This window comes from Ranitomeya imitator, chromosome 6 (assembly GCF_032444005.1).
Source record: "Ranitomeya imitator isolate aRanImi1 chromosome 6, aRanImi1.pri, whole genome shotgun sequence".
NCBI lineage: Eukaryota > Metazoa > Chordata > Amphibia > Anura > Dendrobatidae > Ranitomeya > Ranitomeya imitator.
The window spans coordinates 186,577,802-186,649,890 of record NC_091287.1 but is presented as its reverse complement, the minus strand read 5'-3'; positions in this window follow the sequence as shown (position 1 = coordinate 186,649,890).

The following is a 72,089-nucleotide window of genomic DNA, read 5'->3' as shown; positions in this document are numbered from 1 at the left end:
ACTTCCGTATCCTTGGTTAGTGGTTGCTGACCCAGGTGACTCGTCCTGAAACGTGTGCCTTGCTGTGTATGATTCAGTTTGTCCCCTGACTTGGCCTCTGTATCCTGCTTTTGTATTGCTCTGTCTCTTCTGGTTATCTAACCCCCTTGGCTTGACCCCATTTACTCTTTGTCTTGTCCCTAGGTACTACGAGTTCGTCTGGCTTCTGACTTTCGGCTCTCCTTGACCACATTTAGGCTATGTGCACACGTTCAGGATTTCTTGCAGAAAAATTCCTGAGAAAAACCTGAAATTTTCTGCAAGAAATCTGCATGCGTTGTTGCTGCATTTTTGCCGTGTTTTTGATCGTTGTCATCTTTCCCACAGGTATCACAACTTCAGCCCTGGTTCTCGCTATAAGTAGAATGTCCCTCTCACTGGCTTTTCAAGCCTTGGGGAGTATTCTCCACCACTAGCAGTACATTTGGATTGCAATATCTTCTGCCTCATGTCGTCTGAATCCATCTTACCCTGTAGCTAAATAGGCTGATTTCACCCCAGGCCCCCGATGTCCATCTCAAGGTTTCCCCAGACCATTAGACGGAATCATACAGAAGAGTATTTTAGTCAATCCACTGCAGAGAGTATTAGGCTCACGCTGTCCCTAGCAGCCTCTTGGTCTAGGCCTGCTACGTCATACTTTACTCTCCACAGTCTAACTGGCTCTGTCACTTCCTGGAGATGCTACTAACTCTCAGTTCCCCCTCCCAAACTGGGCCAGCCATTAGAGTTAACCCTTTATGTAACCCAGAGGGTATAATCATAATAATAATAATCTTTATATAGCGCACTAACATATTCCGCATCGCTTTACAGTTTGCACACAATATCATTGCTGTCCCCATTGGGGCTCACAATCTAAATTCCGTATCAGTGTGTCTTTGGAATGTGGGAGGAAATTGGAGTACCCGGAAGAAACCCACGCAAACACAGAGAGAACATACAAACTCTTTGCAGATGTTGTCCTTGGTGGGGTTTGAACAGGACTGCCACTAGAAATTTCGGGGCCCCACACTGGCAACATTTTTGGGGCCCCCTTGAGACTCCGCCCAGGCTCCACCCCAGCCCCGCCTCCAGGCTCCACCCCTCGAGCTGTCCACAGTCCCACCGCTCTCTCTTGGAAAAACTCCACTTCTCACCTATCACACATTAACAGTTCCCATCACCAGATCACACATATAGCCGGCAGCTTTTGTTTTGGCCAAAAGATTTTTTAAGCCGCCACCATAACACAGTAGACACTTTTGGCCGGGCCCTACTCTACTTTAACCTATTAAATATTTGTTAAAATATGCAATACAATTTAGGTATATTTTTATTTATTTTTCAATTTTTTAAATGACCAATAATATCACATACAAAGAACAAATACCACAGCACTATGACCAGATGACATATTACCACCACAGTGATCGAATATCACATACAAAGAACAAATACCACTACACCATGACCAGACCACATATTACCACCACATAGTGACTGAATACTACTATTCTGATCAGTAATAAAAAAAAAAGCACCATACTATCACCATAAGTGCCATTATACACCGGAGATCTGTACTTAGTATGCAGCGTCTGTGTACAGATAATACAGTGATCACTAGTGAAATTATACACAGGAGCTCTGTATGCAGTGTATAGTGTCAGTGTATAGGTAACACACTGACTCACCAGTGACGTCTCTAGGTGAAGTCCTTCATCTTTCATCCAGCACAGACCGCCATCATTTCATCCAGCCAGGACTCGTTTCTGCAGGAAATTAACACAGTTATCTCGAGCTCTGCTTGTAGAATACATTAATTAATTTTCCCAACTTCTACATTACACCACATGAAGAAAAAGAGGCGACATAGTATCACTCTACACAGTAACAGGATCGCCCCCTCATTTAAAACAGTATCCTCAAAAAATAAAATAAATACATCACTGCAGTAATAATATCCCTAAATTAGTCCCTATGGTAATAATATTCCCCATCCTGGCCACCGTGTGTCTCATTCCTGGCGTCAGCCATATGTTCTCCCATCCTGCCCTCATGAGTATCCATTCTGCCCCATATGATCTCCCCATCCTGACCCATTTGTCTCCATCATATCCATCCTGCACATGATCCTGCAAGATCTGTCTCCAATTCTGCCTCCAGTGTCTCCAATCCTTCCCCATCTGTCTCCAGTCATGTCATCATGTCTTTCATCATACCCCGTATCTCCATTTTGCCCGTGTCCAGCATCTCTGCAACTGTGTCCAGCATCTCTGCCCCTGTGTCCAGCATCTCTGCCCCTGTGTCCAGCATCTCTGCCCCTGTGTCCAGCATCTCTGCCCCTGTGTCCAGCATCTCTGCCCCTGTGTGCAGCATCTCTGCCCCTGTGTCCAGCATCTCTGCCCCTGTGTCCAGCATCTCTGCCCCTGTGTCCAGCATCTCTGCCCCTGTGTCCAGCATCTCTGCCCCTGTGTCCAGCATACTGCCCCTTTGTCCAGCATACTGCCCCTTTGTCCAGCATACTGCCCCTTTGTCCAGCATAATGCCCCTGTGTCCAGCATAATGCCCCTGTGTCCAGCATAATGCCCCTGTGTCCAGCATAATGCCCCTGTGTCAAGCATAATGCCCCTGTGTCCAGCATAATGCCCCTGTGTCCAGCATAATGCCCGTGTCCAGCTTTCTGCCCCTTTGTCCAGCATAATGCCCCTGTGTCCAGAATACTGCCCCTTTGTCCAGCATTCTGCCCCTGTGTCCAGCATTCTGCCCCTGTGTCCAGAATTCTGCCCCTTTGTCCAGCATTCTGCCCCTGTGTCCAGCATAATGCCCGTGTCCAGCATAATGCCCCTGTGTCCAGCATAATGCCCGTGTCCAGCATTCTGCCCCTGTGTCCAGCTTTCTGCCCCTTTGTCCAGCATAATGCCCGTGTCCAGCTTTCTGCCCCTTTGTCCAGCATAATGCCCCTGTGTCCAGAATACTGCCCCTTTGTCCAGCATAATGCCCCTGTGTCCAGCATTCTCCCCCTGTGTCCAGCATAATGCCCCTGTGTCCAGAATACTGCCCCTGTGTCCAGCATAATGCCCCTGTCTGTGTCCAGCTTTCTGCCCCTTTGTCCAGCATTCTGCCCCCGTGTCCAGCATCTCCTCTGCCCGTGTCCACCTTTCTGCCCCTTTGTCCAGCATTTTGCCCCTGTGTCCAGCATCTTCTCTAACCAGCTTTCTGCCCCTTTGTCCAGCATAATGCCCCTGTGTCCAGAATACTGCCCCTTTGTCCAGCATTCTGCCCCTGTGTCCAGCATTCTGCCCCTGTGTCCAGCATAATGCCCCTGTGTCCAGAATACTGCCCCTTTGTCCAGCATAATGCCCCTTTGTCCAGCATAATGCCCCTTTGTCTAGCATTCTTCCCGTGTCCAGCATAATGCCCCTGTGTCCAGCTTTCTGCCCCTTTGTCCAGCATAATGCCCCTGTGTCCAGAATACTGCCCCTTTGTCCAGCATTCTGCCCCTGTGTCCAGCATAATGCCCCTGTCTGTGTCCAGCTTTCTACCCCTTTGTCCAGCATACTGCCCCTGTGTCCAGCATCTCCTCTGCCCCAGCATGCCCAGTATTCTGCCCCCGTGTCCAGCATACTGCCCCGGGCCCCCTCCCCTGGATCGCCGCTACCAAAAAAAAAAAAAAAACTTCTTACCTTGCCATGCTCCCGCGGCGGGCGAAGCTCCTCCACGCAGGTGAAGGACGCACTCGCCGGCGGCTGACGATGACGTCAGACGCCGGCGAGGTGCGACTGCGCACTGCCGCCGTTCAAGTCAGCTGCCAGCCTCCGACTGGCTGGCGGCGACTGTTAACTATTGACGTGCGGGCACGGGCCCGCACGTCAATAGTGAGCCGCAGCGCCTGCAGGGGGGGCCCGGTGAGAAGATGAGACGGGGCCCGATACGTGCCCCCTCTGCCCACCGGGCCCCATACGCCAGTCATGGCTGTCATGCCCTGATGGCGGCCCTGGGTTTGAACCCAGGACTCCAGCGCTGCAAGGCTTCAGTGCTAACCACTGTGCCACCGTGTTGCCCTTTATAACATACATAAACATCAAATGCAGTTAACCCTTGGAGTGTCAGGGAGCAATCCACCAGCCTCGACCACTGCTACAAGTCCATGTGCCTCCCTTTCACAAAAATTATCTTCTGAGATAAAGAATTATGATATTGGCAATCGTGAATTGTTGACAATCAAATGGGCCTTTGAGGAATGACAATACTTCCTTGAACAAGCCAAACATAAAGTGACTGTTGTCACACACAAAAACCTTATGCATCCTTAATCAGCCGAAAGACTAAACCATTGCCAAGCTTAGTGGGTCTTATTCTTCTCTAGCTTTGATTTTGTAGTTATATTTAGACCCAGTGCTAAAAACGTTAACTCCTTAGTGACAGAGCTAATTTGGTACTTAGAATTCTGACCACTGTCAATTTATGTGGTTATAGCTAGTATCTGACTGATTCTGAGAATGTTTTTTCATGGCATATTGTACTTTAAGTTAGAAGTAAAATTTATTTGATATAACTTGCGCTTATTTATGAAAAAAAATGGACATTAGGCGAAAAAAAAATTGAAAATGTTGCAATTTTCAACCTTTTAATTTTTGCACCTTTAAATCAGAGAGTGATATCACACAAAATAGTTAATAAGTAACATTCACCACAAGTCTACTTAACATCAGCACAATTTTTGAAACATAATTTTTTGTTAGGAAATATAAGGGTTAAAAGTTGACCAGCGATTTCTCATTTTTCCAACAAAATATACAAAACCATTTTTTTAGGGACCACCTCACATTTGAAGCGAGTTTGGGGGGGTCAATATAACATAAAATACCCAAAAGTTACACCATTCTAAAAACTGCACCTCTCAAGGTGTGCAAAACCACATTCAAGAAGTTTAACCCTTCAGGTGCTTCACTAGAATTAGAGCAATGTGGAAAGAAAAAATGAGCATTTTACTTTTTTCACAAAAAATTTACTTTGGAACCAAATTTTTTTATTTACACAAGGGTCACAGGAAAAAATGGACCACAAAATTTGTTGTGCAATTTCTCCTGTGTATGCCGATACCCCGTATGTGGGGGTGAGCCACTGTTGGGACACATGGCAGGGCTCAGAAGAGAGGGAGCACAGTTTGATTTTTTATCTTAAAATTGGCTGGATCAATGGTGGCGCCATGTCGCGTTTGGAGACCCCTGATGTACCTAAACAGTGGAACCCATCAGTTCTAACTCCAACCCTAACTCCAATTCACCCCTAACCCTAATCCAACCCTAACCATACCCTAACCCTAATCCCAACCCTATCCATATCCCTAAGCCCAACCCTAACCCTACCTTTAGCCCCAACCCTAACCCTAGCCCCAACCCTAGCTCTAGAAATACAGAGAAAAAAACCCTAGACTCATAATTAGTGTTGAGTAGTGTTGAGCATTTTGATAACGCAAGTATCGGGTATCGGTCGATATTTGCGGTATCGGAATTCCGATACCGAGTTCTGATACTTTCAGTATATCGGAAACTGGAATCAGAAATTCCCATCATGCAAACTCCCGGTTTTATTTAAATCAGCCAATGAGGAATGATTTGAAGTGTGGGCACATCCTGTTCTGCATGGTACCATGTAACTACTGGCATGGCTGTGATTGGCTGCTGAAATGATGTCACAACGAGATAGCGATTTGCTTCATTGTGCTTTACCCAGGCTAATTTAGCAACCGCTGTGTGAGAACCTTGCTTTTGCCTTGCAGCGCTGCTCACAGCTGTATGCAAGGTCTGTGTGTGTGAGTGCAGCTCACTCTGTTGTCTGTCCACAGCCATAGCCGGTCGTGGTCAGCTCAGGGTGCTTCACTGCCTCATACTGCTCAATCCATTGTCCTTTTTTGCAATTAGTGCAGCCTGCTGCACATTTTTTCAAATATATCCTATATTAGTGGCTTTCCATCTGTATCCTGCTAGATTGTGGAAAAACACTATATAGGATTAGATAGAGGAGCTTTTTTGGCCTTGCAGTGCCGTTCTCGGCTGTCTGCACGGTCTGTGTGAGGGCAGCTCACTTTGTAGTCTGTCCGCAGCCACAGCCGGTTGTGGTCAGCTCAGGGTGCGTCACTGCCTCATACTGCTGAATCCATTGTCCTAAATTGCAATTAGTGCAGCCAGCTGCACATTTTTTCAGTAATATCCTATTAGCGTCTTTCCATCCGTATCCCGCTAGATTGTGGAAAAACACTATATAGGATTAGATAGAGGAGCTTTTCTTGGCCTTGCAGCACCATTCTCGGCTGTCTGCACGGTTTGTGTGTGAGTGCAGCTCGCTTTGTAGTCTGTCTACAGCCAGAGCCAGTTGTGGTCAGTTCAGGGTGCGTCACTGCCTCATACATCTGAATCCATTGTTCTAAATTGCACTTAGTGCAGCAGCCAGCTGCACATTTTTTCAAAAATATCCTATTAGTGTCTTTCCATCCGTATCCCACTAGATTGTGGAAAAACACTATATAGGATTAAATAGAGGAGCTTTTCTTGGCCTTGCAGTGCCGTTCTCGGCTGTCTGCACAGTCTTTGTGTGAGTGCAGCTCGCTTTGTTGTCTGTCCGCAGCCACAGCCAGTTGTGGTCAGCTCAGGGTGCGTCACTGCCTCATACAGCTGAATCCATTGTTCTAAATTGCACTTAGTGCAGCAGCCAGCTGCAGATTTTTTCAAAAATATCCTATTAGTGTCTTTCCATCCGTATCCTGCTAGATTGTAGAAAAACACTATATAGGATAAGATAGAGGAGCTTTCCTTGGCCTTGCAGCGCCGTTCACGGCTGTCTGCACGGTCTGAGTGTGAGTACTGCGCTCACTCTGTAGTGTCTGTTCTGCGAAACAAACCCAAAGTTCACCAAACACTCCACTTTACTGTTGTGCAGGCCACATAAGCTCATAATAAAGTGTAGTCCACACTTCATAAAATAAGTGTTTCTTATACCTGTTAGCAGCTGTTCAGGAATAAGCACAGTAAGCCCTTAGTACTTTTCTGCCTATTTTTATCAGTCTATTACGATGAAGAAGGCAGGCAGTAAGGCACGTGGGCGTGGAGCAGGGAGAGGACGTGGGGATTCTGCGCCTGCTGCGGGCATCGGTGACTCATCATCCCCCAGTTTTAGCAGGGAGCAGACCTTCATGCGCAGCTTTGTAGGAGCTCGCCGTACCCCGCTGCTGCGGGACAAACAAATTGAAGCCATTGTCGGATGGATGGCAGTTAACGCATCGACTTCAATTAGTGTCACATCCTCTCAGGCACAGAGCACTGAAGAGCAACCATCTGTCTCTTCACCACCTGCCAAATTGCCCAGGCAGTCAGAGAGTCCAGGACAGGAGCCATCTCTACTTCTGTTCTCTGAATCTCTTGGCTTGGAATCAGGGGGCCAGCCAAGCAGCATTCGAGAATCAGAAGAAGAGGCTGTATGCAGTGATGCCCAACAGCTTTGTCTCTCTGAATCAGAAGAGGCGGGTGGGACAGTGCCTCCGGTTACCACTTCTCAGTATGCATCTGATGATGAGACTCAGGTGCCACTTTCTGGTGCGTACTGTGCTGCCGAGACTACCCAGGAGAAGCAGTTGGTGGAAGAGGGTAGCGTAGATGATGAGGTCCTCGACCCATCATGGCATGAGGAATTGGAAGGTGGTGGGAGCAGCTCTGAGGAAGAGATTCCCTGAATGGCCCAAAGAGGGAGAGGGAGGGGGAAGACTGCGTTGCCTGTAGACTCCACTTCGGCACCCATTAGGAGCATGCCTCCGTCAAAAGCCAAAGCGGGCGCTCCCAAGACTTGCAGTGCCTGGTCCTTTTTTGACACAGTTGCAGATGACATTTGCTTTGTCAAATGCAAGCTGTGTCGTCAGAAAATCAAACGAGGTAGAAATGTCAGCAACCTCAATACCTCAAATATGTGGAAACATGTGTGGACCAAGCACGCGGTGGAGTTACAAAAACACACTGAAGACCTAGGCCACCCTACAGCGGCACCTACCACCTCTTCAGCTCATGTTGGAGCCTCTTCCTCCAGCTCACACACTGCTAGTTCGGCTTCCTCACAGGATCGCCATGGAAGAACCTCTGGCACCGTTGTCCAGAGACCCACTGTAATTCCACCCACAGCACCACATTCCCAGTCATCCTCACACTCCCAGCCCAGTCTACATCCATCAATAGCACAGGTATGGGAGAGAAGGCGGCCATTCTCGGCAAACCACCCATGAGCACAGGCTCTGAATTCAGGCATTGCAAAACTACTGTCCCTTGAAATGCTCTCATTCAGGCTGGTGGAGACTGACAGCTTCTGTAACTTGATGGCATTGGCAGTCCCACAATACAATGTGCTCAGCCGCTTTTATTTCAGCAGGCAAGCCGTCCCTGCCCTGCAAAAGCATGTGGAGGGAAACATTAAACATGCGCTACTAAACACTGTTAGTAGCAAGGTCCACCTCACCACCGATGCATGGACCAGTCACCATGGACAGGGACGATACCTTTCCCTCACTGCCCATTGGATCAATGTTGTGGAGCTGGGTACAGATCTGGCGAGTGGCGCTGTATGTGTACTGCCAATGCCAAGGATTGCAGGAATCCAGTCTGTGCACATTGACTCCTCCTCATACTCCAGTTCCTCAGAATCATCGCTGCAGGAGCACTGTCAATCGGCTGCTGTATATCAACCCCACCACTGCCAAAGACCTTGTCCATTTCATTAAGCCATGTTTTTTCTCTGGCTCGAAAATCCATTGTGAAGGCCAAAGATCCTGTGCATAACACAGAAAAAATTAGTAAATATAAAGAACAAGGCAAACACTGAAGGCTGTTATAAAAATGTGCAATCATAATAGTAAATATAGTCATATGATATAATCAGCCAATACCTTTGCGCTGTCCTATGCTGGTCTCTTTCTGGGGCTGTGGGAGAGGGACCTATTCCTGTCAGACAAAGTGGGGTCTATGGAGTATGTCCCATTTTGGACACGCTACATAGACAATATCTTCTTTATCTGGCAGGGCACTCCATCTGACCTTGCGCAGCTTATTGACGTACTGAATAGCAATGACTTTAACATCCATCTTACATTTACATCTAGCGCAACATCTCTGGACTTCCTTGATGTGACTATCAGGAGGGATTCTTCCGGGATGTTGCAGACTGATATCTTTAGGAAGGAAACAGCTACAAACACATTGTTACATGCATCATCAGGCCACCCACGGCATATGATCAGATCTGTCCCAATTGGTCAGTTCCTCTGCATCAGGAGAATTTGCTCATCTGACACTATGTTTGAGCAACGAGCAGAGGAACTGAAGGAACGGTTCAGATCCCGTGGTTACAGTCAGAGGTTAATCAAGCGGGCTTATCTTAGGGCTAAACATGCTTCCCTCCATGACCTGCTGTATGGGACCCGGACAAATGGTCGGCCTGGTGATAAGCAGTTACTGAGATTTGTCACCACTAGTGTTGAGCGATATCTTCCGATATTCGAAAGTATCAGTATCAGATTGGATCGGCCGATATCGGAAAAATATCGGATCTCGCCGATACTGATACCCGATACCAATGCAAGTCAATGGGACCAAAATATCACAATTAAAATAAACCCTTTCTTTCCTTGTAGGTTAATTCCACATGAAGGAAAACAGCTAAGAATAACGTAGAATGTATCGGAGGAGGTGGAGGAGACATTAAAGGCATAGAGGTTTAGTCCATTCAAATAGAATAGCAGGAATCATACATTTTTTTAAGACATTCGGAGTTACAAAGATTTTGACTATGTTTAGATTTTTTAGATTTTGTCAGATATTTATGTTTCTCAACTTACATGCTGTGCACCTTTTTTTTTTTCTTCTACCACACTTTCTTCTTCATCATCCTCAGCAGCAGCATCTTTTTCATCAACTTCTTCTTCACCTTATTCATCTTCTTCTTCACCTTCCTCCTATTATTCTTTTTTTTTAAATTCTTCATATTCTTCTCATTCAACTCTTCTTCTTCTTCATATTCAACTTCATCATCTCCTTCATATTCCTCTTCTTCATCAAAATTTTATGTGTGACAGGCATTCCTGTAGTTGTTATCTATCAAAGTTTGAAGATTACACCTTCCGTTCTGCCTGTCACAAAAGATTTAAAACAGGATTTGTCTGCGTTCAGTTTGGCCTGCAGCAGCAGGTTTTTTCCAGGGGCGCCACGAGGAGGAACGGACTCGCCCCCATACACTGCTTAGTCTTCTTCTGCTTATAATTTAGATATATTTTGCTCTGATTTTTAGTCTTATGCTTAATGTTCTTCTGCTTTTTGTTCTGCAGCTTCTTGTTCTTTTGCTTCTCGGTCTTCAGGGTCGTCATGCTTAGGGTCTTGAACTTGGTAATGTAGCAGAAGGTACAAGAGCAAAAGACACTGCCGAGAACCAGCAGACGGTACTGGAAGCCAGATGGTTACCCGAAGGTGCAAGAGCCAATGGCACGACCGAGGACCAGCTGACGGTACTGGAACCCGGTTACTAAGCAGGAGGTACCCATGCCACAAAGCACTACCAAGGACCACCTGACGTTGGTGGAACTTGGATACCCAGAAGGAGGCACCTAAGCCAAAGGCTCTGCCTGGAACCAGCTGATGGTGCTGGAACCAGGATGGGGAGCAGAAGGTAAAAGAGCAAAAGACACTGTCGAGAACCAGCTGACGGTACTGGAACCCGAATGGCTACCTGAAGGTAGAAGAGCCAATGGCACGACCGAGGACCAGCTGACGGTACTGGAACCCGGTTACTAAGCAGGAGGTACCCGTGCCACAAAGCACTACCAAGGACCACCTAACATTGGTGGAACTCGGGTACCCAGAAGGAGGCACCTAAGCCAAAGGCTCTGCCCGGAACCAGCTGATGGTGCTGGAACCAGGGGGACCTAGTCAAGATTGTATTGCCAAGAACCAGCTAACGGTGCAGGAACTCAGGCAGCAGAAGGTCCACAGTAAAAGAAAAAATAGGTAGGCCGCGAGGCGACCGCAGTTACCGAATATCAACAGTCCTACAGGGGGAGCTTGTCCTATTGGCACTACAGAACCAGCCTTGATTGCCACTTCCCACAGCCCACATAGGAAGCACCTAAATTGCAGGCACCATGGAGTCGGCTAACCCGACCGCAACACGACAGGACAACATTTTTGTAGGCTAAGTGACCTTGACACTACCCGGAAACAGCTGGTGAGCTGGAACCAGGCTGGGCAGGAGGGAATACCCGTGCCAAAGACACTGCCGAGAACCAGCTCACGGTACTGGAACCCGGATGCGTTGCCCAAGGTGCAAGAGCCAATGGCACAACCAAGGACCAGCTGATGGTACTGGAACCCGGTTACTAAGCAGGAGGTACCTGTGGCACAAAGCACTATCAAGGACCACCTGACGTTGGTGGAACTCGGATACCCAGAAGGAGGCATCTAAGCCAAAGGCTCTGCCTGGAACCAGCTCACGGTGCTGGAACCAGGATGGGGAGCAGAAGGTAAAAGAGCAAAAGATGCTGCCAAAAACCAGCTGACGGTACTGGAACCCGGATGGATACCTGAAGGTAGAAGAGCCAATGGTACGACCGAGGACCAGCTGACGGTACTGGAACCCGGTTACTAAGCAGGAGGTACCCGTGCCACAAAGCACTACCAAGGACCACCTGACGTTGGTGGAACTCGGATACCCAGAAGGAGGCACTGTCAATCGGCTGCTGTATATCAACCCCACCACTGCCAAAGACCTTGTCCATTTCATTAAGCCATGTTTTTTCTCTGGCTCGAAAATCCATTGTGAAGGCCAAAGATCCTGTGCATAACACAGAAAAAATTAGTAAATATAAAGAACAAGGCAAACACTGAAGGCTGTTATAAAAATGTGCAATCATAATAGTAAATATAGTCATATGATATAATCAGCCAATACCTTTGCGCCATCCTATGCTGGTCTCTTTCTGGGGCTGTGGGAGAGGGACCTATTCCTGTCAGACAATGTGGGGTCTATGGAGTATGTCCCATTTTGGACAAGCTACATAGACGATCTCTTCTTTATCTTGTAGGGCACTTCGTCTGACCTTGTGCAGCTTATTGATGTACTGAATAGCAATGACTTTAACATCCATCTTACATTTACATCTAGCGCAACATCTCTGGACTTCCTTGATGTGACTATCAGGAGGGAAACTTTCGGGATGTTCCGGGATGTTGCAGATATCTTTAGGAAGGAAACAGCTACAAACACATTGTTACATGCATCATCAGGCCACCCACGGCATATGATCAGATCTGTCCCAATTGGTCAGTTCCTCCGCATCAGGAGAATTTGCTCATCTGACACTATGTTTGAGCAACGAGCGGCGGAACTGAAGGAACGGTTTAGATCCCATGGTTACAGTCGAAGGTCAATTAAGCGGGCTTATCTTAGGGCTAAACATGCTTCTAAACATGCTTCCCACCAAGACCTGCTGTATGGGACCCGGACAAATGGTCGGCCTGGTGATAAGCAGTTACTGAGATTTGTCACCACCTTAAGCTCTCAGTCCGACAGGGTTCGTTTCATTCTTGATTGGGCCTGGCCTATTTTAAGGGTGGATCAAATTATGTCCAAATTTATTTCTGTGCATCCCTCGTTGGTAGTGTTGAGCGATACCGTCCGATACTTGAAAGTATCGGTATCGGATAGTATCGGCCGATACCCGAAAAATATCGGATATCGCCGATACCGATATCCGATACCAATACAAGTCAATGGGACATCAAGTATCGGAAGGTATTCTCATGGTTCCCAGGGTCTGAAGGAGAGGAAACTCTCCTTCAGGCCCTGGGATCCATAGGGATGTGTAAAATAAAGAATTAAAATAAAAAATATTGATATATTTACCTCTCCGGCGGCCCCTGAACTCAGCGCGGGTAACCGGTAGGCTTCTTTGTTCAAAATCAGCGCTTTTAGGACCTGAGAATCACGTCCCGGCTTCTGATTGGTCGCGGGCCGCCCATGTGACCGCCACGCGACCAATCACAAGCCGTGACGTCATTCGCAGGTCCTTAACGCGCTCATTTTTTTAAAATGAGCGCGGTAATGACTTTCAAAGACGTAGCGGCTTGTGATTGGTCGCGGCCACGCGACCAATCACAAGCCGCGACGTCACCTCAAGCTATTAACGCGCTCATTTTTAAAAATGAGCGCGTTAATGACTTTCAAAGACGTAGCGGCTTGTGATTGGTCACGTGGCCGCGACCAATCACAAGCCACTACGTCTTTGAAAGTCATTAACGCGCTCATTTTTAAAAATGAGCGCGTTAATAGCTTGCGGTGACGTCGCGGCTTGTGATTGGTCGCGTGGCCGCGACCAATCACAAGCCGCTACGTCTTTGAAAGTCATTAACGCGCTCATTTTTAAAAATGAGCGCGTTAATAGCTTGCGGTGACGTCGCGGCGTGTGATTGGTCGCGTGGCCGCGACCAATCACAAGCCGCTACGTCTTTGAAAGTCATTAACGCGCTCATTTTTAAAAAATGAGCGCGTTAAGGACCTGCGAATGACGTCGCGGCTTGTGATTGGTCGCGGGCCGCCCATGTGACCGCCACGCGACCAATCAGAAGCCGGGACGTGATTCTCAGGTCCTAAAAGCGCTGATTTTGAACAACGAAGCCTGCCGGTTACCCACACTGAGTCCAGGGGCCGCCGGAGAGGTAAATATATCAATATTTTTTATTTTAATTCTTTATTTTACACATCTCTATGTATCCGATACCGATACCACAAAAGTATCGGATCTCGGTATCGGAATTCCGATACCGCAAGTATCGGCCGATACCCGATACTTGCGGTATCGGAATGCTCAACACTACTCGTTGGCCTTTCGACGGGCCAAGAATTTAAGAGACCATCTTTTCTCCAGTCATTATTCTAATTTTCAAAAACCCACTTTTCTGGACAGATTCACAAGGAGGGTGGGTTGTTTTCCGTGTGGAGGTTGTGTTGCCTGCCCTAACATAGATCGGTGTGACAGTTTTGTTAACTCTGATGCAACTAAGAACTACAAGATTCAATCTTATATCACTTGTACCACTAGGTACATGGTATATTATGCTACCTGCCCATGTGGGTTAATTTATGTTGGGCTTACCACAAGACAGCTCAAAGTTTGCATCAGAGAGCATGTTTTGGGTGTTCAGGCGGCAGCAGGCCATGTGGAGACATCCACCCTCAAAGCTATACCCCGACATTTTAAGGAATGTCATAACTGTGATGGCACCCTCTTACGGGTGTGTGGCATTGATACCGTAAAGATTAACATTAGAGGTGGTGATCTGTCCAGGAGATTGGGGAGACTGGAGATGAGATGGATCTGGCAATTGAATACGGTCCATCCCTTTGGACTTAATGAATGTATTTCTTTTGTCCCCTTCCTTCGGTCTTCCGGCTGCTAAGTGTATCATGTGTGCCACTTACCTCGTGGTTTTCTTTTATTTGTTTTTAACTATGTGTTTTTATTTTAGTGATTTTCGTTTCTGTCATGTTACGTATTTTGGCTGCAGTGGACTTTTCCGAAGACATGATGAAGCGTGGATCCCCATCTTGTTATTTTGCTTGAATATATTCATATTTTCATCCATCGTTGCACAAAATAACTATACATGTTTCTATATATGTATTATTGTGTGCTATTTCTGTTTTGTGTCTATAGGATGGTGTGATTCCATCTTTTGCTTCATACTGTTTTATGTGTTTTATATAGGTATTTTGGTCATTATCAAATGGATACTTGGGCACTCTGTGGTTGCTATATGTGTAAACATAAGTGCATCAGGGCATATTTATACATTATTTTTTGTAATGTGCTGTGTTTTTGGATATTTTTTGTATTTGTATTTTTTATGATCTGATATTCATATATGTACATTAACTTTTTGTCTATAATATTTTGTTATGATTGTTGTACTTGTTCTTATATGCTGTAATTTTTGCGTTTTGTATTGTGTGTGGACTGCTGTAATGGATGCGCATTGTTTTGCATCCTCTTTTTGGGTTTTCAATATTATAATATCTATTTTTTGTATTTGTTGCTCTATGCATTTTGTATCTCTTATGAATATATATATATGTATTATGCCCTGTTTGTTGATTTTGTCTCCATATGTTGTTATTTGAATTTCTTATATTATGTGCATGTTGTCATCTCCCTGTGAATAGGTACGCACTGTCTGCGCCCTATTTCTATGCACTTGTTACCTTGCACCATGGCGATTCTGTTTGCCCTCAATTAAAATGGCCACTGGCGTATTTCCAGTCATGCGCGGTCCGCATCTTACCGCTTCCGGTCCGCGATCTCACGCTGGCATACATGGGCCCGTGTATGTCCGTTTGTGACATGTGCGGCCATTTTGCGGTGATGCGGGAGCCTATTGGCTGTACCTGGCGGTCTGGCAGCTATATATTCCACCTGCCTCAATACATGGCACGCCCCCTGAGGAAGGACTTTATCGTAACGCTCGTCGGGGTGGGCAGGAGCTGGCGTGTTTCCCCATTTAATAGTGGTATGTTCTCATGTTTATATGTGCATTATCTGTATCTCCACACGTCTGTGGTTTGTTACTTTGTATTATTTATAATATGATCTTGATACAATTATCAGACGGTGTGTTAAGTTTATATGTGAGCCCACTATGTTTTATATGAACCATTTATGGTTCTATTTATTGATTTTTTTGGGGGAACACTTCCTTGCTCTTTGGCTCCATGAGGTTTGTTGCCTCACGCTCCCTACTTTGCTGACTTTGTTCATTTTTGTATTTATTCAATAAACTTTTTCTATGCATTTGGACTATTGCACTATTTTTTAGTGGTTTACCTACTGGAACATTGTGTAACTCCCTCCTCTGGACAGATGTCTTCCTCCTCCATTGACTCCTCCTCATCCTCCTCACAAAGTGTCCCCTGCCTAAGCATTTGTTAGGAACCATGTTGCGCAGACAGTCCAGAAGCAGATGGCATTTGGGACTCCTCATCCTCCACCTCTTCCACAACCTCATCCCTTAGCGTTTGCAGTTTTCTTTCAAGCAGGCAGATAAGGGGGACAGTCATGCTGACTAGTGCATCAACTGCACTCGCCATCTGCATGGAATCATCGAAGGCACGCAAAACCTGGCAGATGTCCTTCATAGTGGCCCACTCAGTGGTTATGAAGTCTGAACGGCGCGCAGTGCGACTTCTTTGCGCCTGATGCAGCTGGTACTCCATTACTGCTGGCTGCTGCTCACACAACCGCTCCAACATATGTAACGTTGAACTCCACCTGGTGGGTAGGTCACATATGATGCGATGTTCCGGAAGGCGGAATAGGCACTGCAGAGCTGCAAGGCGTGATCTTGCCATGCTGGAACGCCGCAAGTGAGCGCACTCTAGGCGGACCTTGTGCAGCAGTGCATCAAGATCTGGATAGTCCCTCAAAAAACTCTGCACGACCAAGTTGAGCACATGTGCAAGACAGGGGATGTGAGTGAGGTTGCCTAGGGCCAGAGCTGCCACCAGATTTCGGACATTGTCACACACTACCATGCCTGGCTGGAGATTCATTGGCACAAACCACATGTCGCTCTCCTGCTTGATGGCATTCCAGAGCTCCTGCGCTGTGTGGCTTCGATTCCCCAAAGAAATTAAATTTCAGTACGGCCTGTTGACGTTTGGCTACGACTGTGCTCATATCGGTTGTAACAGGAAAGCGTTCATGGGTCAAGGTGGAGGTATAGTCCCTATCCATGGTGACTGGACCACGCATCGGTGGTGAGGTGGACCTTGCTACTGATGGGGTGTAGTAGTGAATGTTTAATGTTTCCCTCCACATGCTTTTGCAGGGCAGGAACGGCTTGCCTGCTGAAAAAAAGTGGCTGGGCACGTTGTATTGTGGGACTGCCAATGCCATCAAGTTACGGAAGGTGTCAGTCTCCACCAGCCTGAATTACAGCATTTCAAGTAGTTTTGCAATGCCAGCATTCAGAGCCCGTGCTCTGGGTGGTTTGCTGAGAATGGCCACCTTTTCTCCCATGCCTGTGCTACCGATGGCTGTAGAGTGGGCTGGGAGTGTGAGGATGACTGGGAACGTGGTGCTGTGGGTGGAATTACAGTGGGTCTCCGAATAACAGTGCCAGAGGTTCTTCCATGGCGATCCTGTGAGGAAGCCGAACCAGCTGTGTGTGAGCTGGAGGAAGAGGCTCCAACGCGAGCTGAAGAGGTGGTAGGTGCCACTGTAGGTTGGCCTAGGTCTCCAGTGTGTTTTTGTAACTCCATCATGTGCTTGGTCCCCACATGTTTCCACATATTTGTGGTATTGAGGTTGCTGACACTTTTCCCTCTTTTGATTTTCTGATGGCACAGCTTGCATTTGACAAAGCAAATGTCATCTGCAACTGTGTCAAAAAAGGAACAGGCACTGCAAGTCTTGGGAGCACCCAATTTTGGCTTTTGGAAGAGGCATGCTCCTAATGGGTGCCGAAGTGGAGGCTACAGGCAAAGCAGTCTTCCCCCTCCCTCTCCCTCTTTGGGCCATTCGGGGAATCTCTTCCTCAGAGCTGCTCCCACCACCTTCATATACCTCACGCCATGATCGGTCAAGGACCTCATCATCTACACTACTCTCTTCCACCAACTGCTTCTCCTGGGTAGTCTCGGCAGCACAGTACGCACCAGGAAGTGGCACCTGAGTCTCATCATCAGATGCGTACTGAGGTGTGCTGACCGGAGGCACTGGCCCACCCGCCTCTTCAGATTCAGAGAGACAAAGCTGTTGCGCATTAGTGCATAATGCCTTTACTTCCATTTCTCGAATGCTGCTTGGCTGGCCCCCTTTCCAAGCCAAGAGATTCAGAGAACAGAAGTAGAGATGGCTCCTGTCCTGGGCTCTCTGACTGCCTTGGCAATTTAGCAGGTGGTGAAGAGACAGATGGGTGCTCTCCAGTGCTCTGTGCCTGCGAGGATGTGGCACTAATTGAAGTCGATGCATTTGCTGCCATGGCTTCAATTTGTTCTTTCATCTGCAGCGGGGTACGGCGATCTCCTACAAAGCTGCGCATGAAGGACTGTTCCCTGCTGAAACTGGGGAGTCACCGGTGCCCGCAGCAGGCACAGAATCCCCACGTCCTCTCCCTGCTCCACGACCATGTGCCTTTCTCCCTGCCTTCTTCATCTTGGTAGACTGATAAACATAGGCAGAAAAGTACTAAGGGCTTAGTGTGTTATTCCTGAACAGCTCCTAACAGGTCTAAGAAACACTAATTTTCTAAAGTGTGGACTAGACTTTAATATGAGCTAATGTGGCCTACACAACTGTAAAATGGAGTGTTTGGTGAACTTTATTAACTTTTTTTTGTTTTTCGCAGAACAGACTACAGAGTGAGCTGCACTCACACACAGCCCTTGCAGACAGCCGTGAACGGCGCTGCAAGGCCAAAAAAGCTCCTCTATGTACTCCTATATTAGTGTTTTTCCACAATCTAGCAGGATACGGATGGAATCCCACTAATAGGCTAAATTTGAAAAAATGGGCAGCAGGCAACACTATTTGAAAAAAGGACAATGGAACAGTATGAGGCAGTGACGCACCTTGAGCTGACTGCAACCGGCTGTGGCGGCAGAACAGACTACAGAGTGAGCTGCACTCACACACAGACCGTGCAGACAGCCGTGAACGGCGCTGTAAGGCCAAAAAAAGCTCCTCTATGTACTCCTATATAGTGTTTTTCCACAATCTAGCAGGATACGAATGGAAACCCACTAATAGGCTAAATTTGAAAAAAATGTGCAGCAGGCAGCACTAATTGAAAAAAGGACAATGGAACAGTATGAGGCAGTGACGCACCCTGAGCTGACTACAACTGGCTGTGGCGGCAGAACCGACTACAGAGTGAGCTGCACTCACATACAGACCATGCAGACAGCCGTGAACAGCGCTGCAAGGCCAAAAAAAGCTCCTCTTTGTAATCCTATATAGTGTTTTTCCACAATCTAGGAGGATACGGATGGAAACCCACTAATAGGAGAAAAACAGGAAAAATGTGCTGCAGGCAGCACTAATGCAAAAATGGACAATTGAACACTATGAGGCAATAACGCACGCTGAGCTGACTACAACCAGTAGTGGCTGCAGACAGACTACAGAGTGAGCTGCTCTCACACAGAGACCTTGCAGACAGCTGTGAACAGCGCTGCAAGGCAAAAACAAAGTTCTCACACAGCGGTTGCTAAATTAGCCTGGGTAAAGCACAATGAAGCAAATCGCTATCTTAAAACTGGCCCTCAGTCAGAACACAGCGTCCTGTCCCTAACTGAATTCACAGCAGAGTGAACCCAAAATGGCTGCGGCGACTTTTATAGTGCATCATGACATCATTTCAGCAGCCAATCACAGCCATGCCAGTAGTTACATGCCTACCATGCAGAACAGGATGTGCCCACACTTCTAATAATTCCTCATTGGATGAATTCTGGCTCTTTGAATTATGGGAACTTCCGATTCCGGTATCTGATATACTGAAAGTATCGGAACTCGGTATAGGAATTCCGATACCGCAAATATCGGCCGATACCCAATACTTGAGGTATCGGAATGCTCAACACTAATACTAATTCCTGAATACGTCACCCTCAATAGTTTTAATGTTCTGAATCCAGCCACTCATCTGCCTGTGGATTCAGAAAAGGGGGAATTGGTGACGGTGTTGGCAGGTGAAGAAGAGTACTTTGACATGACGCATGAACATGACTGCATAGGAACTGATGAGTCAGGAGACAGTGGGTTTTAAATATGTTCACGAAAGAAGTACTATCCTCACATGAGGTAATCCGAGCTGAACCACTCCCTCCTCACATATTGGTGCAGGAGGCAGAGTTGAAGGCATTCACTGAGGCATGTAGAGCTGCTGCAGGTAAAGTCGCTAATATTTACACTGATTCGAATTGTGCATGGGGAATATCCCATGACTATGGCCCTATCTGGAGAACCAGAGCGTTTCTTACATCAGCCGGTAAGCCTATTAAAAATGCAGAGCTGGTGAAATAATTAATGGAGGTATTGATGTTACCAGTCTAGGGTGGCATAATCAAGGTGAAAGCACACACAAACGGTGGCTCCGTGGAGGTAGAGGGCAACAGAAGGGCAGACGAAGCTGCTAAAGTAGAAGCAAGGCGGCTAAGGGAGCAGAGGACGGTGGCAGGGAGTTAGCGTATTCCAGCCACACTTAGCCTAGATGTCTCGAAATCCCTCCAGCTGCCCAAACAGAGAAGGAATACTGTGGAAGAATGGGAGCTGAGCTGAACTCAAATGGAGTATTGGAGAATAAAGATAAATTGTATATACCAAGGTCCCTGTTCCCAATCATGGCGCAAGCAACACATGGCCCCACTCACACCTCAAAATGTCACATGTGTACCATGGTAAATGCCTTCTGGATCGCTCCTGGTTTCAGTTACGCAGCCGTGAAACTCGTACAGTTATGCCTCATCTATGCACAGCACAACCCAGGTAAAACAGTAAAAGTCCCTAAGAAAGCGACACCCAGGCCTCTCTACCAGTTTCAGAGACTGCAGACTGACTACATACAACTACCCAGGTAGGAGTGTATGAAAATGTCCTAGTATGTGTAGATCTCTTCTCTGGTTGGCTGGAAGCCTATCCTGTAAACCTTGCAAATGCTAAAACGACTGCATACAAACTGATGAAAGAACTGATCTACAGGTATGGTGTCCCATACATACTTCATGGGAGAAACAATGAGCGAAGTCATGCAGGCCCTGGGAGTACAGCAAGCATTTCATACACCATAAAGTAGTGTTAAAGTTGCAAGACTAAACGGGACACTTAAACTGAAAATTCAAAAGGCCATGGCAGACACAGGAAAGAGCTGGGTAGAGTGCTTGTCTCTTGCACTCTTTTCAGTCAGACACACTCCAAATAGAAAGACAGGCTTATCTCCTTTTCAAGTCCTGTTTGGTAGTGCACCAAAGACTGGTCTATACTTCCCACAGGTGCTATAAATGCAACACGGTGCTATGACAGCCTATGTCCAGGCATTGCAGAAAAGACTTAATGTGGTGCATAAACATGTGTTCTCATCCATTCCAGATCCTAATGCCAGTGCAGACGTACATCAGCTGAATCCAGGTGATTGGGTGGTCATACACAGACACGTGAGAAGGAGCCTAGATCCACGGTTTGACGGCCCAGTTTAAAGTCCAGCTGACCACATTCACCTCAGTGAAACTTGAGGGAAAGTCCACCTGGATTCATGCCAGTCACTGCGAAAAGATCTTTTCACCAGCAGAATGACTTTTCTCCTAATCATCTTGCTGGCAGTGGCAAGATCATTGCACTCTACAGAGACACTGGATACACTTTTTAAATGTTGACAGGGACAACAAACTTTTCAACATCATGCTCTTCTTATAAAGGACGTGGAAGGACAAAAACTGTTGGACTGTTGGATCTGTATACACAGCCCAGTATCTGCAAGGACTATGCTGTACATAGCCTTACCCCTGGAGCCAAGGAATGTATTAACACCACAGTCTATACACAATGAGACTTGGACTCAGATTTTCTAGGTTCCTTAAGGTTCTTATAAAACTAATACAATATAGAGCAGAGGTCACCAACCTTTCTGACCTTTAGAGCCACATCCAGCCGTGAAAAGAGGGTCGTGAGCCAAGTTCAGCTCTGAGAGAGGGTCGCAAGCCACAAGGAGCTCCTTCCCCACTCACAGTAGTGTCACCGAGAGCCTCCATTACTGGTATAATGACAACCAAAGCTTTTCCACTGAAATCACACCAAGGCAGTATGCCAAGCTCCACGGTTTCCTATCTCACCCCAATTCAGATCTGCTTTTCTGTACAGGGCTACACACAAGTCACCATTTAGAGATCTGCTCTTAATAGTTATTTACACCTGGTGTTAATGCACCAAGCTGGCAGGCAGCCGCGAGCCACACATTACAGGCTCGCGAGCCACATGTGGCTCCTGAGCTACAGGTTGGGGACACCTGATATAGAGACTCCTTTCTAAATCCAGCCAATTGGTTTGGTGGACTAGCGGGATGGATTTTTTGGCATGTTACAGACGTGCATGCAATTTTTCTTGTTTTGTTTATTGTTTTATGTAGCTGTAAAAGCACCATTATATGCATTACATAAGATATTGAATAGTATATGTTTAAGGAAGGAATCTAACACTTAGCCATCCATAGTATTTAATAGACCCCGGATTACCACTGCTGACTGGGAAGTGAGTGTTCACACTGAGGGTGGATGGGCAAAGCAGGTAGAAAAGCCCCCTTATGGGTACTAGACCCATGATACAGTAGCTCCTTTGTGGACATCAACTGACCCTGTGGCAGAGGTTATACCATTTACAAAAGGGGGAAATTGATATAGAAGGGTTAATGTTTTGCCATTAATTGCCTTTTGCCTATAATTGCTAGAATTGCTAGAATGTATTCTTATGACACTATATTCTTGTAGAGTAGGCTCGTCATCAAGGATTGTATACTTCTTATCTTATATGTTTTCAATAGTCAGGAAACAGCATGCTCTGGATACGTGGGAAATAAAGGTCAGTATGACCCAGGGTAACAGGGGGGAGGGTTACATGAATTTGTTGTAAATGGTTTAAAATACTGCCTCTTGCTTCATTATGTCAGATAAAAGTGACTTTGCTCACAATCCGTGTGCAATTTCCTTTTTCTCCAAGCGTGCTTGTCAATGAAGGGCGTAACCTCCTCATTTGGCCTCACTGGTGATCTGGCATGTCTGACATTGGGTCAGAATGCAAACAGCTACAACATTAGCGAAGTTATTGGCACCAGTTTGCTGGTAAAAATAGTTACATACAGGCCAGTTATTTAAGACTGTGATTTGCCGGTCACACGTCACATGGATCACATATAATTGCACTCAAAATTCTGCCATTTGTGGCCTCCATTTTAATTTTGTTGCAGTGTGTTAGCGAAGTTGTTGACACCAGTTTGCTGGTAAAAATAGTTACCTACAGGCCAGCTATTCAAAACTGTGTTTTTTCTGTCACAGAAATCACATATAATTGTGCTCAAAATTCTGGCATTTCTGGTCTCCATTTAAATTTTGTTGCAGTGTTAATGAAGTTATTGACAACAGTTTGCTGTTTAAAAATATTTACCTACAAGTCAGCTATTTAATACTGTGGTTTGTCAGTCACACGGATCATATATTACTGTGCTCAAATTTCTGCCATTTCTGGCCTCTATTTAAAATATGTTGCAGTGTGTTAGCGAAGTTATTGACGCCAGTTTGCTGTTAAAAATAGCTACCTACATTCCAAATGTTTAAAACTATGGTTTTCCATCACATGGATCACATATGAGTTCACTCCAAATTCAGCCATTTGTAGTGAACATGGAAAATATTGTCCTCCATTTTAAACGGGCAAGGGATGGGGAACTGGATGTGATGGTAATAGTGCATGCAGAGGCTGAAGCCGTGGGAAAGCTGACATTGTGCACATCCACATCTTCTTGCTATCTCAATTATTAGGGGACTGCAGCACACCACTATTGAACCCAGAGCAGTGTCAAAAAGTTGTTGGATGGATAGCAGATAATGCTTCCAGTGACTTTGCCACCACCACCACCCTGTCTTCCACACAGTCAAGTCTCAGTAGCCTTGGTCTGGACTGCATATTCCGCACCCTGATCCCCTTCCTCCCACCATGCCTAGTGCCCGGAGACAACTGATTCCACACTTGGACACTCCGAAGAGCTGTTCACTTTTCCATTTATAGATTCGGGCCTCTCGCCTGGTCCACTTGAAGCGGGGCAAGAGGAAATCGCATATATCAATGCCCAAATATTTGAGCAGCCACAGTCACACAAAGGCAATGGTAGGAAAGTGTCACAAGAGGTGGACGATAGTGACACAATTGCCAGAAAGTTGGGAGAAGGACCAGGGTGCGGAAGTGGAAGAGGAGGTGGTGGATGATAAAGTAACTGACCCAACCAGGCAGGAGGACATGCAGAGCGAAGACAGTAGCACACAGGGGGAGGGAGTCATAGCACCCCAACAGGCAGGAAGAAGCAGTGTGGTGGCCGCAGACAGAAGGCAGGTAACCGTTCCCTGTAACACCAACATGATGGAAGTTGCCAGTACAACTGGTAGGTCTTCCCGAGTCTGGTTGCTTTTTTTAAAGACTGTAGATAATCTCAAAAAGGCACCACCTGCCAGGCCAGCATCAGCAGGGGAAGCAACACTACCAGCCTGACCACCACCAGCATGATCAGGCTCATGGCAGCGAAGCACCCAAATTTGTGGGCCGAACTCCAGGGTCCAGGAACGTGTCTGCGGGAGACACCACTGCTTCTTGACTGCTTTGCGTGCAAGCCAATCCCCTGTCCATGGTGCATGTGAAGATGCCTCCTGCCCTGCACCTGTTGTTGCACACACTTAAATAGCACCATCAGCAAGCACGTCCAAGTCCTTGTTCCGGTGCAGCATTCAGTTGTCCATACCCCAGTCCTTGAAACACAAGTGCAAATAGGCACCCAATGCCCCACAAATAAATTCCTACATTTCACGGCTTCTTGCACTCTAAAATGTTGCCTTTTAGGCTCATGGAGACAGAAGCTTTCTGCAACCTGATGGTGGTGGCTATCCCTCGATACTCGGTCCTCACCTGCCACTATTTCTTCCTTTGTGTCGTCCCCACATTACACAAGCACGTGTCCCACAACATTAGCCGTGCCCTCAACAATTCAGTTGCTTGGAAAGTCCACATAACCACGGACACATGGACAAGTGCTTGTGGGCAGAGACGGTGCATCTTGCTGACGGCACATTGAGTTAATATAGTGACTAGGGTTGAGCGAAACGGGTCGAACATTTTCAAAAGTCGCCGACTTTTGGCGAAGTCGAGTTTCATGAAACCCGATCCGACCCCTGTGCGTGGTCGGCCATGCGGTACGCGACTTTCGCGCCAAAGTCGCGTTTCAATGACGCGAAAAGCGCCATTTCTCAGCCAATGAAGGTAAACGCAGAGTGTGGGCAGCGTGATGACATAGGTCCTGGTCCCCACCATCTTAGAGAAGGGCATTGCAGTGATTGGCTTGCTGTCTGCGGCGTCACAGGGGCTATAAAGGGGAGTTCCCGCCGACCGCCATGTTACTGCTGCTGATCTGAGCTTAGGGAGAGGTTGCTGCCGCTTCGTCAGAAGCAGGGATAGCGTTAGGCAGGGTCCATTAACCACAAAACCGCTTGTGCTGTAGCGATTTCCACTGCCCAACACCACCTTCGGTGTGCAGGGACAGTGGAAGCTCCTTTTTTTTTTTTTTTCCTCAGCGCTGTAGCTCATTGGGCTGCCCTAGAAGGCTCCCTGATAGCTGCATTGCTGTGTGTACGCCGCTGTGCAAACCAACTGCTTTTTTCAAAGCACAAATCCTCTTGTTCCTTCCTTTCTGCACAGCTATCTTGTTTGTTTGTCCACACTTTTTATTTAATTTGTGCATCAGTCCACTCCTTATTGCTGCCTGCCATACCTGGCTGAGATTACTGCAGGGAGATAGTAATTGAAGGACAGTTCCTTTTTTTTTTTTTTTTTTTTTTTTTTTGTGGGAGATTAAGATTGACATTTCTGCTAGAGTGCCATCTCTGTCTGTGTCATCTCTCACTCAGTGGGCCATAGAAAGCCTATTTATTTTTTTGCTTGATTTGGGTTCCAAAATCTACCAGAAAAAATCACAACATCAATCAGTGGGAGAAAAATATTGGCCTCAGGGCTTGTGTGCCACTCCTTACTCCTGTGTGTGCCATCTCTCACTCAGTGGGCCATAGAAAGCCTATTAATTTTTTTGCTTGATTTGGGTTCTAAATTCTACCTGAAAAAATCAATAAATCAATCAGTGGGAGATTAATATTGGCCTTTGGGCTTGTGTGCCAGTCCTAAGCGTGCCATCTCTCTCTCTCTCAGATAGTGGGCCATAGAAAGCCTATTTTTTTATTATTTTATTGGGTTTATAAATTTTCCCTGGAAAAAAAAAAAAGTGGGAGATTAATATTGGCCTCTGGGCTTGTGTGCCAGTCCTGAGCGTGCCATCTCTCTCACAAATAGTGGGCCATAGAAAGCCTATTTATTTTTTTGGTTGATTTGGGTTCATAATTCTACCTGAAAAAATCAATCAATCAATCAGTGGGAGATTAATATTGGCCTTTGGGCTTGTGTGCCAGTCCTAAGCGTGCCATCTCTCTCTCTCAGATAGTGGGCCATAGAAAGCCTATTTATTATTATTTTTTTTATTGGGTTTATAAATTTTCCCTGGAAAAAAAAAATGGGAGATTAATATTGGCCTCTGGGCTTGTGTGCCAGTCCTGAGCGTGCCATCTCTCTCACAAATAGTGGGCCATAGAAAGCCTATTTATTTTTTTGGTTGATTTGGGTTCATAATTCTACCTGAAAAAATCAATCAATCAATCAGTGGGAGAAAAATATTGGCCTCAGGGCTTGTGTGCCACTCCTTACTCCTGTGTGTGCCATCTCTCACTCAGTGGGCCATAGAAAGCCTATTAATTTTTTTGCTTGATTTGGGTTCTAAATTCTACCTGAAAAAATCATTAAATCATTCAGTGGGAGATTAATATTGGCCTTTGGGCTTGTGTGCCAGTCCTAAGCGTGCCATCTCTCTCTCTCTCAGATAGTGGGCCATAGAAAGCCTATTTTTTTATTATTTTATTGGGTTTATAAATTTTCCCTGGAAAAAAAAAAAAAGTGGGAGATTAATATTGGCCTCTGGGCTTGTGTGCCAGTCCTGAGCGTGCCATCTCTCTCACAAATAGTGGGCCATAGAAAGCCTATTTATTTTTTTGGTTGATTTGGGTTCATAATTCTACCTGAAAAAATCAATCAATCAATCAGTGGGAGATTAATATTGGCCTTTGGGCTTGTGTGCCAGTCCTAAGCGTGCCATCTCTCTCTCTCAGATAGTGGGCCATAGAAAGCCTATTTATTATTATTTTTTTTATTGGGTTTATAAATTTTCCCTGGAAAAAAAAAAAAGGGAGATTAATATTGGCCTCTGGGCTTGTGTGCCAGTCCTGAGCGTGCCATCTCTCTCACAAATAGTGGGCCATAGAAAGCCTATTAATTTTTTTGCTTGATTTGGGTTCCAAAATCTACCAAAAAAAATCACTAAATCAATCAGTGGGAGATTAATATTGGCCTCTGGGCTTGTGTGCCACTCCTGATTCCTGTGAGCGTCATCTGTCACTCAGTGGGCCCTAGAAAGCCTATTTTTTGTTTTATTTGTTTTCTAAATTCTCCCTGAAAAAATCATTTTATTTTCTTTGGTTTCTAAATTATTCCTGAAAAAAATCATTTTTTTTGTATTTTTTTTTCTCTAAAGTCTCCCTGAAAAAAAAAAAAAAAATCTGTGGGAGATTCATATTGCCCCTTCTGCTTGTGTGCCAGTCTTGACTCCTGGGTGTGCCATCTCTCTCTCTCTCCCCAATTGTGGGCCATAGAAAGCCTATTAATTTTTTTGCTTGATTTGGGTTCCAAAATCTACCAAAAAAAATAACTATATCAATCGGTGGGAGATTAATATTGGCCTCTGGGCTTGTGTGCCACTCCTGACTCCTGTGTGCGTCCTCTCTCACTCAGTGGGCCCTACAAAGCCTTTTTTTTTTTTTTTTTCCCTAAATTCTCCCTGAAACAATCATTTCATTTTATTTGTTTTATAAATTCTTCTGTAAAAAATAATTTTTTTTTAATTTTTTTTTTTCTGAAGTCTCCCTTTAAAAAAAAACAAACACAAATCAGTGGGAGATAAATACTTACATTTGCGCTTCAGTGACAGTCCTGCGTGTGTGCCATCTCATTTGTTGCCAACAACAACAGAGTGTGTAACATTGTGGCTGATTTTCGTTGTGGTCTCACCCACCTGTAAAGGGGTAGCTAAATCATACTGAAGTTATAGCTCACCGTGTAAGTTGTGTGACAGCAACAAATACCGTTCGTTTGGTAACGTTTTTAAAACAATGAGGAAGTCTGGTGGAAGAGGTCGTGGCCGGGGGCGTTCATTGTCAGCTGGTAATGAGGGTAGTGGTAGTGGTGGAGCATCAGGTGGTCGTGGGAAAAAAAATATTGCACCTAAGTCTGGAGCTGTGGAGCCAGGTTCGTCGTCTGGCTACACAAGGCCTCGAACCCTCCCTTTTCTGGGAGTAGGAAAACCGCTTTTAAAGCCGGAGCATCAAGAGCAAGTTTTGGCTTATCTTGCTGACTCAGCCTCTAGCTCTTTTGCCTCCTCTCGTGAAACTGGTAAAAGTAAAAGCAGCGCGTCGTTAGTGGATGTTCACGGTCAGGGACAAGTCGCTTCCTTGTCCTCTTCAGCAAAAACAACAACAGAGAAGAATGCAGCAGGCGACACAACGGGTTACTCCATGGAGCTCTTTACACATACCGTCCCTGGCTTAGAAAGTGAAGCAGTTAACAGTCCATGCCCATTACAAGTTGAATCTGACATGGAGTGCACTGATGCACAGCCACAGCCAGACTACTATGCTGGTCCTTTGACTCAGACCACAACATTGCCCTCGCAGGGTGCTGATCAAGAATCAGACCCTGATGAGACTATGTTGCCCCATCACGAACGCTATACCACCGACCGACACGGTGACACAGACGAAGTTGCACACGAGCTACAAGAAGAGGTAATAGATGACCCAGTTCTTGACCCCGATTGGCAGCCATTGGGGGAACAGGGTGCAGGCGGCAGCAGTTCTGAAGCGGAGGAGGAGGGGCCGCAGCAGGCATCAACATCGCAACAGGTTCCATCTGCCGGGCCCGTATCTTGGCCAAAACGCGTGGCAAAGTCAAAACCTGTTGGAGGACAGCGTGGCCATCCGGTTAAAGCTCAGTCTGCAATGCCTGAAAAGGTATCCGATGCTAGAAAGAGTGCAGTCTGGCATTTTTTTAAACAACATCCAATTGATCAGCACAAAGTAATCTGTCAAAAATGTTCAACTACCTTAAGCAGAGGGCAGAATCTGAAAAGTCTCAATACAAGTTGCATGCATAGACATTTCACCACCATTGTTATGTTTGCTAATGACAGGTGTTATGAAGGCAATCCAGAAACACAGTGTGCTTAGCGATCAGAGCGCACACAGTGATCTGACAAATACCCAAAAATACAAGAACGAGCTCTGAGACGTGGAAACTCTGTAGACTGCACACCTGATCCTATCCTAAACACAACTAAAAGCGGCTGTGGATAGCGCCTAACAACTACCTAGGCAACTCGGCACAGCCTAAGAAACTAGCTAGCCTGAAGATAGAAAAATAGGCCTGACTTGCCCCAGAGAAATTCCCCAAAGGAAAAGGCAGCCCCCCACATATAATGACTGTGAGTAAGATGAAAAGACAAAACGTAGGGATGAAATAGATTCAGCAAAGTGGGGCCCGATATTCTAGGACAGAGCGAGGACAGTAAAGCGAACTTTGCAGTCTACAAAAAACCCTAAAGCAAAACCACGCAAAGGGGGTAAAAAAAAACCACCGTGCCGAACTAACGGCACGGCGGTACACCCTTTGCGTCTCAGAGCTTCCAGCAAAACAAAAGACAAGCTGGACAGAAAAAAAGCAACAAAAAAGCAAAAAGCACTTAGCTATACAGAGCAGCAGGTCACAGGAACAATCAGGAGAAGCTCAGATCCAACACTGAAACATTGACAAGGAGCAAGGATAGCAGCATCAGGCGGAGTTAAGTAATGAAGCAGTTAACGAGCTCACCAGAACACCTGAGGGAGGAAGCTCAGAAGCTGCAGTACCACTTGTGACCACAGGAGTGAATTCAGCCACAGAATTCACAACAGTACCCCCCCCTTGAGGAGGGGTCACCGAACCCTCACCAGAGCCCCCAGGCCGACCAGGATGAGCCGCATGAAAGGCACGAACAAGATCGGAAGCATGAACATCAGAGGCAAAAACCCAGGAATTATCTTCCTGAGCATAACCCTTCCATTTAACCAGATACTGGAGTTTCCGTCTAGAAACACGAGAATCCAAAATCTTCTCCACAATATACTCCAATTCCCCCTCCACCAAAACCGGGGCAGGAGGCTCAACAGATGGAACCATAGGTGCCACGTATCTCCGCAACAACGACCTATGGAATACATTATGTATGGAAAAGGAGTCTGGGAGGGTCAAACGAAAAGACACAGGATTGAGAACCTCAGAAATCCTATACGGACCAATAAAACGAGGTTTAAATTTAGGAGAGGAAACCTTCATAGGAATATGACGAGAAGATAACCAAACCAGATCCCCAACACGAAGTCGGGGACCCACACGGCGTCTGCGATTAGCGAAAAGTTGAGCTTTCTCCTGGGACAAGATCAAATTGTCCACTACCTGAGTCCAGATCTGCTGCAACCTATCCACCACAGAATCCACACCAGGACAGTCCGAAGACTCAACCTGTCCTAAAGAGAAACGAGGATGGAACCCAGAATTGCAAAAAAATGGAGAAACCAAGGTAGCCGAGCTGGCCCGATTATTAAGGGCGAACTCAGCCAACGGCAAAAAGGACACCCAATCATCCTGGTCTGCAGAAACAAAACATCTCAGATATGTTTCCAAGGTCTGATTGGTTCGTTCGGTCTGGCCATTAGTCTGAGGATGGAAAGCCGAGGAAAAGGATAGGTCAATGCCCATCCTACCACAAAAGGCTCGCCAAAACCTTGAAACAAACTGGGAACCTCTGTCAGAAACAATATTCTCAGGAATGCCATGCAACCGAACCACATGCTGAAAGAACAAAGGTACCAAATCAGAGGAGGAAAGCAACTTAGCCAAGGGCACCAGATGGACCATTTTAGAAAAGCGATCACAGACCACCCAAATGACTGACATCTTTTGAGAAACGGGAAGGTCAGAAATGAAATCCATCGAAATATGTGTCCAAGGCCTCTTTGGGACCGGCAAGGGCAAAAGCAACCCACTGGCACGAGAACAGCAGGGCTTAGCCCTAGCACAAATCCCACAGGACTGCACAAATGTACGTACATCCCGTGACAGAGATGGCCACCAGAAGGATCTAGCCACTAACTCTCTGGTACCAAAGATTCCAGGATGACCAGCCAACACAGAACAATGAAGTTCAGAGATAAGTTTATTAGTCCACCTATCAGGGACGAACAGTTTCTCTGCTGGACAACGATCAGGTTTATTCGCCTGAAATTTTTGCAGCACCCGCCGCAAATCAGGGGAGATGGCAGACACAATGACTCCTTCCTTGAGGATACCCGCTGGCTCAGATAAACCCGGAGAGTCGGGCACAAAACTCCTAGACAGAGCATCCGCCTTCACATTTTTAGAGCCCGGAAGGTACGAAATCACAAAGTCGAAGCGGGCAAAAAATAACGACCAACGGGCCTGTCTAGGATTCAAGCGCTTGGCAGACTCGAGATAAGTCAAGTTCTTATGATCAGTCAATACCACCACGCGATGCTTAGCTCCTTCAAGCCAATGACGCCACTCCTCGAATGCCCACTTCATGGCCAGCAACTCTCGATTGCCCACATCATAATTACGCTCAGCGGGCGAAAACTTCCTGGAAAAGAAAGCACATGGTTTCATCACTGAGCAATCAGAACCTCTCTGTGACAAAACCGCCCCTGCTCCAATCTCAGAAGCATCAACCTCGACCTGGAACGGAAGAGAAACATCTGGCTGACACAACACAGGGGCAGAACAAAAATGACGCTTCAACTCCTGAAAAGCTTCCACAGCAGCAGAAGACCAATTAACCAAATCAGCACCCTTCTTGGTCAAATCGGTCAATGGTTTGGCAATGCTAGAAAAATTACAGATGAAGCGACGATAAAAATTAGCAAAGCCCAGGAACTTTTGCAGACTTTTCAGAGATGTCGGCTGAATCCAATCCTGGATGGCTTGGACCTTAACTGGATCCATCTCGATAGTAGAAGGGGTAAAGATTAGGGTTGAGCGAAACGGGTCGAACATTTTCAAAAGTCGCCGACTTTTGGCTAAGTCGGGGTTTCATGAAACCCGATCCGACCCCTGTGCGGGGTCGGCCATGCGGTACGCGACTTTCGCGCCAAAGTCGCGTTTCAATGACGCGAAAAGCGCCATTTCTCAGCCAATGAAGGTAAACGCAGAGTGTGGGCAGCGTGATGACATAGGTCCTGGTCCCCACCATCTTAGAGAAGGGCATTGCAGTGATTGGCTTGCTGTCTGCGACGTCACAGGGGCTATAAAGAGGCGTTCCCGCCGACCGCCATCTTACTGCTGCTGATCTGAGCTTAGGGAGAGGTTGCTGCCGCTTTGTCAGAAGCAGGGATAGCGTTAGGCAGGGTCCATTAACCACAAAACCGCTTGTGCTGCAGCGATTTGCACTGTCCAACACCACCCTCGGTGTGCAGGGACAGTGGAAGTTTTTTTTTTTTTTTTTTTCCCCTCAGCGCTGTAGCTCATTGGGCTGCCCTAGAAGGCTCCCTGATAGCTGCATTGCTGTGTGTACGCCGCTGTGCAAACCAACTGCTTTTTTCAAAGCACAAATCCTCTTGTTCCTTCCTTTCTGCACAGCTATCTTTTTTGTTTGTCCACACTTTTTATTTCATTTGTGCATCAGTCCACTCCTTATTGCTGCCTGCCATACCTGGCTGAGATTACTGCAGGCAGGGAGATAGTAGCTGCCTGCCATACCTGGCTGAGATTACTGCAGGCAGGGAGATAGTAATTGTAGGACATTCCCTGTTTTTTTTGTTTTTTTTTTTTGGTGGGAGATTAAGATTGGCAATTTGGCATTTCTGCTAGAGTGCCATCCCTGTGTGTGCCATCTCTCTCACATAGTGGGCCATAGAAAGCCTTTTCATTTTTCTGTATTTTTTTTTGTGGGGTGTATAAATTCTCCCTGATAAAAATACAGTGGGAGATTAATATTGGCCTTTGGGCTTGTGTGCCAGTCCTGAGTGTGCCATCTCTCTCACAAATAGTGGGCCATAGAAAGCCTATTTATTTTTTTTTTTGGTTTTATAAATTCTCCCTGAAAAAAAGGGAGATTAATATTGGCCTCTGGGCTTGTGTGCCAGTCCTGAGCGTGCCATCTGTGCCAGCCCTGAGCGTGCCATCTCTCTCACAAATAGTGGGCCATAGAAAGCCTATTTAATTTTTTTTTTGGTTTTATAAATTCTCCCTGAAAAAAAGGGAGATTAATATTGGCCTCTGGGCTTGTGTGCCAGTTGTGAGCGTGCCATCTGTGCCAGTCCTGAGCGTGCCATCTCTCTCACAAATAGTGGGCCATAGAAAGCCTATTTAATTTTTTTTTTTGTTTTATAAATTTTCCCTGAAAAAAGGGAGATTAATATTGGCCTCTGGGCTTGTGTGCCAGTTGTGAGCGTGCCATCTGTGCCAGTCCTGAGCGTGCCATCTCTCTCACAAATAGTGGGCCATAGAAAGCCTATTTAATTTTTTTTTTGGTTTTATAAATTTTCCCTGAAAAAAGGGAGATTAATATTGGCCTCTGGGCTTGTGTGCCAGTTGTGAGCGTGCCATCTGTGCCAGTCCTGAGCGTGCCATCTCTCTCACAAATAGTGGGCCATAGAAAGCCTATTTAAATATTTTTTTGGTTTTATAAATTCTCCCAGAAAAAAAGGGAGATTAATATTGGCCTCTGGGCTTCTGTGCCAGTCCTGAGCGTGCCATCTGTGCCAGTCCTGAGCGTCCCATCTCTCTCACAAATAGTGGGCCATAGAAAGCCTATTTTTTTTTTTTTTTGGGTTTTAGAAATTCTCCCTGGAAAAAAAAAGGGAGATTAATATTGCCCTTTGGGCTTGTGTGCCAGTACTAAGCGTTCCATCTCTCTCTCTCTCTCAGTCAGTGGGCCATAGAACGCCTATTTTTGGTTTTATTTGTTTTCTAAATTCTCCCTGAAAAAATCATTTTATTTTATTTGGTTTCTAAATTCTTCCTGATAAAATCATATTTTTTTTATTATTTTTTTTTCTAAAGTCTCCCTGAAAAAAAAAAAAAAAAAAAAAAAACAGTGGGAGATTAATATTGGCCTTTCTGCTTGTGTGCCAGTCTTGACTCCTGGGTGCGTCATCTCTCAGTCAGTGGGCCATAGAACGCCTATTTTTGGTTTTATTTGTTTTATAAATTCTCCCTGAAAAAATCATTTTATTTTATTTGGTTTCTAAATTCTTCCTGATAAAATCATATTTTTTTTATTATTTTTTTTTCTAAAGTCTCCCTGAAAAAAAAAAAAAAAAACAACCAAAAAAAACAGTGGGAGATTAATATTGGCCTTTCTGCTTGTGTGCCAGTCTTGACTCCTGGGTGTGCCATCTCTCTCTCTCTCTCTCTCTCTCTCTCTCTCCAATTGTGGTCCATAGAAAGCCTATATTTTTTTTCCTTGATTTGGGTTCCAAAATCTACCAGAGAAAATAACTACATCAATCATTGGTAGAAAAATATTGGCCTCTGGGCTTGTGTGCCACTCCTGACTCCTGTGTGCGTCATCTCTCAGTCAGTGGGCCATAGAACGCCTATTTTTGTTTTTATTTTTTTTATAAATTCTCCCTGAAAAAATCATTTTATTTTATTTGGTTTCTAAATTCTTCCTGATAAAATCATATTTTTTTTATTATTTTTTTTCTAAAGTCTCCCTGAAAAAAAAAAAAAAAAAAAAAAAAACAGTGGGAGATTAATATTGGCCTTTCTGCTTGTGTGCCAGTCTTGACTCCTGGGTGCGTCATCTCTCAGTCAGTGGGCCATAGAACGCCTATTTTTGGTTTTATTTGTTTTATAAATTCTCCCTGAAAAAATCATTTTATTTTATTTGGTTTCTAAATTCTTCCTGATAAAATCATATTTTTTTTATTATTTTTTTTTCTAAAGTCTCCCTGAAAAAAAAAAAAAAAAACAACCAAAAAAAACAGTGGGAGATTAATATTGGCCTTTCTGCTTGTGTGCCAGTCTTGACTCCTGGGTGTGCCATCTCTCTCTCTCTCTCTCTCTCTCTCTCTCTCTCCAATTGTGGTCCATAGAAAGCCTATATTTTTTTTCCTTGATTTGGGTTCCAAAATCTACCAGAGAAAATAACTACATCAATCATTGGTAGAAAAATATTGGCCTCTGGGCTTGTGTGCCACTCCTGACTCCTGTGTGCGTCATCTCTCAGTCAGTGGGCCATAGAACGCCTATTTTTGTTTTTATTTGTTTTATAAATTCTCCCTGAAAAAATAATTTTATTTTATTTGGTTTCTAAATTCTTCCTGATAAAATCATATTTTTTTTATTATTTTTTTTTCTAAAGTCTCCCTGAAAAAAAAAAAAAAAAAAAAAAAAAAACAAACCCCCCCAAAAAAATGGGAGATTAATATTGGCCTTTCTGCTTGTGTGCCAGTCTTGACTCCTGGGTGTGCCATCTCTCTCTCTCTCTCTCTCTCTCTCTCTCTCCAATTGTGGTCCATAGAAAGCCTATATTTTTTTTCCTTGATTTGGGTTCCAAAATCTACCAGAGAAAATAACTCCATCAATCATTGGTAGAAAAATATTGGCCTCTGGGCTTGTGTGCCACTCCTGATTCCTGTGTGCGTCATCTCTCACTCAGTGGCCCATAGAAAGCATATAGTTTGTTACATTTGTTTTCTAAATTCTCCCTGCAAAAATCTATTTTTTTTTTTTGGGGGGGTTTCTAAAGTGTTCCTGAAAAAAATAAAAATAAAAAAAAAATAATAGTGTGACATTAATATTAACATTTGTGCTTCAGTGACAGTCCTGCGTGTGGGGCATCTCTCTAATTTGCAGCCACCAAAAAAAGAGTGTGTAACATTGGGCCTGATTTTCGCTGTGGTCTCACCAACCTGTAAAGGGGTAGCTAAATCATACTGAAGTTATAGCTCACCGTGTAAGTTGTGTGACTGCAACAAATAACGTTAGTTTGGTTACGTTTTTAAAACAATGAGGAAGTCTAGTGGAAGAGGTCGTGGCCGGGGGCGTTCATTGTCAGCTGGTAATGAGGGTAGTGGTAGTGGTGGAGCATCAGGTGGTCGTGGGGAAAAAAATATTGCACCTAAGTCTGGAGCTGTGGAGCCAGGTTCGTCGTCCGGCTACACAAGGCCTCGAACGCTCCCTTTTCTGGGATTAGGAAAACCGCTTTTAAAGCCGGAGCAGCAAGAGCAAGTTTTGGCTTATCTTGCTGACTCAGCCTCTAGCTCTTTTGCCTCCTCTCGTGAAACTGGTAAAAGTAAAAGCAGCGCGTCGTTAGTGGATGTTCACGGTCAGGGACAAGTCACTTCCTTGTCCTCTTCAGCAAAAACAACAACAGAGAAGAATGCAGCAGGCGACACAACGGGTTACTCCATGGAGCTCTTTACACATACCGTCCCTGGCTTAGAAAGTGAAGCAGTTAACAGTCCATGCCCATTACAAATTGAATCTGACATGGAGTGCACTGACGCACAGCCACAGCCAGACTACTATGCTGGTCCTTTGACTCAGACCACAACATTGCCCTCGCAGGGTGCTGATCAAGAATCAGACCCTGATGAGACTATGTTGCCCCATCACGAACGCTATACCACCGAACGACACGGTGACACAGACGAAGTTGCGCAGGAGGTACAAGAAGAGTTATTAGATGACCCAGTTCTTGACCCCGATTGGCAGCCATTGGGGGAACAGGGTGCAGGCGGCAGCAGTTCTGAAGCAGAGGAGGAGGAGGGGCCGCAGCAGGCATCAACATCGCCACAGGTTCCATCTGCCGGGCCCGTATCTTGCCCAAAACGCGTGGCAAAGCCAAAACCTGGTGGAGGACAGCGTGGCCATCCGGTTAAAGCTCAGTCTGCAATGCCTGAAAAGGTATCCGATGCTAGAAAGAGTGCAGTCTGGCATTTTTTTAAACAACATCCAATTGATCAGCGCAAAGTCATCTGTCAAAAATGTTCTACTTCCTTAAGCAGAGGTCAGAATCTGAAAAGTCTCAATACTAGTTGCATGCATAGACATTTAACCACCATGCATTTGAAAGCTTGGACTAACTACCAAACGTCCCTTAAGGTTGTTGCACCCTCGGCCAATGAAGCTAGTCATCAACGCAACATCCCTTCCGGCAGTGTAGGACCACCATTTAGCGCACCACCTGCTGTATCTGTGCAGGTTTCGTTGCCAGGCCAAAGCAGTCAGGGTCAGGGAATCACCAGTTTCGTAGTAGGAAACACTGCATCTAGGGCACCGGCGGCAACAATACCATCTCCCACCGTCTCTCAGTCTGCCATGTCCACCGGCACCCCCGCTAGTTCCACGATCTCCAGCTCTCCAGTCCAGCTCACCCTACATGAGACTATGGTTAGAAAAAGGAAATACTTAGCCTCGCATCCGCGTACACAGGGTTTGAACGCCCACATAGCTAGACTAATCTCGTTAGAGATGATGCCCTACCGGTTAGTTGAAAGCGAAGCTTTCAAAGACCTGATGGACTACGCTGTACCACGCTACGAGCTACCCAGTCGACACTTTTTTTCCAGAAAAGCCATCCCAGCCCTCCACCAGCATGTTAAAGAGCGCATCGTCCATGCACTCAGGCAATCTGTGAGCACAAAGGTGCACCTGACAACAGATGCATGGACCAGTAGGCATGGCCAGGGACGTTACGTGTCCATCACGGCACACTGGGTAAATGTGGTGGATTCAGGGTCCACAGGGGACAGCAAGTTTGGGACAGTTCTGCCTAGCCCACGGTCTAGTAAACAGTTGTCTGTAGCCGTTCGCACCCCCTCCTCCTCCTCCTCCTCCTCGTCCTCCTGCAGAAGCAAGAGCTCGTCCACAGACCGCAGTCGCACAAACACTCCATCCGCACCTGCCACTGTTGCACACCAGGTCTCCCATTATGGGGCAGCTACTGGCATACGTCAGCAGGCTGTATTGGCTATGAAGTGTTTGGGCGACAATAGACACACCGCGGAAGTTCTGTCCGAATTCTTGCAGCAAGAAACGCAGTCGTGGCTGGGCACTGTAGATCTTGAGGCAGGCAAGGTAGTGAGTGATAACGGAAGGAATTTCATGGCTGCCATCTCCCTTTCCCAACTGAAACACATTCCTTGCCTGGCTCACACCTTAAACCTGGTGGTGCAGTGCTTCCTGAAAAGTTATCCGGGGTTATCCGACCTGCTCCTCAAAGTGCGTGGACTTTGCGCACATATCCGCCGTTCGCCTGTACACTCCAGCCGTATGCAGACCTATCAGCGTTCTTTGAACCTTCCCCAGCATCGCCTAATCATAGACGTTGCAACAAGGTGGAACTCAACACTGCACATGCTTCAGAGACTGTGCGAACAGAGGCGGGCTGTTATGTTTTTGTGGGAGGATACACATACACGGGCAGGCAGTAGGATGGCAGACATGGAGTTGTCAGGTGTGCAGTGGTCGAAGATTCAAGACATGTGTCAAGTCCTTCAGTGTTTTGAGGAATGCACACGGCTGGTTAGTGCAGACAACGCCATAATAAGCATGAGCATCCCCCTAATGCGTCTGCTGATGCAAAGTTTGACGCACATAAAGGATCAGGCGTCTGCACCAGAGGAAGAGGAAAGCCTTGATGACAGTCAGCGATTGTCTGGTCAGGGCAGTGTACATGACGAGGTACCGGGCGAAGAGGAGGTGGAGGATGAGGAGGATGATGGGGATGAGTATATTTTTAATGAGGAAGCTTTCCCGGGGGCACGGGAAATTGGTGGCGTGGCAAGGCCGGGTTCTGGTTTTTTGAGGGACACAAGTGACGTAGATTTGCCTGCAACTGCCCCTCAACCAAGCACAACCGCAGATTTGACAACGGGAACTTTGGCCCACATGGCGGATTATGCCTTGCGTATCCTCAAAAGGGACACACGCATTACAAAAATGATGAATGATGACGATTACTGGTTGGCCTGCCTCCTTGATCCTCGCTATAAAGGCAAATTGCAAAATATTATGCCACATGAGAACTTGGAACTAATATTAGCAACAAAACAATCAACTCTTGTTGACCGTTTGCTTCTGGCATTCCCTGCACACAGCGCCCGTGATCGTTCTCACACGAGCTCCAGGGGCCAGCAGACCAGAGGTGTTAGAGGGGCAGAAATCAGAAGTGGCGTTGGCCAGAGGGGTTTTCTGACCAGGTTGTGGAGTGATTTTTCTATGACCGCAGACAGGACAGGTACTGCAGCATCAATTCAAAGTGACAGGAGACAACATTTGTCCAGTATGGTTACAAACTATTTTTCATCCCTTATCGACGTTCTCCCTCAACCGTCATTCCCATTTGATTACTGGGCATCCAAATTAGACACCTGGCCAGAATTGGCAGAATATGCATTGCAGGAGCTTGCTTGCCCGGCAGCTAGTGTCCTATCAGAAAGAGTATTCAGTGCTGCAGGTTCAATACTAACAGAAAAAAGGACTCGTCTGGCTACCCAAAATGTAGATGATCTAACCTTCATTAAAATGAACCACAACTGGATTTCAAAATCTTTTGCCCCACCCTGCCCGGCTGACACCTAGCTTTCCTATGAAAAGGTCTTGCCTGTGGACTATTCTGAATGACTTTTCCAATCTCGTAATTTTCTTCACCTGATTGTCCAGCATACGACATGTTTCCACCTCACGAAATGGCCAAACTCCCCACACGGGGCCGTGCTATCGCCACTTTGCGCTTGGACCCTTGAGAGTGCTGTTTGTCTGAAGAGGTGGGTGTGGCCGCTTTTGGTCGACGGCACTGCCACTGGGTCCCTCATAGTACAATAAAGTGTCTCTGGCGGTGGTGGTGCGCACCCAACGTCAGACACACCGTTGTAATATGAGGGGCCCTGTGCCTGTACCGCCGGCCACAAGACAGTTCCCCCCCCCAGCTCAAACAGTGCTCTACCACTAGCAAAATTATCTCTCACAGCTTCACCAATGTGTAGTCTAGGCGCTGACATCCTTCAATGCCTGGCACTGACAATACCATTGTTTTGACATTTTTGTTATGTTAGGCCTTCGAAGCCTGTCTGCGGTCCCTTCTTTCTACAACTACTACACTGACCAGGCCACTGCTGGCCGTGTTACCCTGGAACCAATTTAAAAGTGCCTACAGTCAGCCCAATTTTGTTATGTTAGGCCTTCGAAGCCTGTCTGCGGTCCCTTCTTTCTACAACTACTACACTGACCAGGCCACTGCTGGCCGTGTTACCCTGGAACCAATTTAAAAGTGCCTACAGCCAGCCCAAGTTTGTTATGTTAGGCCTTGGAAGCCTGTCTGCGGTCACTCCTTCCACTAGACTTCCACTGACCAGACCACTGCTGCCCGTGTACCCCTGGAACCAATTTAAAAGTGCCTACAGCCAGCCCAAGTTTGTTATGTTAGGCCTTCGAAGCCTGTCTGCGGTCACTCCTTCCACTAGACTTCCACAGACCAGACCACTGCTGCCCGTGTACCCCTGGAACCAAATTAAAAGTGCCTACAGCCAGCCCAAGTTTGTTATGTTAGGCCTTGGAAGCCTGTCTGCGGTCACTCCTTCCACTAGACTTCCACTGACCAGACCACTGCTGCCCGTGTACCCCTGGAACCAATTTAAAAGTGCCTACAGCCAGCCCAAGTTTGTTATGTTAGGCCTTGGAAGCCTGTCTGCGGTCACTCCTTCCACTAGACTTCCACTGACCATACACTGCTGCCCATGTACCCCTGGAACAAATTTAAAAGTGCCTACAGCCAGCCCAAGTTTGTTATGTTAGGCCTTCGAAGCCTGTCTGCGTCCCGTTCTTTCAACTACAACTACACTGACCAGGCCACTGATGGCCGTGTTCCCTTGGAACCAATTTTAACTTGCCTACAGCCAGCCCTATGTTATTATGTTAGGCCTTCGAAGCCTGTCTGCGGTCACTCCTTCCACTAGACTTCCACAGACCAGACCACTGCTGCCCGTGTACCCCTGGAACCAATTTAAAAGTGCCTACAGCCAGCCCAAGTTTGTTATGTTAGGCCTTGGAAGCCTGTCTGCGGTCACTCCTTCCACTAGACTTCCACTGACCAGACCACTGCTGCCCGTGTACCCCTGGAACCAATTTAAAAGTGCCTACAGCCAGCCCAAGTTTGTTATGTTAGGCCTTGGAAGCCTGTCTGCGGTCACTCCTTCCACTAGACTTCCACAGACCAGACCACTGCTGCCCGTGTACCCCTGGAACCAATTTAAAAGTGCCTACAGCCAGCCCAAGTTTGTTATGTTAGGCCTTCGAAGCCTGTCTGCGGTCACTCCTTCCACTAGACTTCCACAGACCAGACCACTGCTGCCCGTGTACCCCTGGAACCAATTTAAAAGTGCCTACAGCCAGCCCAAGTTTGTTATGTTAGGCCTTGGAAGCCTGTCTGCGGTCACTCCTTCCACTAGACTTCCACTGACCAGACCACTGCTGCCCGTGTACCCCTGGAACCAATTTAAAAGTGCCTACAGCCAGCCCAAGTTTGTTATGTTAGGCCTTGGAAGCCTGTCTGCGGTCACTCCTTCCACTAGACTTCCACTGACCATACACTGCTGCCCATGTACCCCTGGAACAAATTTAAAAGTGCCTACAGCCAGCCCAAGTTTGTTATGTTAGGCCTTCGAAGCCTGTCTGCGTCCCGTTCTTTCAACTACAACTACACTGACCAGGCCACTGATGGCCGTGTTCCCTTGGAACCAATTTTAACTTGCCTACAGCCAGCCCTATGTTATTATGTTAGGCCTTCGAAGCCTGTCTGCGGTCACTCCTTCCACTAGACTTCCACAGACCAGACCACTGCTGCCCGTGTACCCCTGGAACCAATTTAAAAGTGCCTACAGCCAGCCCAAGTTTGTTATGTTAGGCCTTGGAAGCCTGTCTGCGGTCACTCCTTCCACTAGACTTCCACTGACCAGACCACTGCTGCCCGTGTACCCCTGGAACCAATTTAAAAGTGCCTACAGCCAGCCCAAGTTTGTTATGTTAGGCCTTCGAAGCCTGTCTGCGGTCACTCCTTCCACTAGACTTCCACAGACCAGACCACTGCTGCCCGTGTACCCCTGGAACCAATTTAAAAGTGCCTACAGCCAGCCCAAGTTTGTTATGTTAGGCCTTGGAAGCCTGTCTGCGGTCACTCCTTCCACTAGACTTCCACTGACCAGACCACTGCTGCCCGTGTACCCCTGGAACCAATTTAAAAGTGCCTACAGCCAGCCCAAGTTTGTTATGTTAGGCCTTGGAAGCCTGTCTGCGGTCACTCCTTCCACTAGACTTCCACTGACCAGACCACTGCTGCCCGTGTACCCCTGGAACCAATTTAAAAGTGCCTACAGCCAGCCCAAGTTTGTTATGTTAGGCCTTGGAAGCCTGTCTGCGGTCACTCCTTCCACTAGACTTCCACTGACCAGACCACTGCTGCCCGTGTACCCCTGGAACCAATTTAAAAGTGCCTACAGCCAGCCCAAGTTTGTTATGTTAGGCCTTCGAAGCCTGTCTGCGGTCACTCCTTCCACTAGACTTCCAGAGACCAGACCACTGCTGCCCGTGTACCCCTGGAACCAATTTAAAAGTGCCTACAGCCAGCCCAAGTTTGTTATGTTAGGCCTTCGAAGCCTGTCTGCGGTCACTCCTTCCACTAGACTTCCACAGACCAGACCACTGCTGCCCGTGTACCCCTGGAACCAATTTAAAAGTGCCTACAGCCAGCCCAAGTTTGTTATGTTAGGCCTTGGAAGCCTGTCTGCGGTCACTCCTTCCACTAGACTTCCACTGACCAGACCACTGCTGCCCGTGTACCCCTGGAACCAATTTAAAAGTGCCTACAGCCAGCCCAAGTTTGTTATGTTAGGCCTTGGAAGCCTGTCTGCGGTCACTCCTTCCACTAGACTTCCACTGACCATACACTGCTGCCCATGTACCCCTGGAACAAATTTAAAAGTGCCTACAGCCAGCCCAAGTTTGTTATGTTAGGCCTTCGAAGCCTGTCTGCGTCCCGTTCTTTCAACTACAACTACACTGACCAGGCCACTGATGGCCGTGTTCCCTTGGAACCAATTTTAACTTGCCTACAGCCAGCCCTATGTTATTATGTTAGGCCTTCGAAGCCTGTCTGCGGTCACTCCTTCCACTAGACTTCCACAGACCAGACCACTGCTGCCCGTGTACCCCTGGAACCAATTTAAAAGTGCCTACAGCCAGCCCAAGTTTGTTATGTTAGGCCTTGGAAGCCTGTCTGCGGTCACTCCTTCCACTAGACTTCCACTGACCAGACCACTGCTGCCCGTGTACCCCTGGAACCAATTTAAAAGTGCCTACAGCCAGCCCAAGTTTGTTATGTTAGGCCTTCGAAGCCTGTCTGCGGTCACTCCTTCCACTAGACTTCCACAGACCAGACCACTGCTGCCCGTGTACCCCTGGAACCAATTTAAAAGTGCCTACAGCCAGCCCAAGTTTGTTATGTTAGGCCTTGGAAGCCTGTCTGCGGTCACTCCTTCCACTAGACTTCCACTGACCAGACCACTGCTGCCCGTGTACCCCTGGAACCAATTTAAAAGTGCCTACAGCCAGCCCAAGTTTGTTATGTTAGGCCTTGGAAGCCTGTCTGCGGTCACTCCTTCCACTAGACTTCCACTGACCAGACCACTGCTGCCCGTGTACCCCTGGAACCAATTTAAAAGTGCCTACAGCCAGCCCAAGTTTGTTATGTTAGGCCTTCGAAGCCTGTCTGCGGTCACTCCTTCCACTAGACTTCCACAGACCAGACCACTGCTGCCCGTGTACCCCTGGAACCAATTTAAAAGTGCCTACAGCCAGCCCAAGTTTGTTATGTTAGGCCTTGGAAGCCTGTCTGCGGTCACTCCTTCCACTAGACTTCCACTGACCAGACCACTGCTGCCCGTGTACCCCTGGAACCAATTTAAAAGTGCCTACAGCCAGCCCAAGTTTGTTATGTTAGGCCTTGGAAGCCTGTCTGCGGTCACTCCTTCCACTAGACTTCCACTGACCAGACCACTGCTGCCCGTGTACCCCTGGAACCAATTTAAAAGTGCCTACAGCCAGCCCAAGTTTGTTATGTTAGGCCTTCGAAGCCTGTCTGCGGTCACTCCTTCCACTAGACTTCCACAGACCAGACCACTGCTGCCCGTGTACCCCTGGAACCAATTTAAAAGTGCCTACAGCCAGCCCAAGTTTGTTATGTTAGGCCTTGGAAGCCTGTCTGCGGTCACTCCTTCCACTAGACTTCCACTGACCAGACCACTGCTGCCCGTGTACCCCTGGAACCAATTTAAAAGTGCCTACAGCCAGCCCAAGTTTGTTATGTTAGGCCTTGGAAGCCTGTCTGCGGTCACTCCTTCCACTAGACTTCCACTGACCATACACTGCTGCCCATGTACCCCTGGAACAAATTTAAAAGTGCCTACAGCCAGCCCAAGTTTGTTATGTTAGGCCTTCGAAGCCTGTCTGCGTCCCGTTCTTTCAACTACAACTACACTGACCAGGCCACTGATGGCCGTGTTCCCTTGGAACCAATTTTAACTTGCCTACAGCCAGCCCTATGTTATTATGTTAGGCCTTCGAAGCCTGTCTGCGTCCCGTTCTTTCAACTACAACTACACTGACCAGGCCACTGATGGCCGTGTTCCCCTGGAACCAATTTTAACTTGCCTACAGCCAGCCCAATGTTAGGCCTTTGATGCCTGTCTGCCGTCACTCCTTCCACTAGGCCTCCACTGACCTGTCTATTGCTGCCCGTGTACCCCTTGAACCAACATCATTAAATATAAAAAAAATTAATTTGATTATAAAAAATAAGATCGTGTTGAGATCTCAAATGCAGACATTTTAACAATCAAAACAAACACACAACAAATATCTGGAACTGTACTACAAAGGTCCAACAGCTACAATTTCTTTCTCCTGCAAGAAGTTAACTGAAAGTTTTTTGGAGTTGTTAACACAGATATGGCATCCACCGAGTGTTGTCCTGTCGCGTCTCCTTTAAATTATTTCCAATAAGATGTTAAACTATTAATTTAATAAAATCAATAATTAAAAAAATAATTGAGTAAGTCAAAAGCACATTGCAAATAAACATTAATTACAAATCAAGAAGCATGGCGCGTCCGAGGGTGAGTAGATACCGAATAAGAATATAATCACCCTCGGACGCGCAATGCTTATTTACAACAGCCTTCCTTCCTAAGAATCAGCCCTTCCGTGGTGTAGAGAGAGGTTGTGTTACACTCCAAGGTGTTCCCCAGGTTGCCTTTCCTGAGCTTCGATCTTCCGGCTCTCGTTTAGTAGCTGTTGGAAACTACGCTGCATTAGGCCTACTAATTGTGTATGGGTGAAACAGTGGCGCATCTGCGGTCCCTCCTTCCACTAGGCCTCCACTGACCTGTCTACTGCGGCCCGTGTACCCCTTGAACCAACCTAATAAAATATTTAAAAAATTAATTTGATTATAAAAAATAAGATCGTGTTGAGATCTCAAATGCAGACATTTTAACAATCAAAACAAACACACAACAAATATCTGGAACTGTACTACAAAGGTCCAACAGCTACAATTTCTTTCTCCTGCAAGAAGTTAACTGAAAGTTTTTTGGAGTTGTTAACACAGATATGGCATCCACCGAGTGTTGTCCTGTCGCGTCTCCTTTAAATTATTTCCAATAAGATGTTAAACTATTAATTTAATAAAATCAATAATTAAAAAAATAATTGAGTAAGTCAAAAGCACATTGCAAATAAACATTAATTACAAATCAAGAAGCATGGCGCGTCCGAGGGTGAGTAGATACCGAATAAGAATATAATCACCCTCGGACGCGCAATGCTTATTTACAACAGCCTTCCTTCCTAAGAATCAGCCCTTCCGTGGTGTAGAGAGAGGTTGTGTTACACTCCAAGGTGTTCCCCAGGTTGCCTTTCCTGAGCTTCGATCTTCCGGCTCTCGTTTAGTAGCTGTTGGAAACTACGCTGCATTAGGCCTACTAATTGTGTATGGGTGAAACAGTGGCGCATCTGCGGTCCCTCCTTCCACTAGGCCTCCACTGACCTGTCTACTGCGGCCCGTGTACCCCTTGAACCAACCTAATAAAATATTTAAAAAATTAATTTGATTATAAAAAATAAGATCGTGTTGAGATCTCAAATGCAGACATTTTAACAATCAAAACAAACACACAACAAATATCTGGAACTGTACTACAAAGGTCCAACAGCTACAATTTCTTTCTCCTGCAAGAAGTTAACTGAAAGTTTTTTGGAGTTGTTAACACAGATATGGCATCCACCGAGTGTTGTCCTGTCGCGTCTCCTTTAAATTATTTCCAATAAGATGTTAAACTATTAATTTAATAAAATCAATAATTAAAAAAATAATTGAGTAAGTCAAAAGCACATTGCAAATAAACATTAATTACAAATCAAGAAGCATGGCGCGTCCGAGGGTGAGTAGATACCGAATAAGAATATAATCACCCTCGGACGCGCAATGCTTATTTACAACAGCCTTCCTTCCTAAGAATCAGCCCTTTCGTGGTGTAGAGAGAGGTTGTGTTACACTCCAAGGTGTTCCCCGGGTTGCCTTTCATGAGCTTCGATCTTCCGGCTCTCGTTTAGTAGTTGGTGGAAACTACGCTGCATTAGGCCTACAAATTTGGTATGGGGTGTAGAGACAGGTTGTGTTACACTCCAAGGTTTTCACCAGGTTGCCTTTCCTGAGCTTCGATCTTCATGCTCTCGTTTAGTAGGTGTCGGAAAGTAGGCTGCATTAGGCCTACAAATTGGGTATGGGGTGGAGAGAGATGGTGTGTTACACTCCAAGGTGTTCCCCAGGTTTCCTTGCCATTGCTTCGGTCTTCCGACTCTCGTTTAGTAGTTGTAGAAAAGTACACAGCATTAGGCCTACAAAATGGGTATGGGGTGGAGAGAGATGGTGTGTTACACTCCAAGGTGTTCCCCAGGTTGCCTTTCCTGAGCTTCGATCTTCATGCTCTCGTTTAGTAGGTGTCGGAAAGTAGGCTGCATTAGGCCTACAAATTGGGTATGGGGTGGAGAGAGATGGTGTGTTACACTCCAAGGTGTTCCCCAGGTTTCCTTGCCATTGCTTCGGTCTTCCGACTCTCGTTTAGTAGTTGTAGAAAAGTACACAGCATTAGGCCTACAAAATGGGTATGGGGTGGAGAGAGATGGTGTGTTACACTCCAAGGTGTTCCCCAGGTTGCCTTTCCTGAGCTTCGATCTTCATGCTCTCGTTTAGTAGGTGTCGGAAAGTAGGCTGCATTAGGCCTAAAAAATGGGGAATGGGGTGGAGAGAGATGGTGTGTTACACTCCAAGGTGTTCCCCAGGTTTCCTTGCCATTGCTTCGGTCTTCCGACTCTCGTTTAGTAGTTGTAGAAAAGTACACTGCATTAGGCCTAAAAAATGGGTATGGGGTGGAGAGAGATGGTGTGTTACACTCCAAGGTGTTCCCCAGGTTGCCTTTCCTGAGCTTCGATCTTCATGCTCTCGTTTAGTAGGTGTCGTAAAGTAGGCTGCATTAGGCCTACAAATTGGGTATGGGGTGGAGAGAGATGGTGTGTTACACTCCAAGGTGTTCCCCAGGTTTCCTTGCCATTGCTTCGGTCTTCCGACTCTCGTTTAGTAGTTGTAGAAAAGTACACAGCATTAGGCCTACAAAATGGGTATGGGGTGGAGAGAGATGGTGTGTTACACTCCAAGGTGTTCCCCAGGTTGCCTTTCCTGAGCTTCTATCTTCAGGCTCTCATTAAATTGTGGTTAAATGGAACAACTGCATTTGGCGTACTAGTTGGTTTGGGGCCTACTATCGGTGTCTGCCACTCCTTGCTGTTCTCCTGGTTTCCTGTCCGGAAATACCATTTTCAGCCTCTCGTTAAGTAGTTGTTAATGTTAGACTGCATTTGGCCTACTAGTTGGGTTGGGGCCTACTATCGGTGTCTGCCACTCCTTGCTGTTCTCCTCCACTGAACAAAGCTGTGCCACCTGTTTACTACGGTTGCCAATTTTGAACTGCATTTCGACTACTTACTGATTTGGCCCTACTCTCTGTGTCAGCCTCTCATTCCAGTTGTCCTCCACTGCAATGCCCCCTGGTTATTCCTGTGTTACCAATTTTGAACTGCATTTAGCCCACTTTCTTCTTTGGGCCTATATCTGTGTTTCCACTTCATCGTGCCCATTGCCCAGCCAGTGATAGATGAGTCTGCTGGTACATTGACCCATAACGCAACATTCCCCGTGCACGCTACACAACAACATTGTGACCCTGCTGAAAGTCAGGTTGCTCTTCCCGCATACCATACCACCTTACACGGGGACAAAGAGGAAGGTGCAGATGAAAGTGCAGGTTCCTTCATCAGGTGGGGGGAGGAATACTAGTTGGCGACGTCACTGGCACAGGGCCTCTCATAGTACGCAAAAGTGTTGCTGCCGGTGGGAGGCGCCCCCGCCGTGCAAACACACCGCTGTACTTTGAGGGGCCCTGTGCCAGTGCCAATGCCAACGAGTGGGCCCCCCCTGCTTGCTCAGGTTCACAGCACTTGCAAAGTTGAAATACTTACCTCTCCCTGCTCCACTGCCGTGACGTGGTCCAGATTTCCTGGGCCCACTAATTACTTGAACCAGCCCTACCCCCCACAACTTTAGCCAAATGACCCCCAATTTCAAATGCCTTCCAATTATTATAAGGTAAATTACGCTTGACAAGCTTCATTAAGAAGAATGGATGGTTTTGACATTAAAATGGGCACTCTAGGTGTTTTCCTGGCCCCCACTCACTGCCGACTATGCTGCCCCATTGACTTGCATTGGGTTTCGTGTTTCGGTCGATCCCGACTTTACGTCATAATCGGCCGATTTCACTCGACCCGACTTTGGACATAGTCGGGTTTCGCAAAACCCGGCTCGACTCTAAAAAGGTCAAGGTCGCTCAACTCTAGTAAAGATGAACCCCAAAAATGAAACTTTCTGCACACCGAAGAGACACTTTGATCCCTTCACAAACAAAGAGTTAGCACGCAGGACCTGAAAAACCATTCTGACCTGCTTCACATGAGACTCCCAATCATCTGAGAAGATCAAAATGTCATCCAAGTAAACAATCAGGAATTTATCCAGATACTCAAGGAAGATGTCATGCATAAAAGACTGAAACACAGATGGAGCATTGGCAAGTCCGAACGGCATCACTAGATACTCAAAATGACCCTCGGGCGTATTGAATTCAGTTTTCCATTCATCTCCTTGCCTGATTCTCACCAGATTATACGCACCACGAAGATCTATCTTAGTGAACCAACTAGCCCCCTTAATCCGAGCAAACAAGTCAGATAACAATGGCAAGGGATACTGAAATTTAACAGTGATCTTATTAAGAAGGCGGTAATCAATACACGGTCTCAGCGAACCATCCTTCTTGGCTACAAAGAAGAACCCTGCTCCCAGTGGTGATGACGATGGGCGAATATGTCCCTTCTCCAGGGATTCCTTCACATAACTGCGCATAGCGGCGTGTTCGGGCACGGATAAATTAAATAATCGACCTTTAGGGAATTTACTACCAGGAATCAAATTGATAGCACAATCACAATCCCTATGCGGAGGTAGAGCATCGGACTTGGGCTCTTCAAATACATCCTGATAATCAGACAAGAACTCTGGGACCTCAGAAGGGGTGGATGACGAAATCGACAAAAATGGAACATCACCATGTACCCCCTGACAACCCCAGCTGGATACCGACATGGAATTCCAATCCAATACTGGATTATGGGTTTGTAGCCATGGCAACCCCAACACGACCACATCATGCAGATTATGCAACACCAGAAAGCGAATAACTTCCTGATGTGCAGGAGCCATGCACATGGTCAGCTGGGCCCAGTATTGAGGTTTATTCTTGGCCAAAGGTGTAGCATCAATTCCTCTCAATGGAATAGGACACCGCAAAGGCTCCAAGAAAAACCCACAACGTTTAGCATAATCCAAATCCATCAGATTCAGGGCAGCGCCCGAATCCACAAACGCCATGACAGAAAACGACGACAAAGAGCATATCAAGGTAATGGACAGAAGGAATTTGGACTGTACAGTACCAATGACGGCAGACCTAGCGGACCGCTTAGTGCGCTTAGGACAATCAGAAATAGCATGAGTGGAATCACCACAGTAGAAACACAGACCATTCAGACGTCTGTATTCCTGCCGTTCAACTCTAGTCATAGTCCTATCGCACTGCATAGGCTCAGGTTTAACCTCAGGCAGTACCGCCAAATGTTGCACAGATTTACGCTCGCGCAAGCGTCGACCGATCTGAATGGCCAAAGACACAGACTCATTCAAACCAGCAGGCATAGGAAATCCCACCATGACATCCTTAAGAGCCTCAGAGAGACCCTTTCTGAACAAAGCTGCCAGCGCAGATTCATTCCACTGAGTGAGTACTGACCATTTCCTAAATTTCTGACAATATACTTCTATATCATCCTGACCCTGGCACAAAGCCAGCAAATTTTTCTCAGCCTGATCCACTGAATTAGGCTCATCGTACAGCAATCCGAGCGCCAGGAAAAACGCATCGACACTACTCAATGCAGGGTCTCCTGGCGCAAGAGAAAATGCCCAGTCTTGAGGGTCGCCGCGCAAAAAAGAAATAATAATCAAAACCTGTTGAATAGGATTACCAGAAGAATGAGGTTTCAAGGCCAGAAATAGCTTACAATTATTTTTGAAACTTAGAAACTTAGTTCTATCTCCAAAAAACAAATCAGGAATAGGAATTCTTGGTTCTAACATAAATTTCTGATCAATAGTATCTTGAATTTTTTGTACATTTATAACGAGATTATCCATTGAAGAGCACAGACCCTGAATTTCCATGTCCACACCTGTGTCCAGAATCCCTCAAATGTCTAGGGGAAAAAAAAAAGTGAACACAGAGCAGAAAAAAAAAAAAATGATGTCAGAACTTTTTCTTTCCCTCTATTGAGAATCATTAGTTAGGCTCCTTGTACTGTTATGTTTGCTAATGACAGGTGTTATGAAGGCAATCCAGAAACACAGTGTGCTTAGCGATCAGAGCGCACACAGTGATCTGACAAATACCCAAAAATACAAGAACGAGCTCTGAGACGTGGAAACTCTGTAGACTGCACACCTGATCCTATCCTAAACACAACTAAAAGCGGCTGTGGATAGCGCCTAACAACTACCTAGGCAACTCGGCACAGCCTAAGAAACTAGCTAGCCTGAAGATAGAAAAATAGGCCTGACTTGCCCCAGAGAAATTCCCCAAAGGAAAAGGCAGCCCCCCACATATAATGACTGTGAGTAAGATGAAAAGACAAAACGTAGGGATGAAATAGATTCAGCAAAGTGGGGCCTGATATTCTAGGACAGTGCGAGGACAGTAAAGCGAACTTTGCAGTCTACAAAAAACCCTAAAGCAAAACCACGCAAAGGGGGTAAAAAAAACCCACCGTGCCGAACTAACGGCACGGCGGTACACCCTTTGCGTCTCAGAGCTTCCAGCAAAACAAAAGACAAGCTGGACAGAAAAAAAGCAACAAAAAAGCAAAAAGCACTTAGCTATACAGAGCAGCAGGTCACAGGAACAATCAGGAGAAGCTCAGATCCAACACTGAAACATTGACAAGGAGCAAGGATAGCAGCATCAGGCGGAGTTAAGTAATGAAGCAGTTAACGAGCTCACCAGAACACCTGAGGGAGGAAGCTCAGAAGCTGCAGTACCACTTGTGACCACAGGAGTGAATTCAGCCACAGAATTCACAACACACCATGCATTTGCAAGCTTGGACTAACTACCAAACGTCCCTTAAGGTTGTAGCACCCTCGGCCAATGAAGCTACTCATCAACGCAACATCCCTTCCGGCAGTGTAGGGCCACCATTTTCTGCACCACCTGCAGTATCTGTGCAGGTTTCTTTGCCAGGCCAAAGCAGTCAGGGTCAGGGAATCTCCAGTTTCGTAGTAAGAAACACTGCATCTAGGGCACCGGCGGCAACAATACCATCTCCCACCGTCTCTCAGTCTGCCATGTCCACCGGCACCCCCGCTAGTTCCACGATCTCCAGCTCTCCAGTCCAGCTCACCCTACATGAGACTATGGTTAGAAAAAGGAAGTACTTAGCCTCGCATCCGCGTACACAGGGTTTGAACACCCACATAGCTAGACTAATCTCGTTAGAGATGATGCCCTACCGGTTAGTTGAAAGCGAAGCTTTCAAAGACCTGATGGACTACGCTGTACCACGCTACGAGCTACCCAGTCGACACTTTTTTTTCCAGAAAAGCCATCCCAGCCCTCCACCAGCATGTTAAAGAGCGCATCGTCCATGCACTCAGGCAATCTGTGAGCACAAAGGTGCACCTGACAACAGATGCATGGACCAGTAGGCATGGCCAGGGACGTTACGTGTCCATCACGGCACACTGGGTAAATGTGGTGGATTCAGGGTCCACAGGGGACAGCAAGTTTGGGACAGTTCTGCCTAGCCCACGGTCTAGGAAACAGTTGGCTGTAGCCGTTCGCACCCCCTCCTCCTCCTCCTCCTCCTCGTCCTCCTGCAGAAGCGAGAGCTCGTCCACAGACCGCAGTCGCACAACCACTCCATCCGCAGCTGCCACTGTTGCACACCAGGTCTCCCATTATGGGGCAGCTACTGGCAAACGTCAGCAGGCTGTATTGGCTATGAAGTGTTTGGGCGACAACAGACACACCGCGGAAGTTCTGTCCGAGTTCTTGCAGCAAGAAACGCAGTCGTGGCTGGGCACTGTAGATCTTGAGGCAGGCAAGGTAGTGAGTGATAACGGAAGGAATTTCATGGCTGCCATCTCCCTTTCCCAACTGAAACACATTCCTTGCCTGGCTCACACCTTAAACCTGGTGGTGCAGTGCTTCCTGAAAAGTTATCCGGGGTTATCCGACCTGCTCCTCAAAGTGCGTGGACTTTGCGCACATATCCGCCGTTCGCCTGTACACTCCAGCCGTATGCAGACCTATCAGCGTTCTTTGAACCTTCCCCAGCATCGCCTAATCATAGACGTTGTTACAAGGTGGAACTCAACACTGCACATGCTTCAGAGACTGTGCGAACAGAGGCGGGCTGTTATGTTTTTGTGGGAGGATACACATACACGGGCAGGCAGTAGGATGGCAGACATGGAGTTGTCAGGTGTGCAGTGGTCGAAGATTCAAGACATGTGTCAAGTCCTTCAGTGTTTTGAGGAATGCACACGGCTGGTTAGTGCAGACAACGCCATAATAAGCATGAGCATTCCCCTAATGTGTCTGCTGATGCAAAGTTTGACGCACATAAAGGATCAGGCGTCTGCACCAGAGGAAGAGGAAAGCCTTGATGACAGTCAGCCATTGTCTGGTCAGGGCAGTGTACAGGACGAGGTAGCGGGCGAAGAGGAGGTGGAGGATGAGGAGGATGATGGGGATGAGTATATTTTTAATGAGGAAGCTTTCCCGGGGTCATTGGAAATTGGTGGCGTGGCAAGGGCGGGTTCTGGTTTTTTGAGGGACACAAGTGACGTAGATTTGCCTGCAACTGCACCTCAACCAAGCACAACCGCAGATTTGACAACTGGAACTTTGGCCCACATGGCGGATTATGCCTTGCGTATCCTCAAAAGGGACACACGCATTACAAAAATGATGAACGATGACGATTACTGGTTGGCCTGCCTCCTTGATCCTCGCTATAAAGGCAAATTGCAAAATATTATGCCACATGAGAACTTGGAACTAATATTAGCAACAAAACAATCAACTCTTGTTGACCGTTTGCTTCTGGCATTCCCTGCACACAGCGCCCGTGATCGTTCTCACACGAGCTCCAGGGACCAGCAGACCAGAGGTGTTAGAGGGGCAGAAATCAGAAGTGGCGTTGGCCAGAGGGGTTTTCTGACCAGGTTGTGGAGTGATTTTGCTATGACCGCAGACAGGACAGGTACTGCAGCATCAATTCAAAGTGACAGGAGACAACATTTGTCCAGTATGGTTACAAACTATTTTTAATCCCTTATCGACGTTCTCCCTCAACCGTCATTCCCATTTGATTACTGGGCATCCAAATTAGACACCTGGCCAGAATTGGCAGAATATGCATTGCAGGAGCTTGCTTGCCCGGCAGCTAGTGTCCTATCAGAAAGAGTATTCAGTGCTGCAGGTTCAATACTAACTGAAAAAAGGACTCGTCTGGCTACCCAAAATGTAGATGATCTAACCTTCATTAAAATGAACCACAACTGGATTTCGAAATCTTTTGCCCCACCTTGCCCGGCTGACACCTAACTTTCCTATGAAAAGGTCTTGCCTGTGGACTCTTCTAAATGACTTTTCCAATCTCGTAATTTTCTGCACCTGATTGTCCAGCATACGACATGTTTACTCCTAACAAAATGGCCAAACTCCCCACACGGGGCCGTGGTATCGCCACTTTGCGCCAGCACCCGTGAGAGTGCTGTTTGTCTGAAGAGGTGGGTGTGCCCGCTTTTGGTCGACGGCACTGCCACTGGGTCCCTCATAGTACAATAAAGTGTCTCTGGCGGTGGTGGTGCGCACCCAACGTCAGACACACCATTGTAATATGAGGGGCCCTGGGCCTGTACCGCCGGCCACAAGACAGTTCCCCCCCCCAGCTCAAACAGTGCTCTACCACTAGCAAAATTATCTCTCACAGCTTCACCAATGTTTATTCTATGCGCTGACATCCTTCAATGCCTGGCACTGACAATACCATTGTTTTGACATTTTTGTTATGTTAGGCCTTCGAAGCCTGTCTGCGGTCCGTTCTTTCTACAACTACTACACTGACCAGGCCACTGCTGGCCGTGTTCCCCTGGAACCAATTTAAACTTGCCTACAGCCAGCCCAATTTTGTTATGTTAGGCCTTCTTAGCCTGTCTGCCGTCACTCCTTCACTAGACTTCCACTGACCAGACCACTGTTGCCCGTGTACCCCTGGAACCAATTTTAAATTGCCAACAGCCAAATGTTATTATGTTAGGCCTTTGATGCCTGTCTGCCGTCACTCCTTCCACTAGACTTCCACTGACCAGACCACTGTTGCCCGTGTACCCCTGGAACCAATTTTAAATTGCCAACAGCCCAATGTTATGATGTTAGGCCTTTGATGCCTGTCTGCCGTCACTCCTTCCACTAGGCCTCCACTGACCTGTCTACTGCTGCCCGTGTTCCCATGGAACCAATTGTAAATTGCCTACAGCCAGCCCATTTTATTACGTTAGGCCTTCGAAGCCTGTCTGCGGTCCCTCCTTCCACTAGGCCTCCACTTACCTGTCTACTGCTGCCCGTGTTCCCCTGGAACCAATTTTAAATTGCCTACAGCCAGCCCATTTTATTATGTTAGGCCTTCGAAGCCTGTCTGCGGTCCCTCCTTCCACTAGGCCTCCACTTACCTGTCTACTGCTGCCCGTGTTCCCCTGGAACCAATTTTAAATTGCCTACAGGCAGCCCAATTTATTATGTTAGGGCTTCGAAGCCTGTCTGCGGTCCCTCCTTCCACTAGGCCTCCACTGACCTGTCTACTGCTGCCCGTGTTCCCCTGGAACCAATTTTAAACTGCCTACAGGCAGCCCAATTTATTATGTTAGGGCTTCGAAGCCTGTCTGCGGTCCCTCCTTCCACTAGGCCTCCACTGACCTGTCTACTGCTGCCCGTGTACCCCTTGAACCAACATCATAAAATAAAAAAAAAAGTATTTTGCTTATAAGAAAGAAAATACTGGTGAGATATCAAATGCAGACATTTTAACATTAAAAACAAACACACAACTAAAATCTGGTACAGTACTAAAAATGGCCACCAGCTACAATTACTTTATCCTGCAAGTATTTAACTGAAAGGTTTTTTAAATTGAAAACACAGATATGGCATCCACCGAGTGTTGTCCTGTCGCGTGTTCTTTATATTATTGCCGAGAAGATGCAAAACAATGAAAATAATAAAATCATTAATTACCAAAATAATAGAGAAAGTCAACACCACATTGCAAATAAACATTCATTCCAAATAAAGAAGCAGGGCGCGTCCGAGGGTGAGTATATACCTAATAAGAATATAATCACCCTCGGACGCGCAATGCTTATTTCCAACAGCCTTCCTTCCTAAGAATCAGCCCTTCCGTGGTGTAGAGAGACGTTGTGTTACACTTCAAGGTGTTCCCCAGGTTGTCTTTCCTGAGCTTCGATCTTCCGGCTCTCGTTTAGTAGTTCTTGGAAACTACACTGCATTAGGCCTTCAAATTGGGTATGGGGTGTAGAGAGAGGGTGTGTTACAGTCCAAGGTGTTCCCCAGGTTGCCTTTCCTGAGCTTCGATCTTCATGCTCTCGTTTAGTAGTTGTCGGAAACTACGCTGCATTAGGCCTACAAATTGGGTATGGGGTGTAGAGAGAGGGTTTGTTACACTCCAAGGTGTTCCCCAGGTTGCCTTTCCTGAGCTTCGATCTTCCGGTTCTCGTTTAGTAGTTGTTGGAAACTACGCTGCATTAGGCCTTCAAATTGGGTATGGGGTGTAGAGAGAGGGTGTGTTACACTCCAAGGTGTTCCCCAGGTTGCCTTTCCTGAGCTTCGATCTTCCGGCTCTCGTTTAGTAGTTCTTGGAAACTACACTGCATTAGGCCTTCAAATTGGGTATGGGGTGTAGAGAGAGGGTGTGTTACACTCCAAGGTGTTCCCCAGGTTGCCTTTCCTGAGCTTCGATCTTCCGGCTCTCGTTTAGTAGTTGTTGGAAACTACACTGCATTAGGCCTTCAAATTGGGTATGGGGTGTAGAGAGAGGGTGTGTTACACTCCAAGGTGTTCCCCAGGTTGCCTTTCCTGAGCTTCGATCTTCCGGCTCTCGTTTAGTAGTTCTTGGAAACTACACTGCATTAGGCCTTCAAATTGGGTATGGGGTGTAGAGAGAGGGTGTGTTACACTCCAAGGTGTTCCCCAGGTTGCCTTTCCTGAGCTTCGATCTTCCGGCTCTCGTTTAGTAGTTCTTGGAAACTACACTGCATTAGGCCTACAAATTGGGTATGGGGTGGAGAGAGATGGTGTGTTACACTCCAAGGTGTTCCCCAGGTTTCCTTGCCATTGCTTCGGTCTTCCGACTCTCGATTAGTAGTTGTAGAAAAGTACACTGCATTAGGCCTACAAAATGGGTATGGGGTGGAGAGAGATGGTGTGTTACACTCCAAGGTGTTCCCCAGGTTGCCTTTCCTGAGCTTCTATCTTCAGGCTCTCATTAAATTGTGGTTAAATGGAACAACTGCATTTGGCGTACTAGTTGGTTTGGGGCCTACTATCGGTGTCTGCCACTCCTTGCTGTTCTCCTGGTTTCCTGTCCTGAAATTCCATTTTCAGGCTCTCGCTAAGTAGTTGTTAATGTTAGACTGCATTTGGCCTACTAGTTGGGTTGGGGCCTACTATCGGTGTCTGCCACTCCTTGCTGTTCTCCTCCACTGAACAAAGCTGTGCCGCCTGTTTACTACGGTTGCCAATTTTGAACTGCATTTCGACTACTTACTGATTTGGCCCTACTCTCTGTGTCAGCCTCTCATTCCAGTTGTCCTCCAATGCAATGCCCCCTGGTTATTCCTGTGTTACCAATTTTGAACTGCATTTAGCCCACTTTATTCTTTGGGCCTATATCTGTGTTTCCACTTCATCGTGCCCATTGCCCAGCCAGTGATAGATGAGTCTGCTGGTACATTGACCCATAACGCAACATTCCCCGTGCATGCTACACAACAACATTGTGACCCTGCTGAAAGTCAGGTTGCTCTTCCCGCATACCATACCACCTTACACGGGGACAAAGAGGAAGGTGCAGATGAAAGTGCAGGTTCCTTCATCAGGTGGGGGGAGGAATACTAGTTGGCGACGTCACTGGCACAGGGCCTCTCATAGTACGCAAAAGTGTTGCTGCCGGTGGGAGGCGCCCCCGCCGTGCAAACACACCGCTGTACTTTGAGGGGCCCTGTGCCAGTGCCAATGCCAACAAGTGGGCCCCCCCTGCTTGCTCAGGATCACAGCACTTGCAAAGTTGAAATACTTACCTCTCCCTGCTCCACTGCCGTGACGTGGTCCAGATTTCCTGGGCCCACTAATTACTTGAACCAGCCCTACCCCACACAACTTTAGCCAAATGACCCCCAATTTCAAATGCCTTCCAATTATTATAAGGTAAATTACGCTTGACAAGCTTCATTAAGAAGAATGGATGGTTTTGACATTAAAATGGGCACTCTAGGTGTTTTCCTGGCCCCCACTCACTGCCGACTATGCTGCCCCATTGACTTGCATTGGGTTTCGTGTTTCGGTCGATCCCGACTTTTCGCCATAATCGGCCGATTTCACTCGACCCGACTTTTGAGATAGTCGGGTTTCGCGAAACCCGGCTCGACTCTAAAAAGGTCAAGGTCGCTCAACTCTAATAGTGACATAGCGGAAGCTGGGACCCAGTCAGACCTTGGGATAGAACACATCCTCCCAACACCGTGGATTACGGAATCTTGGTCAATCAGAGTTGCCTTCACAGTCAACAACTCCTGCATCTAATCCTCCTCCTCTTCAGCCTCCATCTCCAAAATGACCATATCAGTCAAAAGCTGGAAGCAATGCAGCATTGCCTCAGCCAAGCAGCAACAGTCTGTGCTGAAGCTAATATACTTAGGTACCAAACCACACAATGTTGAAGAGTTGTAGATAGCTCTGAAAGAGCAGGCAGATCTGTATTTGACACAGCTAAACCCACAGCCAGGCATGGTCGTGTGTGACAATGGCTGGAACATGGTGGCAGCTCTGATGGGAGGTGAGCTCACACAGGTACCATGCCTGGCCCAAGTGCTTAACCTCGTGGTTCAGCGGTTTCTCAAAACCTACCCGAGACAGCCATATCTGCTTGTGAATGTACGCCGCCTGTGTGCCCATTTTAGAATTTCAGCTACAGCTTCTGCCTCCCTTGCCATGCTTCAGCAGCATTTGCAGCTTCCACCTCACCAACTGATGTGTGATGTCCCCACACATTAGACCTCTACACTGCAGATGTTTGGAAGTATTTGTAAGCAGAAGAGAGCAGTTGTTGACTTCCAGCATCAACAAGGCCGTCTGTATTTATTTCAGACTCCACACATAAGAACTCAGGAGTGGACATAGATGTCAAACATATGTGCTCTCCTCCAAAACTTTGAGGACTCCACAAGATAGTGAGTGGCGATGACATCATAATTAGCATCACCATCCCGCTTTTCTTTGTTCTGAAATGCTCTTTGCTCACAATCAAAGAGGATGCATTGCAGGCGGAGCCCAATGAGATGGAGCAAGGAACCATACAGGGTGATTGCACACAGACCGGTCTCATCTCATGCCAATGTGGATTGGGTCACAATGAGGAGAAGGAGGAAGAAGAACAGGTTCTAGTTTCATGTGCTATAGACGGTACTTCCTGCACAACTGTCGTACTGTCTGTTCAGCGTGAATGGCCTGAGGACAGGGAGGAGGAGCAGAAGAGCATAGTGAGTCGTCCTGTTGGTGAGGACACAGAAGTCTTGATTGTTAGCAGTCTGGCATGCATGTCTGAGTTTATGTTACACTGCGTTCTCTGTGACCCTCGTGTTCTCAAAATTTTGGGTGACAGACATTACTGGTTGGTGACACTTCTAGACCCATGCAACATGGAGAACTTTCTGTCTCTTATTGTCGAGATGGAAAGGTCTACTAAAATGGGGCAGTGCCAGAAGGCCCTTGTTGCGGAATTATTAAAAAAATTGCCATCTGAAAAAGCTTGCGGCAGAGGTCACAGTTCGTTGGACAACCAAGGAGCACAGGCGAGAGAGCCACAACTCCAATCCAGCCGAGGCAGGGGAACACTGTCAAAGTTTTGGGAGCGTTTTCTCACACCCTCCCATCGCACAGGCCCTGAGGCGGGGGTACTCTCACAAGGAGTGCAAAGTTTGGGAAGATGCTGAGGGAGTATATTGCTGACCATACTAATGCCCTCAGTGATACCTCTGTGCCTTATAATTATTGGCTATCCAAGCTGGACACATGGCAAGAACTGTCTCTCTACACCTTGGATGTCCTGGCTTGCCCTGCCGCTAGCGTTTTGTCAGAGCGGGATTTTAGTGCCGCTGGTCTGATTAGAACTGATAAACACATCCGCCTGTGAACTGAAAATGCTGACAGGCTGACTCTTATAAAAATGAACAAGGGCCGAATTGGGCCAGACTTCTCAACACCACCGAATGATAGCAGCATAACATATACTCAAATCCAGTGTTTTTTTTTCGGCGGTCTATTCCCATGCACATCTTCACACTCAAACAGGGGCATCCACTTCCTGATTTTGGCTATTTGCTGTTGTCCTCCTCCTTCTCCTCATCCTCCACCACTATATCAGCAGTGTGACTGTGGTCTGTCATGCAACAACCACATAAATTTTTAAAAAGGGTGTTATGCCAGTAAAAAAATGTTATGCGGTATGTTCATGTATACCCCCCAGGGCTAAATGTTTGTCAGCTTACACACTTAGTGTCATGGGCATTACAAGTATAGGAGACCGCTCCTTTCTAATGGGAACATTATTATTTTTTTTTTATGATGCCCTCCTCCACGTCTGTTCCAAGGGGCATTGGAGTGCCTCCAAATTTTTTGGCAGCCCTTGCATTCACTGCATAGGCAAACAGTTAGGGTATGTTTCCACGTTCAGGAAACGCTGCGTTTTTGAAGCTGCGTTGAGCCGTAGTGTCAAAAACGCAGCGTCTAGAAGTTAAAGCATAGTGGAGGGGATTTCATGAAATCCCATCTCCACTATGCATTAAAAGATGCATGCGGCAGACCCGCAAAAACGCATATGCGGCGCGTCTATTAAGAACGCAGCATGTCCTTACATTGCAGAAACAACGCAAGGACAACGCAGGTGACCTGCCAGTGACCTCTGGTGCTGATTTGGTCAGGATTTTATCTGCATAAAATCCTGACCAAATCCTGATGCAATCCTGAACGTGGACACATACCCTAAGGGAGACCCACTTTCTAATAGTGGGAACATTTGTTTTCAGGAGGCTTTCCTGTACATCTCCTCAAAGGGGTATTGAGGTGCGTCCAAATTTTTGGCAGCCCTGTCACTCACTGCATACGCAATAACACTATAGGAGACCCAGTGTTTAAAATAATGGGAACAACAAAGCATAGCCGGCTAATGGCTCTCTAAGAATAGTAAAGGCCGCCTGATGGCCCTATAAAAAAGGCTTTGTGACTTTCAGAGTCCCTCCTTCATAATTGAAACAGAATGTGTCTGTTGATGTGTCAAACACCACATGGCCAGATAAGGTTATAAAATGTTAAAATGATTTCCCAGTAAATGCAATTGTCTTTTGCCTTATATACAAGTCATTACCCTGGAAATGATGTTACTTAACACAATTCCCAGGAAAATCCATTTTGGTTTTGTCTGTAAAAGTGGCGTAAGACTGATAAAATTGTTCACAGAGTGACCTGGGAGTCAGAAATGCTTCCAGGTGTCTTCCCCATGGTATTCCCATACATATGAACACTCTTCCCATCGATTTCCGCAATTTCTAGTCCCTCTGCAGACCGCCGGGGAAGGCACCGTAAAAATGTTCGAGTTTCTCATAGACTTACATTGGGCTCGTTGTTCAGGTCGTGCACCCGAGCATTCCAATTTGCTCGACCCGAGCATTTTAGTGCTTGCCCATCACTACTGTTAACCTGTTAAATGCCGCTGTCAAACTCTGACAAGAAAGCACGTCGAAAATCCTTCCATCGGTGAATCCTGTCACGTGATCGCAGGTCACCGATGGGTTGGCATGACAACCAGAGGTCTCCTGCAGAATTACATTTTTTGGTTGCCGCAACATTGCATTAAAATTCAATAACTGGCGATCAAAGATAGGGTCTGCTCCAAAATGATATTAAAAATGTCAACTTGCTGCGCAAAAAATAAGCCCTCACCCAACCTGAGATCATGAAAATTGGAGACGCTACGGGAATCGGAATATGGCGCAATTTTTTTCTTTTTAACAAAGTTTGGAATTTTTTGTCACCATTTAGATTAAAAAGAACCTAGACATGTTTGCTGTCTATGAACTCATAATGACCTGGAGAATCATAACAACTGGTCAATTTTAGCATTTATTGAACATAGAAAAAAAACAAAATCAAAAAACGGCAGTGGGATTGCACTTTTATTTGCAATTTCACCAGACTATTAATTTTTTCCTGTTTTTCAGTATACGATATGTTAAACCAATGGTGTCATTCAAAAGTACAACTCATCCCACAAAAAACAAGCCCAGTATTATAAAATGTTAGTTTTTAAAAGGGTTGTTTTTCTTTTTTTAGTTGATGAATTTAAGTATACCCAATCTTTATTTACTGTGGTTTGTTAGGCATCATAAATACTCTTAAAAATTTAAAGTAGCATGATCACCCTGTTGGCATGGTGGTGTAGGTTGAGGAGGATGACACAAAAATGATGAGATCCTGCAGCATATACCCATGTTTGGGTAGGAATGGGTGCATGGGAACAGACCAGAAAAAAAGAAATACAGGATTTCAGTTTATGTTCCGCTGCTGTAATTCGGTTGTGTAGAGAAGTCTGGCCCAATCTAACCCATGTTCATTTTGATAAGAGTCAGCCTGTCTTGATACGATTTTTGAGGGTTGTCCCTATATAACATAAAACAGTAGTCTGCCATCTGTTACGGAACTGCAACACAGGACTAGGGTAGAAGGGGGAAAACTGACCCTGCACTATGACTAGGCTGATACCCTACGATGGAGTGGGTGATCCATTTCTAGTGAATAGACCCACCGACGAACCTAGGTTAATCTCAAGCGAAGACCTAAATATAGGGGAAGGGGATCCCTGGAAGATATAAGGACTGGGTACAAAAACGGGTCACGTCCTAATAGAAGGCACAGAGAAGGTTGCAGAAACCAACGGAAAACAAAAACTAGACTAGAGAACCAGAGGTCCCAGAACTTCACAAATTATACACACAGAAGACAAAGCAAAGCACCAAGCTAGAACTCAAGCAGATTAACACTGTTGTCCAGCAATGACTGGGAGGCACGTGCTGGTTAATAAAGAGTGATACAAAAACCTGACCCAAGACCAACCCAGCACCAGAGGAAAATAAGAAAGGGGAGAAGCCAGCGCTGCCTATGGTCAGAACGCAATACATAAAGTGCAAATGCACATATTGATTTCTAACTGTATTTCAAAATGAGACATTTAGCAAACAATTGATCAATTCTTTGAGCTACCCCACCACTTCACGGCATTCTCATAATGGGGCAGTCCTACGCTACGTTTTTTATATTCGCTGTGCCATAAAGGCCTCCTAAATAAATTAAAAGCAAGACCACATTGAATGCAAACTGTACCTAGAGCATTTCTGAATCACTCCCATAGCGTCAGAGTGGCAGGTAAGGATAAAGGTTGACCAGGTCCAAACAGACATTTCAGGTCCAACTTCCACACTGCCCAGTCAGCGCCACAGATGAAGAGTGAGACAGGCTGAGACACAGGTGCACAATTAAACAGAGCCTAAGGCAGGGCAGGGCTGCTGTATGTGTGTACAGCAGCCTATCAATCACAGGAAACACAGAAAGAATGGCGCACATGACCAGGCGACGCACGGCTACAGTGGTGGTCAGCCACGGAACCAATATGGTCAGTACAGTTACCACTTCCTTCAGAGCTCGTTCCATGTTGCTCCTAGACCTCCGTATCATAACAGTACAAGTGGCCAAAAATGAATTAAATGCATCTCAAAAGAAGGAAAAGAAAGTTCTGAACCATTTTTTTTTCTGTGCTCTAGTTTGTCTTTTTTTTTTTTTTACTTTTCCTCTTGATATCTGGGTGGTTCAGTATATATGCTTTGGCATGGATGTTCAGGGTTTGTTTTCTTGTGTGGATCAACTTGCTGCAAGAGTACAGAGTATCTAGGACTATGTTGTCCAGACTCCGGCTTTAGAGCCCAGAATTCCTACTCCTGATTTGTTTTTTGGGGACAGATCCAAGTTTTTGAACTTTAAAAATAACTGTAAATTGTTTTTTGCTTTGAAACCCCGTTCTTCTGGTGATCCCATTCAATAAGTAAAAATCATCATATCCTTGCTGCGTGGTGACCCTCAAGACTGGGCTTTTTCTCTAGAAACAGGGGATCCGGCATTATTGAATGTAGATGCATTTTTTCAAGCGCTCGGATTATTGTATGACAAACCTAATTCTGTGGATCATGCAGAAAAAACCCTGTTGGCCTTGTGTCAAGGTCAGGAAGCGGCAGAATTATACTGCCAGAAATTTAGAAAATGGTCTGTGCTCACTAAATGGAATGAAGAGGCTCTGGCTGCTATTTTCAGAAAAGGTCTTTCTGAAACCCTTACAGATGTTATGGTGGGCTTTCCTACGCCTGCTGGTTTGAGCGAATCTATGTCTCTAGCCATTCAGATTGATCGGCGTCTGCGCGAGCGCAAAGCTGTGCACCATATGGCAGTATCCTCTGAGTAAAGTCCTGAACCTATGCAATGTGATAGGATTTTAACTAGAATAGAACGGCAGGAATTCAGACGTCAGAATAGGCTGTGTTTTTACTGTGGTGATTCGGCTCATGTTATCTCTGATTGCCCTAAGCGTAAAAAGAGAGTCGCTAGGTCTGTTACCATTAGTACTATACAGCCTAAATATCTCTTATCTGTGACCCTGATTTGCTCATTGTCGTCCTTTTCTGTCATGGCATTTGTGGATTCAGCCGCTGCCCTTAACTTAATGGACTTAGAATTCGCCAGGCGCTGTGGTTTTTCCTTGCAGCCTTTGCAGAGCCCTATTCCTTTGAGGGGCATTGATGCTACACCCTTGGCCAAGGATAATCCTCAGTACTGGACATAGATGACTATGTACATGGCTCCTGCACATCAGGAAGATTGCCGTTTTCTGGTGTTGCATAACCTGCATGATGTTGTTGTACTGGGATTTCCATGGTTACAGGAACATAATCCGGTGCTGGATTGGAAAACTATGTCGGTGACTAGTTGGGGTTGTCGAGGAGTACATAGTGACGTTCCTTTGATGTCAATTTCCTCTTCCCCCTCTTCTGAGGTCCCTGAGTTTTTGTCGGATTTCCAGGATGTATTTGATGAGCCCAAGTCCAGTTCCCTTCCTCCGCACAGGGACTGCGATTGTGCTATTAACTTGATTCCTGGTTGTAAGTTCCCTAAGGCCTGACTTTTCAATCTGTCTGTGCCAGAGCATGCCGCCATGCGGAGCTATGTTAGGGAATCTTTGGAGAAAGGGCATATTCGGCCCTCTTCGTCACGATTGGGAGCGGGTTTCTTTTTTGTTGCTAAGATGGATGGCTCCTTGAGACCCTGTATTGATTATCGTCTTCTTAATAAGATCACAGTCAAATTCCAATGCCCCTTGCCTTTGCTTACTGATTTGTTTGCTCAGATTAAGGGGGCTAGTTGGTTTACTAAGATTGACCTCCGAGGGGCATATAATCTTGTTCGTATTAAACAGGGTGACGAATGGAAAACTGCATTTAATACGCCCGAAGGCCTTTTTGAATACCTTGTGATGCCATTTGGACTCTCTAATGCTCCATCTGTGTTCCAGTCTTTCATGCATGATATTTTCCGCAATTATCTTGATAAATTCATGGTCATATATTTGGATGATATTTTGATTTTTTACGATGATTGGGAGTCTCATGTGAAGCAGGTCAGGATGCTGTTTCAGATCCTTCGTGATAATGCTTTATTTGTGAAGGCATCTAAGTGCCTATTCGGAGTTCAGAAGGTCTCTTTTTTGGGTTTTATTTTTTCTCCCTCGTCTATAGAAATGGATCCTGTTAAGGTCCAAGCTATTCATGACTGGATCCAACCCACATCTGTGAAGGGTCTTCAAAAATTTTTGGGTTTTGCTAATTTCTATCGCCGTTTCATTGCCAACTTTTCCAGTGTGGTTAAGCCCCTTACTGATTTGACGAAGAAAGGCGCTGATGTGACGAATTGGTCCTCTGAGGCTGTTGAGGCCTTTCAGGAGCTTAAACGCCGATTTACTTCTGCCCCTATGTTGCATCAACCGGATGTTTCTCTTCCTTTTCAGGTTGAGGTCGACGCTTCTGAGATTGGGGCAGGGGCCGTTTTGTCTCAGAGGGAGTCTGATGGTTCTTTGATGAAACCGTGTGCTTTTTTTCCCAGAAAGTTTTCGCCTGTGGAATGCAATTATGAGGTCGGCAATCGGGAGTTGTTGGCTATGAAGTGGGCGTTTGAGGAGTGGCGTCATTGGCTTGAGGGAGCTAAACACCGTGTTGTGGTCCTGACCGATCATAAGAATCTGATTTACCTCGAGTCGGCCAAGCGGCTGAATCCTACACAGGCTCATTGGTCCCTGTTTTTCTCCCGTTTTGATTTTGTGGTCTCGTATCTTCCGGGATCTAAGAATGTTAAGGCTGATGCCCTCTCTAGGAGTTTTTCGCCTGATTCTCCTGGGGTCCTTGAGCCAGTTGGCATTCTTAAGGAGGGGGTGATTCTTTCTGCTATCTCCCCTGATTTGCGGCGGGTGCTTCAGGAATTTCAGGCTGATAGGCCTGACCGCTGTCCAGTGGAGAAGCTGTTTGTTCCTGATAGATGGACAAGTAAGGTAATTTCTGAGGTTCATTGTTCAGTGTTGGCTGGGCATCCTGGGATTTTTGGTACCAGAGATTTGGTTGCTAGGTCCTTTTGGTGGCCTTCCTTGTCGCGCGATGTGCGTGCTTTTGTGCAGTCCTGTGGGACTTGCGCCCGGGCCAAGCCTTGCTGTTCCCGCACTAGTGGGTTGCTTTTGCCTTTGCCGGTCCCTGAGAGGTCCTGGACGCATATTTCCATGGATTTTATTTCCGATCTTCCTGTTTCCCAGAAGATGTCTGTTATCTGGGTTGTTTGTGACCGGTTCTCTAAAATGGTCCATCTGGTACCTTTGCCTAAGTTGCCTTCCTCCACAGATCTGGTTCCATTATTTTTTCAGCATGTGGTTCGTTTGAATGGCATTCCGGAGAATATTGTGTCTGACAGAGGTTCTCAGTTTGTCTCTAGATTTTGGCAGGCCTTTTGTGCTAGGATGGGCATTGATTTGTCTTTTTCTTCGGCGTTTCATCCTCAGACTAATGGCCAAACTGAGCGAACTAATCAGACCTTGGAGACCTATTTGAGATGCTTTGTGTCTGCTGATCAGGATGATTGGGTGTCTTTTTTGCCGTTGGCCGAGTTTGCCCTTAATAATCTGGCTAGTTCGGCTACTTTGGTTTCACCTTTCTTTTGTAATTTTGGTTTTCATCCTCGTTTTTCTTCTGGGCAGGTTGAGCCTTCTGATTGTCCTGGTGTTGATTCTGTGGTGGACAGGCTGCAGCAGATTTGGACTCATGTGGTGGACAATTTGACGTTGTCTCAGGAAAGGGCTCAACGTTTTGCCAACCGCCGTCGGTGTGTTGGTCCCCGGCTTCGTGTGGGGGATTTGGTTTGGTTGTCTTCTCGTCATGTTCCTATGAAGGTTTCTTCTCCTAAGTTTAAGCCTCGGTTTATTGGTCCTTATAAAATTTCTGAAATTATTAATCCGGTGTCTTTTCGTTTGGCTCTTCCAGCCTCTTTTGCCATTCATAATGTTTTCCATAGATCTTTGTTGCGGAGATATGTGGTGCCCGTTGTTCCCTCGGTTGAACCTCCTGCCCCGGTGTTGGTTGAGGGAGAGTTGGAATATGAGGTTGAGAAGATTTTGGATTCTCGTTTTTCGAGGCGGAGGCTTCAGTATCTTGTCAAGTGGAAGGGTTATGGCCAGGAGGATAATTCTTGGGTTGTTGCCTCCGATGTTCATGCCACCGATTTGGTTGGTGCTTTTCACTTGGCTCATCCTGATCGGCCTGGGGGCTCTGGTGAGGGTTCGGTGACCCCTCCTCAAGGGGGGGGGGGTACTGTTGTGAATTCCGCTCTTGGGCTCCCTCCGGTGGTTGTAAGTGGCACTTTTGTGAGTTCTGCTCTTGGGCTCCCTCTTGTGGTTTCTAGTGGTATCGCTGCTCCTTGGAGTTAGCTGTCATCAGCTGCCTCCACTTATCGTCTCTTCTGCTCAGCTATTTAAGTCTGGCTCTATCTTCAGCCTGTGCCATTTGTAAATGGTTCCTGGTTGGATTCTCATCTCTTTGGAGTTCCCTGTTATCCTGACCAGTTCAGCTAAGCTAAGTTTTTGCTTGCCCTTTTCTGTCCATAGATTGTGGACTTTTCCATTCTGTGCTTTCTATGTTTGTCCAGCTTATCAGTGTGAATTAATTCTGTCTTGCTGGAAGCTCTGGGAGGCAGATTTGCCCTCCACACCTTTAGTCAGGTGTGGAGATTTTTTGTAAACTCTGCGTGGATTTTTGTAGTGTTTTATACTGACCGCACAGTATTCCATCCTGTCCTATCTATTTAGTTAGACTAGCCTCCTGTGCTCATCCTGGTTTCATTCTGTGTATGTCTTTTCCCTCTCCACTCACAGTCATTATTTGTGGGGGGCTAATCTATCCTTTGGGGATTTTCTCTGAGGCAAGATAGCTTTCCTGCTTCTATCTTTAGGGGTAGTTAGCTCTTAGGCTGTGACGAGATGCCTAGGGAGAGTTAGGAGCATTCCACGGCTACTTCTAGTGTTGTGTTGAGCTTAGGGACTGCGGTCAGTACAGTTACCACTTCCTTCAGAGCTCGTTCCATGTTGCTCCTAGACCACCGTATCATAACACCAGTCAGCGCCACAGATGAAGAGTGAGACAGGCTGAGACACAAGTGCACAATTAAACAGAGCCTAAGGCAGGGCAGGGCTGCTGTATGAGTGTACAGCAGCCTATCAATCACAGGAAACACAGAAAGAATGGCGCACATGACCAGGCGACGCACGGCTACAGTGGTGGTCAGCCACGGAACCAATATTGAAGCAAGAAAGGGGAGAAGCCAGCGCTGCCTATGGTCAGAACGCAATACATAAAGTGCAAATGCACATATTGATTTCTAACTGTATTTCAAAATGAGACATTTAGCAAACAATTGATCAATTCTTTGAGCTACCCCGCCACTTCACGGCAATCTCATAATGGGTCAGTCCTACGCTACGTTTTTTATATTCGCTGTGCCATAAAGGCCTCCTAAATAAATTAAAAGCAAGACCACATTGAATGCAAACTGTACCTAGAGCATTTCTGAATCACTCCCATAGCGTCAGAGGGGCAGGTAAGGATAAAGGTTGACCAGGTCCAAACAGACATTTCAGGTCCAACTTCCACACTGCCCAGTCAGCGCCACAGATGAAGAGTGAAACAGGCTGAGACACAGGTGCACAATTAAACAGAGCCTAAGGCAGGGCAGGGCTGCTGTATGTGTGTACAGTAGCCTATCACAGGAAACACAGAAAGAATGGCGCCATGATCAGGCGACGCACGGCTACAGTGGTGGTCAGCCACGGAACCAATATTGAAGCAAGAAAGGGGAGAAGCCAGTGCTGCCTATGGTCAGAACGCAATACATAAAGTGCAAATGCACATATTGATTTCTAACTGTATTTCAAAATGAGACATTTAGCAAACAATTGATCAATTCTTTGAGCTACCCCGCCACTTCACGGCAATCTCATAATGGGGCAGTCCTACGCTACGTTTTTTACATTCGCTGTGCCATAAAGGCCTCCTAAATAAATTAAAAGCAAGACCACATTGAATGCAAACTGTACCTAGAGCATTTCTGAATCACTCCCATAGCGTCAGAGGTGCAGGTAAGGATAAAGGTTGACCAGGTCCAAACAGACATTTCAGGTCCAACTTCCACACTGCCCAGTCAGCGCCACAGATGAAGAGTGAGACAGGCTGAGACACAGGTGCACAATTAAACAGAGCCTAAGGCAGGGCAGGGCTGCTGTATGTGTGCACAGCAGCCTATCAATCACAGGAAACACAGAAAGAATGGCGCACATGACGCACACTGTGATTGATAGGCTGCTGTGCACACACACACAGCAGCCTTGCCCTGCCATGGCACCAGTTAATTGTGCACCTGTGTCTCAGCCTCTCTCACCCTTCATCTTTGGTGCGGGTTTGACAGTGTGGAAGCCAGATCTGAAATGTCCGCACTGGACCTGATCGGCCTTTACCTGCGCTTGCCTTTCCTGGCACCAAGGGAGTGATTCTGAAAATGCTCCAGGTACAGTTCGCATGTAATGTGGTCCTTTTTTTTTTTTTTATACTCTTTATACATTCAGGAGGCCATAATGGCACAACGTAAATAAAATACGTAGATTAGGACTGCCCCATTATGAGAATGCCGTGAAGTGGCGGGGTAGCTCAAAGAATTGATCAATTGTTTGCTAAATGTCTCATATTTGAAATACAGTTAGAATTTATGTGCAATTGCACTTCAGTTATTGCGTTCTGACCATAAGCAGTGCTGGCTTCTTCCCTTTTTTTTGCTTTGCATTGGTATGTGGCTGACCACCACTGTTGCCGCGCACACTGGGTTATGTGCGCCATTCTTTCTGTGTTCACTGTGATTGATAGGCTGCTGTGCACACACACACAGCAGCCCTGCCCTGCCTCAGGCACCAGTTAATTGTGCACCTGTGTCTCAGCCTGTCTCACCCTTCATCTTCGGTGAGGGTTTGGCAGTGTGGAAGCCAGATCTGAAATGTCCGCACTGGACCTGATCGGCCTTTACCTGCGCTTGCCTTTCCTGGCACCAAGGGAGTGATTCTGAAAATGCTCCAGGTACAGTTCGCATGTAATGTGGTCCTTTTTTTTTTTTTATACTCTTTATACATTCAGGAGGCCATAATGGCACAACGTAAATAAAATACGTAGATTAGGACTGCCCCATTATGAGAATGCCGTGAAGTGGCGGGGTAGCTCAAAGAATTGATCAATTGTTTGCTAAATGTCTCATATTTGAAATACAGTTAGAATTTATGTGCAATTGCACTTCAGTTATTGCGTTCTGACCATAAGCAGTGCTGGCTTCTTGTGTACAACAAGAGAAAAGAAATAAGCCAGCTCACCGATGACGATCACAGGTGCACGGATCTCCGTTGCAGGTAAACGAACAAGTCCTCCAAAGGAAAAAAAAAAGGGGATTGAGATCCAGCTCCTAAAATTCGGTAATTTTTATTAGATTCCAAAAACGATAAAATCCACAGACATGGAATAACCAAACTCCCTCCGGGTGGGTGCCCCTGCACATGAGGGGCTATACGGCAACGCGTTTCGATCTGACGATCTTTTTCATAGCCATATCCTAATCTTCTATACTAAAGCAAAATCAGTTCCATCAAAGACGCAAAAGCTACAAAAAGAAGTCAACGAAATCACATGTGTACTTCACATCCTCATATCAAGACTCGTCAGATAACTGTGGCAGTGTGTCAGATGTTTCCCTTAATGACAGTAGAGCGAGTGCTCCTAGGAATGTCTTTGTTCAGACAAAAAACGCAAAAGGAGGGGGGGGAGAAAACACAGACGAAGGAGGAATGATTACGCCCAACAAGAAGCTGCAGAGAAAGTGAATGAATACATCAATGTTCTAAACCTGTCGTCTGTGGCTCTGACACCAGAACAGACTCAGGTATTATCGTTGGGTTTGAACTTTGTTCCGGATCAGGACTTTGATTTATTTTCAGCTATTATGGATACAAATAAATTTATCAGGAATTTGACTATCAAAAAACATTTTCTAAGTGGGGAAATTTCTGAGGAAGAACTAAACTATGAGGAGACGGTTTCTGTACACAAAGGGGAAAATGAATTTTTACACATGGATTTTGGGGATCAAGTATCACTAATTACACTACAGGATCTGAGTTCGGACATTATACCAGACTCAGATAGAATTAATTTTTCTCGGGATTTCAATATCAA